The sequence below is a fragment of the Cibotium barometz genome, chromosome 5 (genome assembly GCF_041138505.1).
Source record: "Cibotium barometz isolate CiBa-2024 chromosome 5, ASM4113850v1, whole genome shotgun sequence".
Classification (NCBI taxonomy): Eukaryota; Viridiplantae; Streptophyta; class Polypodiopsida; order Cyatheales; family Cibotiaceae; genus Cibotium; species Cibotium barometz.
In genome coordinates this window covers 46,894,244-46,966,332 of record NC_141050.1, presented here as the reverse complement: position 1 = coordinate 46,966,332, position 72,089 = coordinate 46,894,244, and the positions used below count along the sequence as shown (strand labels likewise).

General features: G+C 44.0%; 1 protein-coding gene across 1 annotated transcript; it reads left to right on the top strand.

The window, feature by feature from the left end:
* Positions 1-31,487: 31,487 nt before the first annotated feature.
* LOC147638564 (uncharacterized) lies at positions 31,488-34,181 on the top strand. The gene is made up of 4 exons (XM_086798480.1): positions 31,488-31,908; positions 32,163-33,261; positions 33,512-33,922; positions 34,016-34,181. The coding sequence occupies exons 1-2, from the start codon at positions 31,688-31,690 to the stop codon at positions 32,704-32,706; spliced, it is 765 nt and encodes a 254-aa protein (XP_086654606.1). The 5' UTR covers positions 31,488-31,687; the 3' UTR covers positions 32,707-33,261; positions 33,512-33,922; positions 34,016-34,181.
* The last annotated feature ends 37,908 nt before the right edge of the window (positions 34,182-72,089 follow it).

The window sequence follows — 72,089 nt, the reverse complement described above, 5'->3', positions numbered from 1 at the left end:
CCTCTTTCAATACTATAGGCATTGGTTCACATTTGAATCCTCGGATCTCTTCATATGAAGTAATAAACAAATCTGGAAATTTATGTATTACCTTCATATACTCTTCTTTTTCCACTGGCTGCAATAATTTAGGATTTAGCATGCCCTGTAAAACAGCTTCTCTTTCTCTGTAGTGGGTGATGGAGGCTGCATCAGACTGTCCATATCTTCAAGTCTGCTCTCTTCTTCCTCCCTTAACTCCTCTTCAGCTTGCATTTCATGCTCATTTTCTTCTTTCATTAAAAATGATACCTGGCTCTCATCATCAAAAGTAGAACTTTCTTCCTCAGTTTCACTATCTGTATACTCATCAACACTTGTTTCTTCAGGCTCACTCTTCATTTCCCGCTTACTACTCATATTGAACTTCCTGGCTCTTCGTCTCTTATTATGCACAGTTATAGTCCCCCTCCTCCAATTTTGGATGGCACCCACCTGTCTGAGCCAAGGTCTGCCCAAAATTAGTGGATAAGCTCCCAAACCAGCCCGCATAATATGGCAATTTATGCTGCAAACCACACCAAAAGCAGTCACTGGCACTTCTGTTCATATACCCAGACACTTCACTTTTGCATGATTCGCCAAACGGAGCCTAAAATCTGAACTAGCATTGAGCTTTAACCCCAATCTCTCCATACAGGACTGAGTCATTACACTGATTTGTGCACCGCCATCTACATATGCTTCTCCAACACTCACACTTCTACACCAAGCATCAATCGATGGACAAATATCAGGAAGGTCTTCTATAGACATCAGCTCCATTTCACCTTGTGTGGGCTCCTGCTCATTTGCTTTCCTCGGATTTGCCAACCTCTTCCACTCTCTCTTGAGCTTCGGACATAATCCAAGCAATTGGATGAAAGTTATATTGGCTGCCCTTCCCTTTAAATCTCCCATCAATGTATACTCCTCCTGACCATGACCAATATGCAAATTTAAAGTTTTATAATGTCTTCTTGGCTTCCTCTTCTTCTTCTCTGGTTGAGGGCTTATGTCAAATTGGACATGTTTTCCTTTCTTAGAAGATGGTTCAGCTTCTGCCATTGTACTTCTTGTCCTCTTTACCACAGGCATGATCTCTGGAATGGTCTCCACTCCTATCAAGCTGAGAGCCGGTCCCTTCCCTTTGTCTTCCCATTTAACTCCACTGGTAGAGGGCTGATTTGGATCTTTTACTTCAATATTGTGATCCCCCGATCTATCATTAGTCCTCTGCATCACAAGATACATTCCACCACCTGCTCTGGGTGGTTTGTCACATTGAGGACTGATATGTCCCCGCTCCCCACAGTTCCAACATTGGACATTGCTTAAATAATAGCCCCGTCCTCTCCCTGTTCCTCCCATATTCCCTTCACCTGTTGATATATTATCTCTTCTATTATTTGGTGCACCTCGGCTTCTTCCCTTTCCACCTGCTTCCATCCAATTCAAAGTTAGAGACTTCATGAGCTCCACTGCATCATGTATGTCCCTCTTCAAAGTGTCCTCCTGTTCAGGAACAACAGCAGCTTCTTTTTCAGGATGTATACTCTCAATCTCTGGCATCTTCACAAACTTCTTCGACTCTTCCTGTATTCCCATCTACCTCAGACGCTTCACCTTCCACTCCTTCTCTCGAGCAACTCTGACAGCCTCCTCAAAGCTATCTAGATTCTTCAGCGCCACCTTCAGACGGAGGGTTGCCACAAACCGGTCTCTCTTTCTCATTTGTGGGGGTACTTCAGGAATCAAAGCCTCACACCATAGACTCCATAGTCGACCAAACTCTATCAGATACTAATCCACATCCTGACTGTCCTTCTACTGAATGTTACACAACTCCTTCCATACTTCATTTGGACTTCTCACTCGAGCAAACTGTGCCAAAAATGCAGCTCTGGCTACACGATACTCAGGATCTTGTTGATGAACATTCCTATGTGTAGTCACAAACATCTGTAGCCATGTTTTTGCATCATCCTGCAAGCAATAAGTCAAAATCTGAGAGAGGATCTTCGGGGTTGCCCTGTCTTTCATCAAGGCTGTAAACTCCATCTTTTCCAGAAACCTAATTGCACTCTCTTGTGGCAGTCCCCAATACTCCAGAAAATCCTGAGCCATCTTCCCAACCTTCTTCACACAAACCTTTTTCCTCTTTCACAAACCAGAGGATCGAATATCTTGTTTGAGTGAAAATGCTCTGTTGATTTTACAAAGGAGTGAAAGCCTCTTTCTCTCTCTTCTCGATTGATCGAATATCTTGTTTGAGTGAAAATGCTCTGTTGATTTTACAAAGGAGTGAAAGCCTCTTTCTCTCTCTTCTCGATTGAAGTTCTGAATCTTTCCTTCCTTTATCTATCCAATTTGTTCGAGTAAACATTGGCGGCGGCGGGTGGGAGAGAGACTTTAATACACCCAGCCAAAGAAAGCTGTCTTTGGATTTTGGGATTCCAAGTAACGCTACGGGCTCTCTGTCTGGATGAGCCTCATAATGGGATAGCCGATCCCATTCCTCCCAATTCCCATCAGTTTGTGCTGGTGTATAGTAACGTGGATTGGGCAACCTTTGGCCCTCAACGGGGCCGGCGACGGCCCATGTAGTGACCACCCCTAACAGTAATGGCACGAATATCCCTGAGTGTCGTGTGACACTCCTGTTCGAAATCCGTGTGACCAGTTACAGAAGATGGGTTTGTATGTAGCTTCCGAGACCACTCTCAGAGTTCCTAGTATGACCTGTCCTATGGCGGGATGATGGTCAGGGGTCGGAGTTCGCTCTCCGCCTCGTTTGTTTCGGGATACTTCGCCCATAAGGAACTTAGTAGAACCAAAACTATTCTTGGTTATTCCAGGTTTGTATTCTAAAGGTCCACCCATTTTGTTGGCTGAGACTCCATCCTAGTGTTTGGCTGTAAGTCGTAGGGGTGGGGTTTCTTGGGTGTGATCATCGGATGTTTTTGTTAAGCAGTAAACAACAAATCTTTATCTAAGACCATTATTTGGTAAAGCTAGTGGTTCACGTGATCGGGGCCGAAGGCCTCATTCGTTTGGTAGATTTGGTCGAGGTTGTTGCATACCCCCTGGAGCGATCCGTGAGTGGTGTACGGAAGTTCCTACTACGATCGAGTGTTCCTAGCCCCTGTGAACATTTCGGTGAATGTCTTAAAGAGGGCCTCTCCAACCGGTAAAGTGGGTGTCCACTTACTTCGGCCATTCCTGGCTTGTCTTCGATAACGCCTATCCCAGGAGAAGTCGAGACAAGGGCACTTGAGGGATCCTCGACAGGACCCAGGAGAACATGTAGTACTGGGTTGTGGTTTAGTGAACCAACTAAGGTCGCTCCTCTAGTTGAAGTATTGGGCTTCTCTGCACCCTCCCATTGCCCTTGTTGGGTTACACACCTCGGGACCCTCCTCCAAGTATATTTCTTTCGCTCTACTTCTTCTAATCTTAACTTTACATGGAGGACTCTTTTTGCCATGGAATAAGACCAGGGGAATCTCTATCCCAACCAGGTTTTGAGATGTCGCACATAGGAGATTAAGGCATAGCTCGTCGCCATCACTGAGGGACATTTGGCAAGGTGTGTCCGATGAATATATGTATATCCATATATCGCTGGTTGGCCAGTTGTACCCAAACAATAATATTCCGGAGGGGAATGCACCTGAAATGGAATATTTTAGGCCGGCTTTCGTGGAAAATTCAGAGTCTCTCTTCAAGGCTGCAATCACATGAAAACATGAACTTTAAGGCTCGATAGCTAAGTACATGGCAATTGAATCGCAGGCCAAGACCATGAAAAGCATACTCCGAGTGGAAGGTGAAGTTAATATAATAGATTCAAAAGCATTCAACCTTTCCCATTTGAAATAATCCAAGCACGTAGCAATAGTACTAGCCGTACTTAATAGTGGCAATATTTTGCAAAAATATGTCGAATTGTCTTTCATACCTTTATTATATAGTAGATTAGCAAACGTTATGGGTGCACCAACGGGCGATCGGTATGATGGTTATTAGAAACCGATGGGGTAGGTCTTCCCTCTCTAGTCAGAACCACACGTGCAAGTTTCCCCACATGTGGCTCATTCGTTGATGACTTCTGGAGATTTACGGGAACTACCGGGCCTGTTCCGTGGGATGCGTGTCCCACATAAGCGAACCTTTCAAATCGAACACTGGTTTTATGTGTTCAGAGAACGTGGCTTACGTCATATGCTAGTTGCTTGAATTCAAGTTCTATTTACTATGTCTAGACACATCTTGCTTGAATTCAAGTTCTATTTACTATGTCTAGACACATCTAAGTCTGCTTTAAAATTACCAACCGTTGCACTTCATCCTTCATTCAGCAAAGGTTTCACCCACGCCCTTCACTCTACGAAAGAAGGCCGAAGGTCCGTATTTTGAACCAAAGATTCTCTGGTTGGACGAATATTTGACTACGGAAGTCCCACTAGCATGGAGAACTCCGTTTGGCTTTCAGCGAGTTTGGGTCTCTAGAAGGAAATTATGCGCCGTGTCCTAATTCGCTTATCCCACCACGATTTCCTTTTTTGTGTAGCACACCTGTCAGGGATGCTTCTGCATGTTCGTTTTACAGAATATCACACTATCATCTACCTCCCTTTCCTCGGAGCTTTTCATGCTAAGAGGCATTGTTGCATGCTCGAGTTGGGTTGCCTGGTGCAATTTTTGGAGTACATTACGACAAGATCTTTCACCCGTATGGGCTAGCAAAGCCTCGATCTCTAAGGATTGGGTGGCTATGCTCCACTCATATTGAAGTCAATCCCTATAGAGTCCATTCAAGTGATCCCTAGGTTGTTGCACGTCTGGTAGTTGACTCGCCGTTTGGTACTGCGTACACTGAACCTGTTTCTTACAGTTACTCCCGAAGGGTTGGTCACACATGAATAATAGCGTTCGGACTGAAGTGCCTCCCGGAACATTCCACAAACTGGGGGGAGTTACCTTGCTCCCGTTGCGTACGACTAGCCCTACGGCGAGCGGATAGTCCCCATGCTATGGTTTTTGGTAGCGATCCGATCCCTGTCGATTAGGGAGTCCATCCGAGCGATGGCTTTCAACCTCCGCATCCTAGAACGTGCCATCTTAGGCACATAACACTAAGTAAACCGAGCCAACCCACGTTACATACTAGCAGTAGATAATCATATTGTTTGAAAGTACTAAACAAAACTCCATGAATGGGCAAAATAATAGTGGCATTAATAGGAAAGATCTCTGGGAGAAGCGCGAAAGAATCATGCTCAAATATTCCTTTCAACGACTTCTAAGTCTGTTCCGTTTTTTCCCTTTTTCTCTCTTCTCTCCATATGTCTCCATATGCATGGGAGAGTTAAAGGTCCTTCAAGTCGCACGGCCTTCGCTTTGTCTTTTTAATGTTGTTGATTGCAAAGCGTAGTAAATTGATGGGCTTTCCATTTCCGTAAGGAAAATCGAAAGAACTTTGATTGATTCTTATTCTACGTTGGGATGTAGGGATAGATTCATTTCCTCCTTGAAGAACTGTATGAACTATTTAGTAGGCTACTGCTTTGCGAACCCTTCGGGGTAATCTCAGGAGGGACTCATCTGCCAACCCTTCGGGACTCAACCAACTTTCGATGTCTACTAAGTTGGGACTGCCCTTCGAGGACTGCACTTCGGGGCTCAACCAACTATCGGTGTCTACGGCTAACGAGTTCACTTTGTGCCCAAACGAGCACGCAAACACGGGGATTTATTCATACCCTGATCGAATAGGGTGTCGTTCGCAATGACAAGGAACGTTAGTTGGAAACGCGGTCAACTAACGGGCACAAGTGTGGTGCAATATTTGAATTTTGGTGTGACTCTTGGTTGGAGAAGGCCTTGGTCTCTTCTCCACCATAAGCCAGACCGCCAACGTCAAGGCGAGATCACATTGGTCCAGTCTCCTTGGTGGAAGCCCAATGGAAGGGTGAGATGAGGTGCATCCACTCAGATAGCATGGGGAGGTCGAATGACTGCGGCCACGTCAATCCGCCGCTAGCAATTGTCTAGCTTCTGCTACCGACTGAAACCCCCACCGGTTTCATTTCATCGGGAACCCCACAACCGGGTTCACCATCTTCTGACTTTACCTAGATAATAGATAACCGGTTTACCTACTAGATAATAGATCAGATGAATGATTTGGACTAGCCACTGCAAGTCATTAGAATAGATCTTTACCTACTACTAGATAAGTAGCGTTAATTGCTAGATAAGTAGTACGATCCGGACGGAGTACTGAAAGACGACGATAAGTCACTCTAATCGCTAAAGACTAGAGCGGGTTACTCCAAATGATCTGCACCTTACAAGATGGTTAAGTCACCACCTGCAACGCTACATAAGTATGCGAGAAGCCAATAAGTATACAGCCAGACCGATAAGTATGCAGTCGAGACCGTCCTCGAACCCCACCCCGATAAGCAATTGGTTTTACGATCCTGTTCCGTCATCGGAAAAGGGGTGCTATTCTCACCAATTGTTCTCGGTTCACCTCGTGAGGTTACTTCCCATTCTTAAGCATGGATTATTATACGATAATCTTTGTTTGCTTTTTTACTACTTTCCTACCAAACTGCAGGATGGGAACATTTCCCATTCTTAAGCATGGATTATTATACGATAATCTTTGTTTGCTTTTTTACTGCTGCATGTAGTGCGGGGGCAGGGTTCGAACCTGCTGTCTTCAAGTCATGAGCCTGATGAGTTAGCCAAAAGAAAAGGTCTGTACCTCTTGCTCCAAGGCTCGTACTTGTTCCAACGGGATTTCTCACGCTCTTGCTCCAGGTCCAAACGGGATTTCTCATGCTCTTGCTCCAGGGCCTGTGTCACAAGCTCCGGTAGCATAGTGTTGACCACTTCTTGAACGGATGACCTAATCTTGCAATCCATCTGACCTTGGGTACTTGCACTGAGCATCAAAGGCAATTTGCTTCTCATAGACCTTCAAGGGTACAGTATCGACCCATCTATTATTTTCATCATCGACCCGGTTTCTTTTAGTTGAACTTCTGGGTCAACACCCAGATTCAACATGATCTGTTTGCGGCAAACAAAGAGTTTTGGCCAATTGACCCGTAAGTTGGCTGCTGTGAGACAATGCATTTAGTTACTCGACTGATGTCCTTATATTATTCTATGAACCATTTTAGGTCGACCTTATCCTTGGCCAACATCCCCTTTGTTACGAATTATAGGAGAGACTTCTGTAACCAAGGCATAGCATTTAGGAGCTAGGAAGTAACCCTTTAAGGGAAGAGCTTGCCGAACAAGAGCGTTTTTCTGTGTTGCTTGGAACATTCTGGGAAATTGAGTAAATAGATTGGGACTGAAGGTCACTAGGTTCCGGCCGGTCATGTGTCCCTGCTCTCACCAGTTTTTCATCTCTTTAAATCCGTTCAATTTTAACTAACACATTCTATATCAGATCAGACCCCGAGAGTGATTGGTCTGACAAACCTTTAAATGATGATTGATGTTAACGACATGAACAAGCTAATTAAGATGAACTATTTGAAATCTAAATATGGGTGTACATTTTCTCAAAAGCACTATACCCATTTTGGTACCCTTATTGATAAATAGATACTTTAGATTCTCTTTGGTATATCTTTTAGTCGGCCACCTGGGACACGAATACCATCATAGCGTCATCCTATCGAAAGTGCTGGAATGACTAAAATATTATTTTTTCGTACAGTTGATTATCGATATGGGCTTTGGACAAGGGCCGGAGCCTGGAAACTCCCCAAAGTTAAAGTTGAGTACCGACTTCAGAGGAACCTTGGAAGTGCAAGCAAACAAAGCGCCGAAGGCAAATTTAAGTGGGACTTTTCAAGCAGGCAAATAGTGTCTGAAATCATGTATAATAGAGTGCCAGCCTTGGAACCAGTTGCTATGGCTCATGGGGTATCTCAGTCATGCACGTTATTTCCTTCGCCCCCCGGGGTATTGAGGTAATCTTGACTCCTTGTTGACTTTGCCCAATCAAAATGACCATCCCTTTTACCCAGTGAAATCGTTGTTTACGTCGGAGCTTTGCCCTGACGGGCTAAGCTTCCCCAATGGGAAATTACCCGGCCCCCTACCCCCTTCCCCCTTCCCAGCCCCCTCTCGGGGGCCCTCTCCCTCCGGTCAAGTGCCTTCAGCCCCTTCCCTCTGGTCTTCATGCCTCATCCTTTCATTCGAGTGTCTTAAAGACCGTCCTCTCTTAGGCAGATTTGGCTATGGCGTTCATGATATGCCTAGGATTTGGCTTAAGGGAAGTGCCATCCTCCCAGTCGTGGCCTAGCGTCGCGTTCTCACTAAAGCTTCTGAAAGTCTTGGAATTTGAGTAAACGGAATGAATGGGTTTTGTCCCTCGGCTCTGAGGTTAGGATATCGCCAAAAAGATGATGTCGAAGGCCATTATAATGGTTGTTTCTTGGAGCGCGAAGCACGATTCGATGCTGAAATGAAAGAATCCGAGCCAAATGAGCCAATTGGCTAACCAAACCGAAGCAGTTGAATCAAGCACAAAATTGTGTGTGTGAAGTTGGAACTTGTCTTTGATCGACGATCTTCATAATTGATTCCATAAACGAGGATTTTCACCACATGGATGGGGCTTGCGATCCCTTGAGGAGCTTTCTCTTCAATGGGATAGAAACCAATGAAGGATCAGATTTCGAATTTCAGATACCTACAATTTTCTTTCTCCAAAAATTGAACAGAATGAATCGGCAGCAGCAGCCTAACCTAATGAGGATGTTTCTCGACATGAGTATTTTCTCGACACCACAAGGATCGATCACCAGCAGAAAGTAACCAAGCTAGAGAGAAAGGATCCTCTAGCCCCATCCTTAGTCGTGTCCCATCTTAGGACGACCCGAGTTGGGCAGCAAAATTTCCACTGGTAAAGAATGTGTGCCGTGGCACCCTCTGATCAGCCTTCTACTTAAATAACCAATCCAAGGATCAGATCTTCGTCGAAGTAACCCTAGCAAAGTAATGTCTGGTAAAGCTTTCTTCTATGATACCAATATCCTAGGCCTTTCCCTCTAGGCACTTGACTTCAACAAGTAGGCAACTCGACCTAAAGGGATAGGGTGCCAACAAACCACACTCAAAGCCGGGGCTTCGATAACCGAGGTCAATCAAATGCTTCCTATTGAGGCGTTAATACTGTCTCATGACATGTCCCTCTCGGCTTCGTAAAGAGAACCTAGATAAAACTATAGTAATGTTTAGATACAGATCAAACCCGAGTGAACCACCTAAGCCTAAGGGTCTTACCCCAGAACAGGACATACGAGTTCTAGAGAAGATGGCTCGCTGGAGTAGGTTAGACAGGGACCAAGGAAGAAGGCTTGTTGGAACGGGACGTATGATAAATTGACTAAGCCGTCTCTTTAGCGGAGTGTTTCCCTTTTCAGAAGAAACCATCTCTTTCGAGCAAATTTTGTAATTTTTCTGCCTTGCCATTTCTTCAAAAATTTCGACCGGGTCTGGCCGGCTTGCTTGCTTGCGGGTTTGAAAGGTTTGAAAGTGGGGTGGGCATGTTTGAGGGTCTTAAATGAAAGGGGAAAAGCAGTTTAGAGTAGCATGGTTGGTGATAGCAGTGATAAAAGCCGGATAGTATTGGATAGCTAGCTCTTAGGTTGGAGTAGAGTTCGGATACTTGCCCGGTGAACTAATGAGATTCCCATCCTCCAGATCCTATGTGTATCAAAGCTTGGTGGGAATCCCAATCTGATCGGCTAGAGGATTTGCCTAGAAAAATTACCTTCCTCCTTTGCTCGTTGGGCGGTATGCTACGATAAATTATTGCGGTCGAGTAATGTCCACCATTTATCGTCTCGTAGCGGGTCAAATAACCGGAATAAGCATAAGCAAAATATTGAAGCGAATTCCAGAAACAGGTATCCCATTTGTTTGTGGAAGTGGGCGTGCAAGCTGTTCGTTGGCGTGAAAAGGCTACCGACCGATGCTTGCCTACACACGGCGGGTGGCTCGGTCATTAATACCGGGATTCACTAAGGATCGGGCTAGGGAACAACAGGAGCTGCCCAAACCCCCTTGATCGGTTATGTCCCCCGGCGGCCGACCTTGACTACTAGGGATGATTGGTCATGTGCACATCCCCCCCTAAGCCCTTAGCTTGGATGAGAAACCATAACTTGGGGGAATTGTTCCATTCTGCCTCAGTGGGGGGTATTGGGGATAGATCTCGATCAATTACCAATTATAGCAACTACTTCAATCAAAGCATATTAATATACTCCCAGAGTCTTACTATAATAGGGTTTCGAGCGATGATTCCCAAGTAGAATTTTGTTTCTGGTGCTCTCCACTTCAAAAGCAGCCTAAAAAAGGGCAAGTATTGGGCTCTCTTCGAGGCTAAAGGACACCATCGGGGGTTGGAGCCACAATGCTGTCGGTGATTACGAACAATAATAATTTTTTGAGAATGACATATGGAAGAAGAGAAGAATCGCGCTTCCCCGGATTCAGCGCCCGCCGCTTTAGAATTTTCCCCTATAGTTGGCGTCGTCTGAGGGATCTTACTCGCCTCCCTATCTATCTCTGCCATAATGGTATATGATTAATTGCTTTGGGACTCTTATTTATAACGAATCGGCAATGGAACAATACAAGAAAACGCAGAAAGAGATTTTTGAGCTTGTTCTTCCGCGAGAAGTAAGATTCTAAAGAAGGTAAAACACCACACACATATTTGACAGAAGTTGACTACTTGTGATTTGTCGCCTGCCACCACAGAGATTAGATGCTGACGGGAAGCGCGAGACCGGGACTAAGATGAAATCATCCGGGGAAGACATTTAATAAATAGCCTTTTGCTTTTCATTAGTTGAATGCTTTCTAAAAAAATATGATTGAGCAGTAGTTGAAGGCTGCTTTTACTTTTTGGAGGTATTTATGCGATGGCTTCTATATCGAAAGCTTTCATCTCATTCATTTCATTGCGGGGTTAGACCTGTTTGTAACTATAGTCAAGAGAAAGGAAAAGGCAACTGTCACCACTATTTCTATAGAAATCAATCAAAGTTTCACCAACCTTCGTAATATATTGTTAGACGTCCATTTTGTTCGAGAAAGTTAAAGATTGTTGTGCCTCAAATATCGGCACATAGAGGAAGCTCGAAGGTTCAAAGGCGGGTCGGAAAATGTTACGCCCTATTCATTGATGAGCCACCCCAAGGATTAGCCAAGAAATTTAGTACCTTGCTCTCCTACCTGAAACCAGTATTTTGTTGGACACCGTGTGCACAACATCGAGTGGCGGTTTTTTGATCAATCTTTGGGTACTTCTCAAGAGGTTGCCATCCCTGAAACTTTCCTTTCTCAAGCTCAAGGAGAGAATCGAAAAAGGCCACTGCTCCATCTGTTTACGAAATTTCATTAAATTTATTGAAAAGTCAGATGGCTCGCTCCAAATCGACCTTTTTTCAGCCTTTACCTATTTATTTTACGAGGGTTGGTGGGCCCTCCAACCTTGAAAAATCAGATGGCTTGCGTAAAATCGCCCTTTTTTGCCCTCCCCCAATTCACCGCTTTTCTTTCAACAGCCAGGGATTCGAGCTACACAACCAGGGCCAGGATTCTCCTAGCGCTTGCAATTTATTGCAGGATTCTCGCATTCACTACTTTTTTTTAATGGAAACCAAAATATTTACTTCCCGCCAGGCAAGCAATCATTACCTGGAAGGGAATGCCGAACCAATCCGAAGGATGCTCGCAATCCAGTGCTTTGCACCGGGGTAGCAAGGTGGGTGGGGCTTTTTTGGCAAATCCTTTCGCTACCTTTTTGGTTTGGAAAGTTTTTTATTTTGAAGGATGCTTGCTTTTTATTCACTCTTGGATAGTGAGAAGCGGTTAATTTAATAAAGTCTTTCGTGACAGTCCTAATACGATGTTGAATGGTGGGAAAGCATCGTTGGATATAGAGGCTTAGTAGTAAGAGGCCCTAGTCCAGCAATGGGTTTCGTTATTTAATTCCAATGCCAGGAAGGTGGCCAGGCCGAAGTGATCTTGAAAAAGAAGACTAGAATAATGGAGAAATGGCCTCGATGCTCGTGATAGAAATGAAATCTACTTATGTCCATTGGATAGGCACTCGGCACAAAAGAAAGGGTTTGATGTATCTATCGAATAATGAAGCTGAGCGCTACAAAGCTTTGAGAAGGTGCATCGAAAGCTGTCTATCCCGCTGAACTATAGAAGTTGAAGAAAAAGGTATATCGAAAGCCACCCAAGAGCTGAAAGGATCGACCGCATACACAGATTTTCTAATCAGATACGGTACTCAAAATCAAAGAATGCCATTTTGTCAAATATTTCATTAATTTTGGTATGCTTTGCAAGGACTCTAGTGGAAAAGACGGCAAGATCACTGAGGTAGAGAGATTGCCTAGAGGTGCCCAGAGGCAGAGGCTGCTCCAAACAAGGGGGAGACTTGCCAAAAAAGGTGATCACTCATTGATCTGATCCATCTCATTCCTCATTCTTGGTGAAATCCTAGAGGCATAGGAGGCATGGGATTCAGCGTTGCTTCTCGAAAAAACTTCATATTCACTACCGCCTCCCGCAAACAATTCAATAATTGTTTGGATTCATAGATCGATCAGGTTCATGAGGAGATCCATTAATAATGAGCAAACAATTCAATGCCTACAGGATCCGATTGGACATGAGCGAACTCCTGCGGTTCTTGGGTCCCAAGGTAACCTTGTTCGTCTTCATCTGTAGGTCCGAGAGATACATCTATCAAGACTGATCGGGTTGGTTGATCAACCCCAAAGGGTAGGCGGGACAAAAGGGACTTCGAGACCCAAGAACGACAAAGATTGCTTGCTTCGGTCGCTGCGTCTTGCTGATGCTTTGCTTTCGAATAAAGGGCCGAATTCATCTTGAACCATTCCCCCCTCGCTGAGCCTTTTTTATCAATGTAAAAACCCCAGTAATTATGCTCCATGACCTTTGGGGGTTGTGCACCTAGAAAAAGTCGACGTGATCTCAGAGGAGGTCATGAAAAATCTGATTAATTCTTTACGTGGGATAAACCTAGGCGTAAGCTCAGACAAAGAGGTAAGCTTTGTAGGACCAGAGTCTAGGACCAGAGTCTAGACCAGAGTCTACAGTGCTGGCTAAAGTCAAAATGAATCTTGGTCTTCGTGGGAAAATTACCTCATTCAGCCGTCTAAAAGTGCAAATCTTTGTTCCATGTTGCGTAATTCCTTGGCCAACTTTCAATAGGGGCGTTGTCACGTCATATTGACGTATCTGCGCCTCGGTCCGGCCTCGGTCCGGTATGAGTTGCAAACGTGACCTTAATCTGTTTCTAACGCACTTCTATAATCGAACTTTTGAAGCATAAGCAATCCCAATGTGGTGTACTTCTAAGCAAGCTTGAGAGAGCCATATTTATTGACATTGTCATTAAATCCTTATCAGCTGCTGCGGCATATATTATTGGGATATGTTTATTGAATGAAATTTACGTCTTGTATGTGTGCATAAAATACAATCTAATTACTTTTCCGTTCACAACCTGTCAGTTGGACATTCAAAATCTGGTTCCAACGTAACCCCGTGATGCTACCGCTATGTGCCATAGAATATGCTCACTCACCACCTCGAGGGGTGTTATGATTTAACCCAGTATGGCCTCCTCGTTACCTTCAATCAACCCAATCCTGTTATGATTTAACCCAGTATGGCCTCCTCGTTACCTTCAATCAACCCAATTCACGCGAAAAAATAATTGGTTAAATCGCTTTGCTTCCGGGCCGCCCCAATGTGTTGAAGATGGCACCTGTTTGGCCAAGGTTCACGACCCAATGGGTCATATGGATAAGACCCTTCCCACCAATAAGTATCCTCTCCATGGCTGGGGCAGTCAAATCCGCTATTGAGTGAGGCTATCCTAGGGCTTGGGATGAGTTTAGCCCAAATCTTGGTGCAAAAGCACTGGTGAACTTGCTGAAAATAGGTAACCAGGAAGCTCGAACTACTTCACTGTAGTTGCCTGACCTAGTCGTCGGGGTTAAATCCGATGGATTTGATAGTGGTGATGTAACACTAACATAATCATTCTGGATCGTGCTTTAAGGTTTCCATTTTGGGAACGAGAGGGATTCTATCCATATATACACATATGCATATATCGTGCTTTAAGGTTTCCATTTTGGGAACGAGAGGGATTCTATCCATATATACATATATGCATATATCCATATAAAATAGATTTATCTCAATATGAATATGTATATGCATATGTGTTTAGGCTATATCTGCGACGGCGGCGGGCGGCGAAGAAAAGATCTGCACTAGAAATCACAAATAAAGCATCCATCAAGGAAATTCCTGGCTAAAGGTAAAAACTTTTATCATGGAATGGGACAGTGTTTTTTAATTGACAATATCCGATATGGAACTCAAAAGTCATCCACGTACTAAAGCGTAATGTGGTTGGGACCTTGATCAAGGGCTAGGTGGACACACCTCCCCTCTTACCTCTGAAAGGTTTTTGATAGCTTTACCACCTTATTGAGATTTCACCCATCGAGATAACTTAGGGCACCTCGACCGAAAAGCCTTTGGTATGAAACTCGTCCCAAGGGAAGAGTTGAACCCGAGGGAAGGTCGAGGTTTTGTTTTAGGCTCACGTTATTTCTTTTGCTTCCTGTAGGGGAACGGGAACTGTCGAGGATAAATTGCCGTTATTTCTCAGGTTTCCTGGGAATGACCAAGAAATGAATCGAATTGGGCCCGGTATAGCAAATAGCAAATTTTTCTTAAGTCGATTAGGTAAATCTTTAGTAGGGAACCCTGCAGGTTCCTAGCGTTCACCTGCTGCTGTGTCCCTCGTGGATCTTGTGGTGGCTCCTGCTTCACTCGCCAACTACCGTTTCTGTTCCAACAAACGGGTAAGTCAATAACTTTGCCCCATCAGTAGAAGAGGTTTCGGGTTATACGGTTCGATGGAATCAACACCATGGGGTTTATGAATCCGATGCCCTAGATGAGCCAAGCGAAGCGGATACAACGTACCGAGATGATGCACTCTACCCCGATCAAGCTTCCTAGACGGACGCACAGACTAGTTTACACTGAAAGAACAAGCACCAAATTCCTAAAACACAAATAAATACAAAGCTGGGGGAGATTATTAATAATGAAGTTATCTCTGCTATTGAAGACTGATTCTTAATACAGAAGGGAAGGCATACAGCTCAATTTTTGGGGCAAAAAGAGCATGGCTTATGTTTGGACATAGCTGCCAGCCGCCTTCCAGCCATAAAATTGAGTAAAAGTGGAACCTTAAGTAGAGTTCTGGGGCTTGAAGTAAGGGGAGCCGAGTGTACCACCACCTAGGCTCCCATGTCGGCATGCTTTAGTGAAAACGCTTCGCGTTTTCTGTTTCATTCTCTTCTGTGTGATTTCCATTTATATACAAAATTTTGGTTGCATTTCTGGCACTGGACTCCCCGATTACCATCATACCTGTATTCTCACCGCCAATCCCGCCTGAGTAAGTGGAAAGCTTTGGCCTTCACACCTACCGATCGAACACCACCCAGGCGGCTGGGGCCGCCCATATGCCATCAATATTGAATGAAAACGCAGTGCCCAGTAAGAAGCAGAGTAGTTAGGAGGCTAAAGCCACCAGGCGGTGCAAAGGATAGATAGGCCGCTGTCTTGAATCCTACAATCTTCTCCAACCCTTGCTGAGTGAAATGCTCCTCGCCCGCTAGGAATAATACGATAAACCCTTATCATCTCATTCATCAAAGTAAATATGGGTTTGATCCTGAGGGCTTTGTTTATTCGTATATCAGAAAACAACTTCCCTTTCCCCTTAAAAGTTAGGCATAAGAAGCGCTTTGCTAGTCAGAGGATATGTCGTTCCAAGGATGTGAATAGTGAGTTTTAACTTCATTGCATTTATCAGTCAATCTCAAAGGATCGTACAGGTTGGTGTTATCAATTCCCGTGGCCAACAACTATTGCTTCTTATCGAAGAAGTCAGAAGTGTACCATAGACACGGGCGAGTGATAAGCTTGCCTTCGTGTTACAAAAATACCAGCATAGCCATTATAGCACTGATCCACCCAATCTTATTGTTATATCTAATATGGACCTTGGATCATATAGAATCTGGCCTCAATCAAATGGCACTCCCTGGGCAGACATAATAGGACGGGGCAGCTATAGGGAGCGACACGGGGGATATGGTACAGCGTCCTAAGTGTGGCTTTGTTGCATTGAGATGAGCGGCTAAACCCATCCCAAGCCGAGTATAGCCTCACTCTGCGATAGCAGCGCCATAGATAGGATACTTAGTAAGAATCTTCTACCCATCACCCACGACCCAAGTGTGGCTTTGTTGCATTGAGATGAGCGGCTAAACCCATCCCAAGCCGAGTATAGCCTCACTCTGCGATAGCAGCGCCATAGATAGGATACTTAGTAAGAATCTTCTACCCATCACCCACGACCCTTTAACTAAACCTTTGGTGTTTCTTGCATCGAAAAGTCTGTTTATAACTCAGAAAGTGAGGCGTTTATTTTCTGTTTCAATAAATCAGAAGCTCTAGCAAAAATGCTTCTTTCTGATGGTTAGAAAAATATGGGTTAATGGAATGGCCACTTAACCTAAGACCGAGCCGTTGGGTCGAGTCCCAGAACCTTGGTTTTGGAATTTTCCTTGGTTTCAGAATTTTCGTAGATAGAGGCTTTTGGGAAAGAATAAAACTTTAGACTTCATACGAAAGACTAGGATTTGGTGCGTGCTGATAAGCACCAAATCCCGGGACTTGAGGAGGGCTGCTGTCACGACCGTCTTCTCTATAATACGTGATTTTCTGGTTTAGTAATATAGGAATTTTGACAATTTCAAGAGTGAGAATAAGAAAGAGGAAAATCATTTTCAGGGTGAGAATATCTTTTCGTCCTATTATGAGTGGGTAGGGAATCGCTATCCTAAAAATGCCAACCAACGGGTGTCATGACTGGGCTTGTTGTAAGTGCCTAAGGCAGGGAATAAATGTTATGTGTTATCAGTTGACTTTTCGTTTCTTTAGCTTATCGCTCTTTTTGGCGAGTGCATTGCTTCATTGGTTAAGATTTAATTCGTTCTGCTCTAATAGCTTTTCTCTCATGAAGTGGGATAAAGCAATTCCTCCACATGATTCGGGATGGTACAAGGCTGTAGTTGAACGCTGCTACTTAAGTTCATCAAACTCCCAACCCTATCCCTCCCCGTCCTCTGGCCCCTCTTCGCTTACCGGGACTTATGGTGGTGGTTCTAATTCCTCTAAGATTGGTCCCCTCTCCCCCCTGGGTTAACCATTAACTTATTGAATGAAGGGACAGCCACCATAAATCAAGCTCAACAGCAGCTGCCCAAACCAACAGGCAAGGAGTCCTGTCTTTGACATGCATGCATTCTCTTTTCGCATCGCTCCCCGGGCCGCCGATCAAGCTAATTCACAATCCATTCGGTCATCCCATGGGTCGTCGGCTACGCTCAGCCTCGATAGGTAATGATCAACGTGACCAAATCAAGATGATGGGATTCAGCTAGTGATTTTAAGCCCAGCCGGCCAGAGGCTCTTCGATTGAGAGCAAGAAACAGTTTACAGTCTAAGAGGTAGAAAGGCTTTATGGGTCCCTCTGATTCGGTTGACTTTCTTGATGATTCAGTTGTTCCAAGCCACCTAGTAGCATCTGAAATGTGCATAAGCCCAAAATACCACCTTTATTTATGATAGGTTGCACATGGCTACAACCATGGTAGGTAAATAAAGGCACCACTCAATCTGTGCTTTGTCCCTTTGTCTTTCTCCCTTGAAAGCACCCTTCGGGGGAGAGCACGACAATCCCACTGCTTGACAAGGTGGCCGAGGACTTTAGTAAGCTCTTCGCCTCCTCAGGGGGCTAGTGCAAGGTTTGGGCCTTGACATACTGCCCTTGAGCCGGACCTTGTCCAGTGACAGCCTGGTAAAGGAGTAGGGTGGCCAACAACAGAAACCACCAACCATCGAGCCAGCCAGCTCCCTTCCACTAGCTTGCCGCCCGTCAAGAGATCTGAGGTCCAGTTGCCAGCAGCCCCCATGACTGCAGCCTTGCCTACATCCAAGAGTGGTGCAAATAAATAAAGAAAGAAATTCAGAGGTTGGTTGGTCATGAGAAAAGGCAATATCGAACGGCCCCAACGTAACACCCTTGTCGAGATAGAAATTTAAATAGAAATCATTTCACATTTCTAAGGGGTACCCCAGTCCCAGCCAAGGCTATTTGGAAGCAGGTCATTCATTGTTGGATGCTCAGGCTGGGGGCTCTCGCAATGCTTGGAAGCAAGCCTTCCTCGACCGGCCGAGAAAGTGACATCACTTCTTCGACTACTTGTTGTCCAGAGTCTGGTATATTTCCTTCCAATGCCCTAGCTGGTGGTGGCAGGAAGCTGGGTTCTTTCGTAGGTGGCTGGTGGCTTCCCGCGGTCTCCCATTGGCTATCGGCACTTCCTTCTACATCAGGGTAAGGCGCGCTCCCTGCAACCTTGACTGATTGATTATCCAGACGCCACGAGGATTTTCATTTCCAAGGGGCGGAACAACCAAACACTATTCCTAATAGAAGGACAAAAACCATCTACACACCAACCAAGCCCACAAATACCCAAATCGAATAGAACCATACCCTTAACGGGTCTGCCTTCCGAGGCCTCCTTCCCTTCTGTATACGCAATTTGGTTACCTTTCGATAAGACCTAACCTTGGTAAGCTAAGGTGCTCTCCCCCTTCCCTACGGTCCTCCATGTACACTCCATGTATGCATAAACACCCCATGAACACACACAGAGGCACCATGATAGACCTAACCTTGGTAAGGTAAGGTGCTCTCCCCCTTCCCAAGGTCCTCCATGTACACTCCATGTATGCGTAAACGTCCCATGAACACACATAGAGGCACCATGATAGACTAAACACTGGACACATGAACACTGGACACATGAGCAACAATGAACTAGCTTCGGCACCGCGTTCGTTGGTTTGGCGCTCGTGTTGTTCTTGCGGTAGGCGCTTGTATTGGGTGTCGAGATTTCTCTTGTTTGCGAGCGATAAACCCAGACCTGTGGAAGAATTCTCATGGCCGTTGGTTTTCTCTTGCGACGACGAGAAACCCTGAACTCAGAGTAATGGCCCCGGAACAACGAGGAACCAAGGGCACAGGTGCAAGCCGAAGGCAAGCGACCAACCCGGCGGGGCCTACGAACGCGGCAAAATGCAAGGATGCATGAACGCAAAAACATTTTATTACCACAAACCGCACAAGAAAAGAAGGCCATTCCAAAAAACCACCAAAGCAGGGGGGCAAGCCTGAAGGCAAGCGTGCCAACCCAGACTAGCGGATGTGGCTGAATGCAAGAATACATGTATTCGTTCTATTGACAGAACCTCGAATACAAACATCTTGAACTCTTTTACAGCAGTGAATTGCACCCTCTCCATGATCTTGAGGGCGGGTTCGAGCACCCCTCACCATACTCGGCTGGGGAGCCAGCTCGGCGTCCCGCAGAAGCTGATTCCGCTATTGAGGCATCCTCGAGCTATCCTTCTGCGAATTCGGCAATCGGGCTCTTCCTGCACCGTGGCAAACTCAACAGTTCCAAATCATTAGTCAAATCCTTTCTTTTTTCCATCGTCTCGTACTAACTATTGGGTGTCTGGAAGGTTCACGATACCATGAGGCAGTTGATGTTGAGCTCTTGGTTGGTTATTGGCTATTGGCTTTAGCCAATAACTGTAGGTAGAACGGCCATCGGCAAGGGGATCATCCTACGTCCCGGGGAGGAAGGGCGGAGATCCCCACCTCTTCTTTGATCATTTTGCCCATTTTCGGAGGGGAAAGCATTGGAGACTCAAGTGCAACTGAATAACTTAACCTAACAGTGTTCCCTGATTGCCTCGTAACCTCTTCCTAAGGACCAATCGGTAGCAATTTTTCAGCCCAGATATTAGTAGAACCAACCAATAAGGGGTTAAAGCATTTACCTAAACACTGTAGGATTTCACCCCTGAACGGAAGTGCCCGTTGAATTTATTTCCAGCCTGCTGCCAGCGGCCAGCTTTAAAGGAAAATTGTGGAATTTTTATCAAAAAATTTAGAAATAAAGAAAAATGAAATTTTTGCTAGAATCTCGTTTTTAAATCTGCTGCTGCTGGCTTGAATCAAAAAATCCTTAGCGAATACGTGTAAAGCAACAACACAAACCATCGAGAATCAAAAACTCACTGGGAACTTTGGATTGGTCCCTTCTACGGTTTGGTCCTTGCTCTGGGAACATCGGTTTCAGTTGAAAACCCACTTTAGTTAAAAATCAAACAAGAAAAACAAGGACTTGAATTAAAAAATCCTTAGCGAAGACTAGCAAAAAATGAGAATAAGACACTGTTGGGCTGCTGGGAACATCGGTTTGGTGGGAACATCGGTTTCGGCCCATTGGAAACATCGATTTCAGTTGAAGACTTAAATAAGTCCCTGCTGGGAACATCGATTTCGGTTGAAGACTTAAATAAGTCCTTGCTGGGAACATCAGTTTCGGGTCCATTCAGTCCCTGCTGGAGGTTCTGATTCATAACATCGGATCCGTCCTCCCTGTTGGAGTGTCGGGTCCATCCTTGCTGGAGTATCAAGTTTCATGGTCCCTGCTGGAGTTTAAGTTATTTTCTCTTCGGATCCATCCCTACTGGGAACATCGGTTTAAGTCTAGAGAATCAAACACGACTCGTCCAGAGAATTTAAAAAAAAACGGCTGGGAACATGGGTTTTGGCTGAGAACCTAAATCAATCCCTACTGGGAACCAGAACCAGAACCAACAGCAAATTACTCCTGAAAAACGAGTTAAGAGAATAAGACACGGTTGGCTGCTGCTGGGAAAATCAGTTTCGGCCTGCTGGGAACATCGGTTTGGTCCCTGCCTAGGAACATCGAGTCCGTCCCTGCTGGAGTTTCGGTTTCCGTTTCGGTGGTCCGTCCCTGCTAGGGTCCAGCGAGCAGAGCGAGCGGGCAAGGAGACAGCGAGCTATGCGAGTGATCAAGTAATTTTTTCACAAAAATTCATTTTATTTATGAAAAATTTCAAAACTTGTCATTCGCCGGCTTCCGTATTGCCTTTGTTGTAAGGCCAGGAATCGGCTTTTTCCCACAAATGCACTGAAACAGGCTGGCCCCTCCCCTTCCACATTAGCTATAAACTGTTTGGTGACAAACCTTCTCAAAGAGAAGGACGAGTGAAAGCATCAGATTTTGTTATATGTGCCATCCAATTATTGGTGTAGTTATTTATATCATTCTCAGCTGAGCCCTTCGATGTACCAAGTTGTGCCGTCCCTACGCACTCGTCTCTCAGGCAGGTGTGTTGGCATAGGATTAATGTCGAAATCCATGAGATTCATCGATGACGAATCTGGGTTCATAGATATAGCCTTGGGAGAGTACGGATCACCAAAAGGACTAATCGGTCTGTCCTGAAACTCAAGTATGCCTAGAGTGTGGGGGCACTCCATTTGGCTTGGGAATCAACACTCGTCAAGTAAGTCCGAAGCAAGATAGCCAAGCATTACCCCAACCAAATTCCTCCCATGCGCTGTCGCCTTTTGCCCAGCTGCGCTTCCTGAGATAAAAACGTGCAAGCTAGGAGAAAGTGCAAATCTGTCACTTGGCTGTGCGCCTCCTTATTGAAGATGGAAGCCTTTTCCAAAAGTCCCATCGCCCGAGTGCGCCAAAGTGTTGCAGGAGTGGCCTGCCCGCCCTAAGCTTCGGTCGAGCAACTCGGACTTGGCTTTACCATTCTATTTACTCAATTTTATGGAGAGGCTTCTAAAGCCTCTGCCTCTGGTGCTGATAAGCACACTTTCGCGGTTTCTTGCCAAACGGCAATTTATCTTGCCTAGAAAGCTTAATTCCCTGGGCAGTCCGAGTTCCATCCCTCCTATACGGTTATATATTATCAAAGCGATCAACCTTTAGCAAGGTCGACTTGACCGATGGTAGATAGAAGGCCTTTGGGACGAGGACGTGATTCAAGACTTTTATCACACTACTCTGATTGCCCCTTTCTGTCTACTACCACCGCGAATGCCAATAATTCACCTTCAGTCGACGTAGACGATGCTACAGAAATATGGAAATGGATAGCCAAAAAACAAGTGAATGACCTCCGGAAAGAATTACAGATCTTGGTATTTGCCGAGACTGAAGGAAGACCGAAGGAAATGCCCTATCGCTACGCTCTAGATTCTCGGCCCAAAATAGAGAGCAAGGTGTCCGAAACACGTAGGATGAAGAGAATCGTCTTCACTGATGAGAGAGGGCGAGGCATAAACCCACCTAAGGATATCCTGGAAAAATGCGTAATGGTTCTCTAGGTCCTTAGGGCCAATGCAGGTTCCCCTATCTATCATCTTGCTGCACGCGAGAAACTGAACATTCTCCTTCATCCCTGCCGGTGCACCACGCAACAGATGAAAGAGCAACTTTATAGAAAAGAAAGATAATTGAGCAATAGAAACTACTATCAAGAATAACCTTTTCCCACGCACTAATCATCGGGTAGGTTCCCATCAGTCTCACTCCACCCAACATTGACATTATTTGAGTAGGCGCAGAATCCACCACTGCACCTTCTTCCTTTATAGTGTCCCACTTCTTACGAATTGATTCAATATGTGATTGATAGGACAACCCTTTTATTTCTTTCAATAAGTTTTTCTCAAGATTGCTTATCGCTCTCTCTCGCATTCCTTAACATATTGGTCTACCCTTGGCATGGAACTTGACGTTTGGAACTGCAAGGGAAGGGCACTTCTATCTGGGGGGTTATCCGCCTTCTCTGATTTCTGGTACTCGTTTCGCAAAGAATTGTCGCGTACCACAGTGCTATTCTTGAAGGGGGCAACGTATCAACCCACAGCCCATTCTCATCATACACGGCTTCCCTCTATTGGGGTCTATACGTAGATTGAGTAACATGTCGCTTTTGAAGACATTGAGGTCTTTCCAACTGACTCTAAAGTTTGATGTGACACTACGGCACTCTTTTCTATTTATATCTTTATATTGTTCCCTGAACCATTCGATCTCCTTTACCAGATTCTTGGCAGTTCCTTTCCCTTTGGGAAGTGTAGTCCCTCGAGTCGTTCAGTCCCTCGAAGGTATGGTTCGAACTTCGTTCGTTTCTTGTGACCAAATTCGTTGGTTTGAGGAGTGTAAATCCTACGTTAGATCACCCGGTTTCGGGTCTTTTTTCAGTAACTTCCCATGGAAAACCACACGCGTATGAGACAGCAGCACCACTTCTCCGCTTTGACTTGTGAGATCTCGACACCTTTCGGAACCTAAAGGCAGGCCTATGAGCCAACCTATGTCTAGTTGACCAAATAGGTAATCGCGATTATTTGTAGAGGAGGAAATGGGATTCGAACCCATGATACAATCTTCTTGTATGTTGATTTAGCAAACCAATGCCTTAAGCCACTTAGCCATACCTCCGGTGGTGGGAGGGGGAATTCATCAAGCCCCCATACCGTACAGCTTATTTGTTCGTGGTTTATAGGTTGAGTCAACATGAAGACCTTGAAGAGGTGTCACATGAGCGCTATATGGCGGTGCTACTCGCGGTAGAGGTAAGAAATGGTAAAAACTAGCTAGAAAAAGCATAAAAAGACCATTTACAGGTCTATCCTCGGCGCACTAATAATACGATTCCAATTTCTCACTTGTCTTGTGACAAAGTATCCATAACATAGTCTATTAGCCTTGACGAGGCACACCTCATAGAAATGCCCATAGCAGAGTCATCCGGGACGTTATCAAGAATTCCTCTATGTGTACCCCATATTTCTTCTATATTGGAGTGCGCTTTTCCTACGTCCTCTAGCCTCTTTTCTATTAGCTTTCTCAAACCCTCACATCTTTTAAGTAGATTGAAGGTAAATTTTCTCAGCCCTTCGAAATTAGCTATGAAAGTCTTTGTCAGTTTATGTTCAAGTCCACAAAGCAGCAGTATATCCTTCTCTTCTATGCCCTGCCCTCTTCAATAAGTGCCCGAAGTGTCAGTATGTGATCCAAGGTAGTAAATCCTCTCCTGAAGTTGGCCTCTCCATGTGCTTGATGACCATGCCTCTCGGCCCAGTGGCTCAACTCCGACTCCAATATAGAGCCATATAGTTTGGCCAAGTAATGACCAATCATGATCGTCCTGTAATTGCATGGTACCATGGGATCCCCACTCTTAAAGAGTGGTACAATGATATGGTCTATCTAGCTTGTCGGGAAACCCTCACAAATGGCACAATTAAACACATGTACGATGAGCAGAGCCAAAGTGTCGCGCGCATATGAGAAATGCTCTCCAACTAGCCCATCATGATCATGTGCCTTTCCATTCTGTAACCTCTCTATCGCATCTAGCACCATCCGCATACTAAAAAAGGTGTTGCTAGCCGACGATCTAGCTCCCAGTGGAGGGGGGGTGGGGGGCTGTCCTAGTGCATTATATAGCTCTCTAGCATAAGTATGCTATGCCTCAGGTGCAGTAATCGGAGTACTAGCCAGGCTGTCTCTCTTGAAACCTCTTCCATGCCCTCTTGCTATCCTTCTCCAGGAAGAGTTGGTAGATCTCCACCTCTAGCTTAGCCAGGTAGGCTCGTTTCTTCCGCCACACAAGGCGCAGAAAGATCATCCTAGCCTGTCTATGTGTGTAAGTCCCAATGGCAATCTCACGCTGTAGCTGTGCTCATGTCTCACGACACTCATCATCATACCAACTATTCGGTGGGGCAGTGCTAGGGGGGTGGGGAGGAGGGATCATAGTGCACGGAAACACATATGAGGCGGATGCATGTAGTACACCTGCCAATCCTCTCGTGATCTCGTCCAGAGTGCTATGCGGGTCTAAAGCAAACAAGCCATCAGATACTGCATCTCGGTAAACCCCAATTGTCTCACATGTAAACTGATATCTCGGGTACCTAGGTAGATGAGTGGCTGGCCCATCTCTCGGGGATCTACCTACTAGTGTGAAACTCAGGTATGCATGCTCAGCCGCTATGCCAATGGGCCGACTGGAAATCGTAAAACCCCGCACATCAGGTATCAATGAAGGAGATCCCATCAAGTAGTCCACTGTGCTCGCTCCCCCTTTAGAGTTCCAGTGTGTGAGAGCATCTGATCCTTGCCATCTCGATAGGCCATTGTATATGACCAACCCATGTTGACTCCCGAGTGTGAGAAAATGCCTGCCTTAATCTGTAATCTCCCCCTCATCCTGTCCTGATCTCTGCAACCCTACATCCTCTACCATGATCTCCCGATACATAGCCTCTTCTTGAGTATCATACAGCTATGTCTGCTCTATGCCTGGACGTGCATTAAAGTCTCCCAATAGTAATATGTCTCCCATGCTGTCAAACCTCATGATATCATCATATAGTGGCGTATAGGGTGACTCTTCTGATGGTGCAAACTTGGAGTGTGGACTGGGGGAAAGTAGCATACCGCCACATATAGCTCGCAGAGCCCCTCTTTGCATATTCGGACCCACATGTACCTTGCATCTGCATCTCTATGTACCACATGTATTTTGTCATGAAGCTCCTCCCTGAGAAGTATTGCCACTCCTCCAGATCCTCTGGTACCTCCCATTGTGCATGGCTGAGGGTAGAATATTGATTCCCATCTATAACCCCGCACGTCAGGAAGCCTCTTGTTTGTGCACTGATGGGTCTCCGTATACATAACGATTCCACTCCGTGAATCATAAGGTCTCATAGGCCGCACACCATCAAGCAATCCTCCTCTCTGTAATGATGACTCGACCATCTCTGTATACTGCCCATTTCCCCTCTTTCCTTGCCTCAAGCACACGCGGCATGTGTTCCTTCCGGTGTGCTATCTGTGCCGGTGTAAGGTCCTCATCCAAATAAATCTTTTCCCCCTTAAGGGCCATCCTTTTGGAGAGGAAGGCCGCCTTCTTCTCCAAGTCACCAAACCTGATGATCAATATCTTCGCCGTGGTTTCATCTCTGCCTACTCGCCATGCTCCAGTAATGGGTACATCAGTGGCTCCAATTTTTGTTGCAAGAGCTTTTGCATCCTGTTGGGGATTTCCCTTATCTTCCCACCCAACTACGCGTACATGTAAGGCATGTGCCCATCTCTTGGCTTCCTCTTCCAATGTAGCATTCATCACCTCTACTTTATTGACTGGTGTATCCTTTCGCTTTTTACTACTTTATTGATTGGTGTATCCTTCTGCTTTTTACTACTTCAATCCATGGGTTGACTTCCTCAATTTGTTTCTTTGTGGCACTGGCAATTTCAGCCCATGAATGCATTTCCTTCTCACCTGTAGCCACTTTGGCCTTACATGATTCCAAAGTGTTTTGCATTTCTGTGATGTCCTTTTCGCGGTCAACCATACATGTCTTCAAAGTGCCTTCGTACGATGCAACTGTTGTGGCAACCTCTTGGAGCATGTCATCCTTCCATTTCTGCATCTCTTTTTTTATTTCCGTGTGCATCAAGGGTTGGGCTAATTCCATCTCAACCCCTACTTGGGCTTGCATTTCTCCCTTCAATTGGGCATATATCTCTTCCTTCAGTGTTTCATATATCACTTTCCTTTGGGCGTGCATCTGCTCAGTCCATTCCTTTTCAAGCTCCTGTCGCATGGTGTTCATCTCTGTTCTTATGTGCAACTGTATCTCCTCATAAAGGGCCTCATTTCATCAGGCCATCTTCGCAAGCCTTCATGAGCTATGGGACATGATCCCTTCCCTCAGTCTTCTACGGTAGGCATTTGGTGCCTTCGTGGGGGTGTGAAAGCTATCTCACCATCATGTTCTCCCTCCTGGGATTGAGACATGTTTTACCCTAGTTGTTGCCTTGGGGGGCCTGAGCAGGGGTGGGTGGGAAAAGGGACCGAGGCGCGCAAGTGGGCGCGTAGCCAGAGGCATGCAGGCTACATGTTAAAGCACAGGTGGGCAACGCAGGTAGACTAGCCAGAGGCACACAAAGCAGGCAGAGAGGCGCGCACAGAACATAATAGGGGGACTGCTGCCCGTGCACAGGCCAGAGCGGAGAGGTGCGTAGCTGGGCGCGCACAGAGCAGAGTAGAGAGGTGGACAGAGGCAGGCTACATCATGGGGCGGTGGTGGAGCAAAGAGAGAGAGAGAGAGAGAGAGAGAGAGAGAGAGAGAGAGAGAGAGAGAGAGAGAGAGAGAGAGAGCACCACACTTATGTATACACACACATACATTCCTTATAAAATATTTATATACCCTCTCTCTCTCCCTCTCTCTCTCTCTCTCTCTCTTTCACACACACACACACACACACACACAAATACACATAAATGTATACCCTACTTAAAAGAGTGCACACATATAAACACACGCAAATGTAGATGTATTTGATATAAAGATTTATATGTACGTGCATGTATGCGTGAACGTGGCATGATGTGTCAAAGATGTATTGTTGCACATGCATGTGTGTGTGTGAGGTTGAACACATTTATGAACTTTAGATATATATATATATATATATATATATATATATATATATATATATATATATATATATATATAGTGTGTGTGTGTGTGTGTGTGTGTGTGTGTGTGTGTAAATGTACACACACTTGCAATCATGCATGCACAAACACACTTGAGTGTAAGTGTGTGCACACATGTTTTTTACCCTCACATGTGCACTCACACCCATATAAACACACAAGTGCTCACACATACACACATGAATGCAAATAAAAACGAGCGGGTCACATCTATACAGGATTAAGGAGAAGGAGGTTGGCGTTGACGTGGCACCATATGCGTCCTTTGCGCTGAATCTAGGTCCTCTCCACGAAATCCGGAGGTGGTTTGTTTTCGAAATAAGGAGGTGTGTTCGTTGCAAGCGTGAACTTCATGCTTGCGCTCCACCTCCCAAGTTCGCCGGGTCCAGTCCACGTCCACTTTTCGCCTGCTATTCTAGGGTCGCCATCACGTCGCCTACTGTTCCACGCTTCTGAGTCGCCTCGAGCTCCACACAGTGCAGGTACGTTTTGGAAAGCTGTCTCTGGAGTCTGGACCTGAAATGTTATGGGTTGTGTGTGTGTGTGTGTATGTGTGTGTGTGTGTGTGTGTGAAAGCCACATCATTCTCTGCATCCCAATGGGCACACTTTTGTGGCCTTACAAAAGAGGCAACACACATGCAACACAACACACACACACACACACACAGAGGGGAGAGGGAGAGAGAGAACTCACCACAAAAATGCACAAACGCTTGAATCCTTTTGAAAAGAGGAGTAGGTGTCGTTTGAAACCTACACAACATGTAGTTAGTCAGAGCAGCATGCAACACACACACACGCACACACAGAGATCTCACCTGTCGTAGCTTGCTCACCCCGGGCACTCAAACGATTGAAACTTGCACAAAAACACACAATGGTTACTCCTCATTAATGGGGCATTACAAAATAGGATACATCCCTCACCCACAAAAACAACACAAGGGTGGAGCATTAGGAAAATGATTTTCCAGCTCCCCGCCTCAATGTTAACCCATAGGTGAACTAGATCTCCAATCCAAAATTGAGTCGATGAAGATAGCACTGTTAACAAGTCTCTCCTAATATACATTCGCGATTATTTGAGTAGACAAGCTCCACCTCTCCATCCATAATAAGCTTACACACGTAATGAAATTGTATCTCAATGTGCTTTATATGACTATAAACACCATGCAACACACACACACACACACACACACACACACACACACACACACACACACACAGAGCAGTAAGAGAGAGAGAGAGAGAGAGAGAGAGAGAGAGAGAGAGAGAGAGAGAGAGAGAGAGAGAGAGAGAGAGAGAGAGAGCATAGTCGAAACGGCATGCAACACACACATATAGAAGAAAGAGAAAGAGCATAGAGAGAGAGAGATCTCACCAGTAGCTTGCTCACCCCGTAAAGGCCCTCAGACGTTTGAAACCTGCACAACAACACACAAATAAAGATTATTAGTCTAAACAACACACACACACACACACACACACACACACACACACACACAGAGCAACGAGAGAGAGAGAGAGAGAGAGAGAGAGAGAGAGAGAGAGAGAGAGAGAGAGAGAGAGCATAGTCAAAAGGGCATGCGACACACACACACACACACACACACACAACACAGAGATCTCACCACCAGCTTGCTCACCTTGCAAGTATGTGAAATTTGAGAAAAAAACGTTTAGGTGAAGATGGAGAGATGAATTTGAAACCCGCCAACCTCTGCAACCTCTACACGACGTAATTTCTTTATAGCCTTTGCAATGCAGCCACGTAAATTCTTTGCAACCTTGCAAAGAAAAAGCAGAGGGCAGGGGCATAAACTCAAAAGCTTTTCGCACATAATGGAGAGACGGTGCCAGACTGATGCAGATTGCATGGAGAGAGGCAAACTGGAGAGACGGCCGAATAAAGCAAACCGTTGCATGGAGAGAGAAAGAACGTGGGAGCTTAGGAGGCCCAAAAAATGTGGACACGTGGCAGAGGAGAGGATGCCCTATTATAATATATATATACATATATATCTATTTATCTATCTATACAGGATTAAGGAGAAGGAGGTTGGCGTTGACGTGGCACCATATGCGTCCTTTGCGCTGAATCTAGGTCCTCTCCACGAAATCCGGAGGTGGTTTGTTTTCAAAATAAGGAGGTGTGTCCATTGCAAGCATGAACTTCATGCTTGCGCTTCACCTCCAAGTTCGCCGGGTCCAGTCCACGTCCACTTTTCGCCTGCTATTCTAGGGTCGCCATCACGTCGCCTGCTGTTCCACGCTTCTGAGTCGCCTCAAGCTCCACACAGTGCAGGTACGTTTCATCTCCCGTGTGTTGCATGCACGTTGTAGACCCTGCACTTAAACACACAGTGCACACTGCGCGCGCACACACACCTGTCCCTCACATACACTGCACGCGCAAAACTCGCTTGGTACATCACCTTGGTGCATGCGCTCGTTTGCAGAAAAAAAATAGTGCTTGGTGCTGAGAAATTAAGCGCATTGGTTGGGTGATTATGAGCTAACAACATCATATATGGGTGATTGTTGTATTGCACCCGTGCATTGGTTGGGTGATTACGAGCGTAGCAGTTTTCGAGGGATACAACCAAAGATGCAGTGGGCTCCAGAGGACAAACGGCTGCAAACCCACGCGTGGAAAATCTACATGGAAGTGTAAAAGGAGGTTGGAAAGCTGTCTCTGGAGTTTGGACCTGAAATGTTACGGGTTGTGTATGTGTGTGTGTGTGTGTGTATCAATACCAATAAAACTAAAACTAGAAATTGAAGGGCATATATATATATATATATGAAATTGTAAGCCCCTTTTGTTTAATGCACATGATATTTTACATATTCCTCAGACTTATTTTCATCCATTTTTTTAAAATTAGTTTCTTAAAAGTTCTAAAAGTGTATTTTGTAAAATGATTTTGGACTTTTTAAATAAAAAATGATTTGTTTTGTTATATATATATATACATACATACATACATACATATACATACATACATACATACATACATACATACATACATATATATATATATATATATATATATAGAGAGAGAGAGAGAGAGAGAGAGAGAGAGAGAGAGAGAGAGTGTAGAATAATTTGGGTTTTTTAATTAAAAAATGATTGAGAAAAAGTGGTTGCATTTTGGCTCGCCTTCAGATTTTTAAAAATTTTGGTTATTCTATGTATGCCAGGCACCTCAGTCTGCCAGCTTTGAGCTCCACGTGGTCGTGCCTTCGCCTCCTCGAGCTCCTCGACTGCCTTTGCCTCCTGCAAGTGCTTCATTGCTCAAGGTCTTTTATTTTGCTCAAGGTCATTTTATATATACAAAATGTATTATATAAACAAAGTGTACATAAGATAAAGGGAGAGCGTAGAATGATTCGTTTTGTTTTAAATTTGCGGCATCAATAAAAAAGTATTATCATATCTGACGACCTATAATTACTAATTATAGGTCTAATTGTATACATGAGTGTTATGTGTTGTGTTTACTTAAAACATAACCTAAATTGGAGAAACTGAGCCTATTTTTTTTGGAACTCTACCTGCCGCCTGCAGAGTAGCAGCAACGCGCGGGTCCAATACTAGTACTAGTGAATATAGAAATATAGATGTATAGATTTGAAGAAATTAATAAATGCAAAAAATGTTTTGGTGCGCTAGCATTTTATAGGCACCCGCTTCGCACACATTTCTCGCGGCAGATTTAATTCGAATTAAATCGTATACAGGAAGCATCTCACGACAACCAGCAGGAAGCTGTGCGCGGTGGTAGGGAATATATCCGTTGGCATGAAGAAAACATAGACGATGCTTACAACCCTAGAATTTGTGCTGAGTATGGATAATTGATCCGTTAGGGTTTCTCATACAGGTGTGCAGAAAACTCTAGCACAGTCGATGGATTTTGTGGAGTTAGGGTTTTCATGTGTATGCAGAAAACCCTAGTTTGGCTCTTACCATGGGAACTTCGAAGGAGAATTTTCCACCATCGCTTAGGTGTCATTCTTCTTCTGCAGCAAACCTTGGAAAGGAGCTCAGCGTGGAGCAGAAACGGCGCATCGATCAGAACTTTAGGGCAGCCAAGGCCATCCTTTCTCGCAAGAGGCCTCATACAGACACATCCAAGTCCGCTTTCTGTCATTCCCCGCTGACATGGAAATCTCTTCTTCCTTATGAAAGGTAAGCTGCACTAACTTCTACACATAGAAATGCAGAACTGTATGAGAACACCTTCACATTCTCGCTGTGCCATTATGCTACTGTATTCTGTACCACTCACTGCATGCATGGATCCTTTATTCATGGGGCAACTATCTGTGTGTTTGTAGGTGTATGTATATATACTGCATAATTCTTTGTGTGTGTGCTGCATAATTCTTTGTTCATAGAAAAGCTATCTTTATGTGCGTGAAAGGGAATCTTGCTGAATGCAGGGGCCATGGTGACCCTGAGCTTAAAGAGATGGCCACTCCATCTCTAGCAGACTGCAAACTGGCCAAGTCTTGTGATAAAGTAAGCTCTAACAAATCCTTACATGCATACAAGGATTGCACAATGCAGAGATTTTGTTCAGATACAGAAAGCTCTAACAAACCCTCAGATCCATACAAGAACTGTGCAATGCAGAGGTTTCCAGGGGATGCAAAAAGCTCCAACAAACCCTCATATCCATACAAAGACTGCACAATGCAGAGGTTTCTATTAGCGACAAAAAATTCTAACAAATCCCCAAATCATTTTGAGGATATCTCAATTTGGAGGACTCCATCAGCAGACACACAAAGCTCTAATTACAAAGCCTTACATTCACACAAGGATTCTACAATGCGGAGGCTACTTCCATTGCACAGAGAAGAGACTCTATTACCAGATCCAGATCTTGATGAGAACATTCTCAAGCAGCTAGATGCTCTTTGTGAGGCAAGAGTTCCTGTAGCACAGCTATCCAAGAACAAACCTTTGGATAAGGATTCGTGATCGATTGCTCAATGTGCTCCACCCCTTTCAAATGCATCCATGGAAGATTGCTGTAATGAAGCTATTTCTCTTGCATCAACAGGAGAACATATCTGCAAGTCAAAATCCTCTTCTTTTACAGGATTAGACTCTCAGTCAAGAGTTTCTTCTATGGTTGAATCTTGTAATAGTTCTGGAGCAGCCAATCAAATGACCACAGATGAAGCATCTCCAATACCCTTCGGTGCGAGCAGCCCAGAGCAACGAAGCATGCAGGACAAAGCAGATCTCTTACCAGTAGAGAGCTTGGCAAATGACCTTTTGAGCCCGACATCTGCCCAAGGTTCTGAATCAAACATTTTACTGCAAAGGTCAAGCCCCATGGTAGATACAGTTGCAGTGCATACTTCTTCTCTATCTTCATCATTACAGGAAACTGCTTCAAGTGAACTCTCTGGCTCTGCCTTAGAAGTGATGCCAGCATACTTGCAGACCTTAAATGATTCCCAAAAAGAAGCTGTGTTCAGTGATACTCAAAAACCACTCCTAATTCTTGCTGGGCCTGGGAGTGGCAAGGTAAACTGTCAATTTCTCTCATGTTATTCTTATTTTGAAAGAAATTGTGCTGCAGTAGAATCATAATCTATTGAGGCAGAAGCTCCCTTGGGATTCTGGAGTCTCTTTTCTTTAACATATTTCCTACACAAAATGATTTAATGGTCTCAATTTTGTAAGAGACTCATTTCGAAGTTTATGTAGTATGTTGGTAAATTGATCTCTAAAGAGCTCACTCAATGTTTGTACTTTCCACCCATTCTGCTTGCAGCTGTGTCGATCACATGCAGAAAAGTGAGAGCTCCTGTCATCCAAAGATTGTTTGTACTTACTAAGTTGACTTTTCAACCAGGACCACATGTGCAGTAGCTTCCTTTGTACGAGAAGAAGAAGAGTGGAAGGAGTGCCTCCTTACTAGTATATTGTACAAATTTGTATCGCCTTTTGCAGGCTGGGACGTTCTCCTGAGTTTTTGGTCTATGGGCATGGACAACAAAGGAGGGCTGTGGTTGAAGCAACAAGGTTGGCCTTGTCTGAATTTCAGTCCTCAAAGGATGCATTATTGCCAGTTGGAACTGTTCCAAATGTAAGTACTACAGCAGAGGACCAGCGGTCTGATGGGCTTATGAACCCAAGGGTGTTGAAAGAGAGAGCCAAAAAGTGGGACAAGTTTGTGACTCAAGTGAGGGTTACCATACAAAAAACTGCTAATAACATTGCAATGCTTGTTATGTCAGCAAGTTTATAACAGTGGTGGGTGTGTGTTATTTTCCAGGCCAAAGCATCTGGAAAACTCCCGGAGTGTTATGAAAAACTGGGAAACTTTTTTGGGGTATGTCTTTCACAGGACGGTTTGATTTGAGATGGTTTTAATTGAACATTATGATGATGATGTGCCTTTTATCTATGGGCTGTAATGTGTCCTATTGACAGGCAGCTTATAATGCAACACTAGCAGCTTGTGATGCTCTTGATTACCATGATTTTATCAACTGTGCAGTGACATTGCTGCGTGACAACTCTGAAGGTAAGGTTGTTCTAGTGATTCGTGTTCTCTTTTGGAGACAATGCTACCATCAAGTACTGTATGGAACTGTTTTAGTCATTTCAAGGTTTTTGCTGTTTTGAGGCATTTGGAGTTTTGTTTCTCTTGCAAAAAAACCGCAAGGTTTAAGAAACTCTCTCTCTCTCTCTCTCTCTCTCTCTCTCTCTCTCTCTCTCTCTCATACATACATATATATATTGGGGCAAAAAAGAGATTTCTATTAAGTAAGAAAGAACACATACAAAATCACGGCTGAAAGCCAGAGATTGTCATCATAGAGTGTAAGATAACTGCAGCCAAGGAGGGGTGCGGCGATGCCAAGAAAGAGCAGTGGGAGTTGATGAGAAGGAGATTCCATGATCCCACTTCTCATGAAGATGGTGCGCTTTGCTTGCATTGATCTGGAGGGCCCTCATATATGAGCCCAAGTGGGCATAAGAGTATGGATGATATCCCCCCAAATAGTACAGATGCATTGGGTGCCATAAAGCTGAATGCCCTCAAACGCCTTTGTGCATTTGGCTTATCTCCTAGGCTATGACGCCGGGGATAATCTCCCAAGTGGAGTCAAGTCTCCCCAAGGGTGACGTGTATTGTGATCGATGAAAATTTGGGCCCATTACCGCCTTGTATGGAGACTTATTGTTGATCAACTAGCAAGACATGGGGATATGTCCTATATATCAGTTGGGCAAAGACAGATGATTGGCTTCTAAAAAACAGCCAACTAGGTTATATTACAGAGTTTCCTCTTTATGGATTGACAGTGGCAAGGGCACATCAATTATTGCTTTCACAGCCATGGATAAAGGGACATGTGGATCAATTGTGGCACATGAATAAGTCCTTGGGCTGGTGGAAAGGTAATTTGGGAAAGATATGGCAAAGCAATTTGCCTTTAAAACAAAAGGTTTTTTTGTTGGAGATGCCTCATAGGAACGCTCCCGATAGGAGAGTATTTGGCAAAGCGGAAAATTGCGGCTCCAATTTGTTTGCGGTGCCATCATCAAATGGAGAGTATTGTTCATTTGCTATGGTTTTGCACTAACACAAGGGAGTTTTTGAATCATCTATCTTCGCATGGCAATAAGATTCCTTGGGGTCACATTTGGGAAAATGTTTTGGATGTTTGGAAGATTTCCATCCAGATTGTAGGAATATACTCTTTTCTTTGGTTGGATGAGATACTAGGCTATATGGACAGTATGACTGGATCGTAATTATGAGGTGTTTGCACAACCTCGGATCGAAAAGTATATTTACCTGCGTCGTTCATTACGTCATTCATTGCATGATAGTCTTGAGCAGATTGATTAGCAGAACTATGAAGTGTTTTTCCATTGCTTTTAGATGTACTTTGATGAGAGCCTCTCATTTTGAGGGTTCTCCAATATAAGATAAAATAGTGGTTTTCACAAAAAAAATTGTGTGTGTGTGTGTGTGTGTGTGTACTTGGTCCTCTTCGGACATTCAGTAGTTTATGTCCAGGGCGACAGAATGTCTTTGGCGTACCAAAACTGACCACCATAAGGCGGTGCGTCTTCTCAAATGCAGTTATGTTTGCACGCCAAAGATGCATGGGGGCTTGAACATCCTCAACATATATGTTCATGTGCTTGCTCGCAAGGCCATGCTCTTGCCTACTTTCTTGGAGTAGCGTCAGCCTTGGACACTCATGCTTTCTCGCGTGTTTGCCTCTCTTAGGATAGCAACATTTGGGCATTTATTGGCACTTTGGCATTTTATGTCTAATTTTGCATTTTGTTTGTCCAAGGACCGATAGCTGTTGCATTGGCCAACTGCAACATAGGGGTAATTAGGAGCCTATAAATAGGCAAGATTTGGCTGTTGGGACAATCATCCTCCACTACCATATTCACTGATAGCTAGAGTGCATTAGCAGTTGTGAGGAACCGTTTGTTCCATGCTCACACTAAGCACATTGAGATGCATTGTCACGTGAGGATTCTGTAGTCCTGAACATAGTTGGAAAGTGAGACATAGTGTCGTGTAGTGTTTGAGAGTGTAGTGTGGTGCTGAGTGTATCCAACACTCTTACTTTGTACGCATTGACATATCAGAGCTGATTGAGCTTCTTGGTGTTAGTTTTGGGTTTGGGGATTAGCCCATCATTTGTACGTAGTAGTCATTGCTACGCTTCTCCATTGAATAAAGAGTTCTACTGTTTCCTCCATATTGGCATTGTCTTATTGATTGCAACGTGTCTCAATTCCTCTCCATCTCCAAATTTTCACACAGGCTTCCTATGATCTGCCTTATCCTGTGCACAAATTACACAGGTCTTGCCCAAGTTGTACTGTGATGCTCCTGGAGCAATCTTTTACGTAGCCCAGCCACGCATGGCACATAGACCCTTCTCTGCTTATAAATGATTATTCCTTCTTTGACCTCTACATGAGACCTTTTATATTCAACAGATAGTAATTGCTGAGCTAGCTCATCTTCTTGATAAGCCACTTTTATCTCCTCTAGCACAGCAGCTCCCTGCAACAGCTGCACAACTGTGAGGAAGGATCGTCTAGACAAAGAGTTCACGACCACATTATCCTTGCCAGGCTTGTATTTGATGTCGAAATCAAAGTTTGCAAGATCATCTTGCCATCGTGCCTGCTTAGGATTTAACTTTGGCTATGTGATGAAGTACGATGTAGTCACATTGTCTGTAAACACAATGAAGTGTCTGCCCAGCAAATAATGTTTCCATGTCTTCAGACAATGTACTATAGCAGTCATCTCTTTCTCATGTTTAGGTTATCGTTTCTCCCTGTCTATTAATTTCCTGCTTTCAAAAGCAATAGGGTGCCCATTCTGCATCAAAACCCCACCTATAGCATGGTCAGTTGCATATGTATGCACCTCAAACTCCTTATCAAAGTCTGGAAGTGCCAATACTGGTTCACTGCTAACAATCCTCTTCAGTTCACCAAAAGCAGCATCATGTTTTGCAGTCCACCACCATTGTGTGTTCTTTTTTGTCAGATTGGTCAAGGTAGTGACCACATCTGAATACATCTCAACAAATGTCCTGTAAAATTGAGCAAAGCCCATTAAAGGCTCTCACATCGTGCACCGTCTTAGGGGTTGGCCATTCTATAATGGCTTTAATTTTACTTTTATCCATACTTAAGGTACCACTGTGGACCTTGAACCCCAAGAAATAGACAGCCTAAACTGCAAACTCACATTTGCTCTTTTTCAAGTACAGCTCATGATCCCTTAACCTTTGTAGCACCAATCTCAGATGTTCTATGTGCTCTTCCAACGTTTTGGAGTAGACTGGGATGTCATCAAGGTAGAGCACCACACATACATCCAACAAGTCATGAAATACCATATTCATTAAGGTGCTAAATGTGGCTGGTGCATTGGTTAAGCCAAAACATAGTACTAGCCAGTGGAATGACCTGTACCTTGTTCTCATTGTTATCTTCTCAACATCCTCCTCAGAAATCTGTATTTGGTAATACCCAGATCCAAGATCCATCTTCGTAAAATATCTAGCATGAACTAGGCTGTCAAACAGTGCCCTCATGTTGGGAAGGGGGCACCTGTTTTGGACAGTTATCTTGTTCAATGCCTTGTAATCCACACATAACCTCAAGTCACCTTCCCTCTTCTTCACAAATAGGATGGGTGCACCATAGGGTGACTTTGAGGGCTAAATGAAGCTTGCCTCCAAGAATTCATTTAACTGTTTCTTGAGTTCCTGGTTCTCTTCCTGAGATAACCTGTAGGGTGCCTTAGCCTACTGGATCATTCCTAGGATAAATTTCTATCTTGTGATCAATTTTCCTCTTAGGTGGCAACTCCTTTGGAAGCTGCTCTGGCATTACATCCTGGTACTCATCCAATAGCTCCTTAATGCATCCAGGAACCTCTTGATCCTTTTTTGGTTCTTCCACTTTAGGGATAGGAAACATAAAGCATAGAAATGTCGGTGTCCATGGCTGACAGCAATATAGGGGTATCTGGTCCTTTATGTTTGCTAGCTTTTACTACTTCCTAACCGCCATCTTTCAGTAATACCAATTGCTCATCATGGTTGTTGAACAAGCATCTGTTTTCCCTTAACCATGTTTGACCAAATACAATGTCAAAGTCATCCATGGGCACTACGGACATGTCCATGCTGGACATTTCACATTACCCATCTGGATGAACACACCTTTAGCAATCTTGACCACTGCCTGCCCTAGATTGTTGATTGATTTCATAGTTTTATTCTCCTTGACATTCTCAACCTTCAATCCTAGGGCCTTAGCTTTCTCTGGTGTCACAAAAATGTGACTAGCACCACTATCAATCAACACACGAGCTAGATGCCCATTTACATTTGCTGTAGCAAACAACAATCCTGGGGCAACTTCCTCTTCTTTCATAGCTCCTAGCAGCTGCAATGAGGTTACAGTCTTTCTAGGCTCGTCTTGCTGTTGTGTTTCTTGGATAGCTTGCAAGGATCCCTTCATAGGGAAATCCCTTGCATAATGAGGGCCAGGACAAATGAAGCAACCACTTCAGTTTTTGTGTTTTTTCCAGTAGTCTAGCCTCCCTTAGAGCTTTAAGGTCCGGCCTTAGCTTTGCCTTTGTTCTGGCTAGGTTTGTGAAATACAGGGTTAGATACCTCTCCTTTCCTTCTTCTTATTGAACCAAGACTTCTTTTTCTTGTGAGGTGGGTCCGTATTTTCTGAAACTTCTTGAAGGGTTTCTTGGAGTGTATAGGGCCTTTGCTTTTGCCTCTTTCCTCGTGCCAATCTGTGAGTTTATCAGCAGCCTTAGATGCTTCATCTCCTGTTTTTATCCCTTGTCTCATGAGTTCGTCATGAGCCCAAGGTTTGGGACTTTTGATAAAATAGTAGAGCCTAGTCATATTGTGGATCTGAAGCATCAAGCTACTATGGCTCTTAATGAGCTCACGAATGGTGCCAGTGTGGCTCAGATTGGTCAAGGCATCCCTAGCCTTCCATTCCACATCAGAAGGGAGAAATTGGATACGGAGCCTTTCTTGGAGTTCTTCCCAATTTCTGATCTCAAAGGTATTGCTACCTTTGGCCTCATTAGACTTCAAATTTCACCACCAGAACTTTGCGTCATCTGCAAGGAATGTTGAGGCATGCAGTACTTGCTCTTTCTCATCAGAGATCTTAGCAAGCTTTAAATACTGCGTCATATCATAACAGAAATTCTCCAAGACTTTCACCTGTGTGTCCCCTTTATAAGGTTTAGGTTCTTTGAGTTTGACCTTGAACTTATCTGCAGGTGCTTTCTCCTTCTCCAATTCAATTCTAAGATCAGCTATTTGCTTCTCTATTTTCATGCAGGTATTGTAGCTTCTCATCGATCTCCTGGAATTCTTTCTTTCTTTTCTTTTTGGCCTGTGGTGGAACCAGTTCCTCATCCTCTGGAGGGTACTCCACATACATACCTTGTTCCTCCTCATACTCATCTTCTCGGTGAGAGGAACTAGGACCTACTTCTTCATTAATACGAGGCATATTGAAGGACAGTAGTGTTTATAAACACTTGGTATGCCTCCACTGCAGGCCTTTTCTGGTAAGAAACCTTCAGCTGCACATTTCAGAGTTTTTGGATGTGACTGTTTTGTGCATGTCCCTGATGCTAACAGGACCAAATGGGAACCGAAGAGCCGGAAGTGTATTTTCTTGGGCTACAGGTGAAGAGGCGAAGGGTTACCGTCTCTATAACCCTGTTACCAAGAAGGTAATAGTAAGTCGCGATGTGGTCTTCTCAGAACAGCCGTATCAATTGGAGGAGGATGCTTCCTTCCCAGACAACCAGGACCAGGATATCCATCCAGTACAACCACCAACAGTAGACCGAACTCCCCCAACGGTGCTTGGGAGGATTCAAGATAAAGAAGAGGAAGAAGAGCCTGGAGAACCACAACGGCAACGGCCATTCCCGAAGTGGGTAAAGCAGCTTTTGGATGGCAGAGAACCTCCAGCCATTGAGGAACCATCCGAACACCGCCGGTCCAAGAGATTAGAGGAGCAAAGAAGGGCGCACGAACACTTGGTCAACTACGCTTTGATGATGACAGAGGTGATCCGTGCTAACGAACCCAAGTATCTTGAAGAGGCACGGGGTGATGATAGGTGGATGGAGGCTATGCAGTCGGAGTATGGCTCCATAATGAAGAACAACACTTGGGACCTTGTGGATCGACCACCAAAACGCAAGGTAATCGGCACCAAGTGGGTGTACAAGACCAAGTACAAGTCCAACGGCACGTTGGATAAGTACAAGGCTCGGCTCGTGGCAAAAGGATTCGCACAGGTACATGGTTTTGATATCAGGATACCTTTGCTCCCACAGCTCGACTAACCACAATTCGCAGTGTTTTGGCTTTAGCAGCCCAGGGAAGTTGGCCCGTGTTTCAGATGGATGAAAAATCCGCCTTTCTGAATGGAGATCTCAAGGAGGAGGTATACGTGGAACAACCACCAGGTTTTGTGATCCCTGGTTCAGAAGGTAAAGTCTGTAAATTGAAGAAGGCACTTTACGGGCTGAAACAGGCCCCACGAGAGTTGTCCATGAAGTCTTTTCTTTTCAATGCATATGCATGATACACAGGAACAAACCCTTTCACTTTATGAAATGCACAGTCAACCTTTTTCAGTCAAATTGCCATGCAGTCAAACAATCAACTTAAAAGGCAAAGTCAACTCAATCAAACTTCTAGTCCAACGTAAATGTCAAACAATCAGAGGAGTCCGTCGTACTTGTGTTCACAAACCTGTCTTCTCTTCACAGAGGTGAAGAAGCAAGTTTGCTAGCCACAGCACGTTCCTTGTGAGACACTGGAGCTGTCCATCCAGCTCTTTTTCTCCTTCTTCATACACTTCCAAAATATCCTTGAGAAATATCATAGCTTGTTCCGCCACTTTCGAATTCACTTTCCACACAGGAACCTTTGCCTTTGCTGTGCTTGTGCTTGCCTTTGCTGTAATTGTATCTGTTGCTGTTGTTGCTGTGCTTTGTATCTGCCTCTGATTTACTTGTGACATCTTCCTTTCTTCATGAATCTCCTTTTTCCACACAAAGAAACTCTCGAACAAGTGTACTATCTTGTTGCGGGGGGGTTTAATGACTGACATGTAGAAACCAACTAGATTAACGAGAGTCGGTTCATCGTAGGGACATGCAAAACCTTTTTCGTTTGCAAAAAGGCAGACACGTTTAGCTGCTGTTGTGAGCCAGAGCCAGGCTAGCTGCCCTGTAGCATTACACTCTTCGGATTTACCCTCTTCAGCTTGAGGTCGAGAATACCTTTGCTTTAGTTGCCACTTCATTGGTTCAAATTTAGGAAACATTTGTTTCCAGTAAGCGAACAGAGAAAAGTTTGTGGAACCTTTATAGATGCTGGTGTTGAAGTAATACCAGAACACATCGTAAAATGATACTGCCTTCCCACTTGCTATGATCATGTTCCTCAAGTTGGGGTCGTATTCAGAAAATAACTCTTCCTCGGTCTCCTGAAGGCACGAATCAAACAGTACTTGTTGCAAGGAAAGCAGGTCCACCAACACCAGGTGGCTGGAAGTTCCTTTGGAGAGAGAGATACGGTGCTCCTTCTTCATCTCTTCTTGCTCTTTCCGGAGATTAGTGAGTTGAGAAATCAGCTTGTCCAGTTTAGAGTTCAATTTCCTATTGCTTTGCTTGAACAGCGTCAGTACTGCGTCCTGTCCTTTTTCCTTTTGCTGCAAATCTGTGTTTTCCTTGCCCTCTGCATTCCTATTCCGTGCTTGAAAATCTGCGTTTTCCTTGCCCTCCTCATTCCACTTCCGTGCTTGAAAATCTGATTCTGTGGAAGAGGAACGAGGAGGGAAAGAGAGACGCAGAATCAGATTTTCAAGCACGGAAGTGGAATGAGGAGGGCAAGGAAAACGCAGATTTTCAAGCACGGAATAGGAATGCGGAGGGCAAGGAAAACACAGATTTGCAGCAAAAGGAAAAAGGACAGGACGCAGTACTGACGCTGTTCAAGCAAAGCAATAGGAAAGTGAACTCTAAACTGGACAAGCTGATTTCTCAACTCACTAATCTCCGGGAAGAGCAAGAAGAGATGAAGAAGGATCACCGTATCTATCTCTCCAAAGGAACTTCCAGCCACCTGGTGTTGATGGACCTGCTTTCCTTGCAACAAGTACTGTTTGATTCGTGCCTTCAGGAGACCGAGGAAGAGTTATTTCTGAATACGACCCCAACTTGAGGAACATGATCTTAGCAGGTGGGAAGGCAGTATCATTTTACGATGTGTTTTGGTATTACTTCAACACCAGCATCTATAAAGGTTCCACAAACTTTTCTCTGTTCGCTTACTGGAAACAAATGTTTCCTAAATTTGAACCAACGAAGTGGCAACTAAAGCAAAGGTATTCTTGACCTCAAGCTGAAGAGTGTAAATCCGAAGAGTGTAATGCTACAGGGTAGCTAGCCTGGCTCTGGCTCACAACAGCAGCTAAACGTGTCTGCCTTTTTGCAAACGAAAAAGGTTTTGCATGTCCCTACGATGAACCGACTCTCGTTAATCTAGTTGGTTTCTACATGTCAGTCATTAAACCCCCCCCGCAACAAGATAGTACACTTGTTCGAGAGTTTCTTTGTGTGGAAAAAGGAGATTCATGAAGAAAGGAAGATGTCACAGGTAAATCAGAGGCAGATACAAAGCACAACAACAACAGCAACAGATACAATTACAGCAAAGGCAAGCACAAGCACAGCAGAGGCTTCCACTACAGCAAAGGCAAAGGTTCCATATACAATTACAACAAAGGCAAGCACAAGCACAGCAAAGGCAAAGGTTCCTGTGTGGAAAGTGAATTCGAAAGTGGCGGAACAGGCTATGATATTTCTCAAGCATATTTTGGAAGTGTATGAAGAAGGAGAAAAAGAGCTGGATGGACAGCTCCAGTGTCTCACAAGGAACGTGCTGTGGCTAGCAAACTTGCTTCTTCACCTCTGTGAAGAGAAGACAGGTTTGTGAACACAAGTACAACGGCCTTCTCTGATTGTTTGACTTTTACGTTGGACTAGAAGTTTGATTGAGTTGACTTTGCCTTTTAAGTTGATTGTTTGACTGCATGGCAGTTTGACTGAAAAAGGCTGACTGTGCATTTCATAAAGTGAAAGGGCTTGTTCCTGTGTATCATGCATATGCATTGAAAAGAAAAGACTTCATGGACAACTCTCGTGGGGCCTGTTTCAGCCCGTAAAGTGCCTTCTTCAGTAACCAGGGATCACAAAACCTGGTGGTTGTTCCATGTATACCTCCTCCTTGAGATCTCCATTCAGAAAGGCGGATTTTACATCCATCTGAAACACGGGCCAACTTCCCTGGGCTGCTAAAGCCAAAACACTGCGAATTGTGGTTAGTCGAGCTGTGGGAGCAAAGGTATCTTGATAATCAAAACCATGTACCTGTGCGAATCCTTTTGCCACGAGCCGAGCCTTGTACTTATCCAACGTGCCGTCGGACTTGTACTTGGTCTTGTACACCCACTTGGTGCCGGTTACCTTGCGTTTTGGTGGTCGATCCACAAGGTCCCAAGTGTTGTTCTTCATTATGGAGCCATACTCCGACTGCATAGCCTCCATCCACCTATCATCACCCTGTGCCTCTTCAAGATACTTGGGTTCGTTAGCACGGATCACCTCTGTCATCATCAAAGCGTAGTTGACCAAGTGTCGTGCGCCCTTCTTTGCTCCTCTAATCTCTTGGACCGGCGGTGTTCGGATGGTTCCTCAATGGCTGGAGGTTCTCTGCCATCCAAAAGCTGCTTTACCCACTTCGGGAATGGCCGTTGCCGTTGTGGTTCTGCAGGCTCTTCTTCCTCTTCTTTATCTTGAATCCTCCCAAGCACCGTTGGGGGAGTTCGGTCTACTGTTGGTAGTTGTACTGGATGGATATCCTGGTCCTGGTTGTCTGGGAAGGAAGCATCCTCCTCCAATTGATACGGCTGTTCTGAGAAGACCACATCGCGACTTACTATTACCTTCTTGGTAACAGGGTTATAGAGACGGTAACCCTTCGCCTCTTCACCTGTAGCCCAAGAAAATACACTTCCGGCTCTTCGGTTCCCATTTGGTCCTGTTAGCATCAGGGACATGCACAAAACAGTCACATCCAAAAACTCTGAAATGTGCAGCTGAAGGTTTCTTACCAGAAAAGGCCTGCAGTGGAGTCATCCCGTTCACAGCCTTCGTGTAGCTACGATTCAGAATGTAAACTGCCGTGTTACATGCTTCAGCCCAGAAAGTCTTTGGCAAATCTTTCCCTTTCATCATACTCCTGCCCATTTCGCAGATGACGCGCATCTTGCGCTGTGCTACTCCATTTTGCTGTGATGTATGTGGCGGGGGTTTCTGCCTCTTGATCCCGTGACTTTTGCAGTAACTTTTGAATTCACTTGATGTGAACTCACCACCTCTGTCTGATCTCAACTTCTTCACCTTTCTCCCCGTTTCTTTCTCGACCATTACGTGCCATTCTTTGAACTTACTAAAAGCCTCATCTTTAGTCTTCAGGAAGTATATCCATATCCTTCTACTGTAGTCGTCGACCATTACGTGCCATTCTTTGAACTTACTAAAAGCCTCATCTTTAGTCTTCAGGAAGTATATCCATATCCTTCTACTGTAGTCGTGATCAGCGTCCTGAAGTAGTAGGAACCACCCAAAGCTTCCGTCTCCATCTTTCCGCAGAGGTCCGTGTGAACGAGCTCTAGAGGAGCCTTTGTCCTACTGGCCTCTTTAGGAAAGGGCTGCCGATGTTGCTTGCCCATCATGCAAGCTTCACATACATCGGGCAGATCTGTAATTTCTGGTAGGTTTGCAATCATTCCACTTTTATGCATCTCCTTTAAAGAACTAAGGTTTAGATGACCAAACCTCTCATGCCACAGCTTAGTGTTCTTCACATGAGCTCGAGCATTGAAAGTTGAGAGTTCGTAGATGATGTTGCGCCGTGTACCTTTACCAACGACCTTCCCTTGAAGATCCAAAATCTGTGCGCCATTCTTATCGAATTGAACTTTGAGGTCCCGATCCGTGATCGCAGAAATGCACAACAAGTTCCTCTTGATATCTGGCACATAAAGAACATCGGACAACTGTTTTACAACTCCATCTGACTTGAGAGCAATCGTACCTTTTCCTTTTGCTGGACATTTTGCATCATTGCCAACTGCTACCAGGATGTCATTCCCTACTGGCTGTAGAGAGGTATACCAATCCTCCGACTGGTCATGTGGTGCGATGCACCACTGTCAATAATCCAAGATTCATCTGCAGGTACATGAACTGCCTCCGTGCAAATCTCCTCAATTGCTACGAATACCTCTCCTGGTACTGCCTGCGTGCTGTTGCTGGACTCTTTCTTTACTCCGTTCTTCTCATCTGCAATCTTCTTTTGGCACTCATTCTGCTTGTGCCCTGCCTTGTTGCAATAGAAGCACTTGATCTTCTTCTTTCTCTTTTTATCATCAGAAGAAGATGGGTTACCAGAGTCCTTACCCTTACCTTTCTTTGATCTAGCATAGAAAAAGCCGAATCTTCTCTGGTCCTCGTCTTTTGACGCATCTCCTCCTCCAGAAGCATCGCGCTGAAATCCTTAAAGTTGAGGGGCGGATTTCTATTCTGCGTATTCAGCATTGTAACAAGACCGTCGTACTTTGGTGGGAGAATCCGTATGCACCTTCGTGCTAGATTCTCGCTGGTGATGGTGATGCCAATCGCAGTCATCTGATCGCGCAGATTCTTCACCCTGGTGATGAACTTCTCTGCCGCTTCAGACTCAGACAATTTCTCGTTCGCGAGTTGAGTCTCCAGATTCTGAATCCGCGTCTGATTCGTGGTCTCGTACTGATTTTTCAAGACCGTCCATACCTCCTTCGCTATGGTGACATGTTGAATTAACGCCATGACGGAGTCACTTACACTGCAGACAATAGAACATAGCGCATCTGCATTTCTTCTTGTCCACGCGAGAATCTCATCCGCAGTTGGTACTATCTGATGTCCTGCATTGGCTAGATCCGGTCTCGCAACCGGCTTCACGTCCACCCCAGTAGTAGTATCCCAAAGCTCGTATGCGCTTAGGATGGTCTTCATCTTGAACTTCCAGAGTGGATAGTTAGTGCTGTCCAACTTTCCGCTTTCGCCGAACGGTGGGATTCGCAGTCTTGCGGGCTGGGCCATCTCTCACAATCTGCTCGCAAACAGAAACACACTACCAAATCTTCTTGCTAGAGTCCAGGCTCTGATACCATGTAAGAAAACAATACAACGTCTGTGCTCAATAGATAACAGGATCCCGTACGCAAGAGAGAAAAGCAGATAGTATGGAGAATCAAAAATTTGATTACTGTAAAACTGATACAATAGATGGCGCTGCCTCCCAGCCGTGCGCTCCTGTGAGAGAAGCTTCGATGGCGTGCTGGAAACAGTAGAGGACGGAGGCTGGATGCTAAGGAATCAGGGTTGCTGTAGCTAGTGATGAAATGGGCTTCACGGGCTTGCTCTTATATAGCCACCAGTCGTAGTCGGTTAGGCTCAATTGGGAGACCGAGCCAGTCCGCCCAAACCGGTCGACTGGAGGTCGGTCCCGAAATAGGCCACCGACCACACGATAGAACCGTGGCGCAGATTAGAGCAACTGACCTACGGACACCGTTCGGCCCACAGCCATCCGGGATCATCTGGGGCTCCAAACGGGCCCCGCAACCCGAGAGTGGGCTGCCCCGGGAAATGCTCCGTCTACCCTCAGTGCGGTTAGTCATGGGATGCCTTCCCGCACTTGCATGTAGCCTAGTTGGTGGTGTGCCAACTCTATCTGAAGCCGTCCAGCCATCAGGCCACACATGGCCCCCATCTGGTGTCCAAACCAGGACCTACCGGATAACCGAGCTACTCAAATGCCTTCTCATATGGGGGGCTTACAAGTAGAGTTAGCTGGTTCCCGCGCAGTTACACGAGAGTGGAGCATTGATATCTAACAGGTAAGCCACGATGAAAAATAGAAACATTCTGAGTCTTTTTGCAGAGCCTTTGAGTCTGCAATGATGAGCGTTGGGGCATAGTCTTGTGAGGAATCGTGTCCGAAAGGGTAATCAAACAGGCGAGAGAGAGAGAGAGCCGCTTTTGAATTTCAATGCTTTTTTTTTTCCACCAGTTCAGAGCCTCTGATACCTTTGTCTGCATACTGAAGGAAATATTTGCAATGGCCATTGTGGTTGCTTTCAAAAGAGGGGCACTTCTCTCTCCCATTGTCATCATTGGTGTTGAGCTTGCACTGGTTGTATTCTTGGCACCTCAATGGTCTGCTACCGGCTCATCGTAAGCAATGGTTTGGATATTGAGGCTCTCGTGTTGCACACCATCTACCTTGTGAGGAGCCCAATCAAGGAACCATGTTTCATTGTTTAACTGTAATTCACGCTCCAACAGCCATTCCATCGTCAGAATCCAATCATGTTCCATCATCACACATTGTACGTGGATCCTAGCTTCAAAATCAAAACACAAATCATTCTCTTGCGCAAGTCAAATGCATACAACAGTTGCTCGTGGGGCTTTGATTTTCCCAAGTCATCTGCTAACCAAGATTTGCAAACATTTGGAATGCCTCCAACATTGAGCGAGTCGCATACCTAATAGCACAATGCGTACCATTCCAAATTTCCATTAAAAGGGAGGTGAGCATCATACTTTTATCCATAGTTATCTCCTGGGTCTAGCAGCTAGCGACTCACCTTGTTCAGAGCAGTCGGCTAATTTTGCTTTGAGTCTGTAGAGTAGAGTCTGCTCTATACCCATTTAGACGTCCGCGTTCATTCAGCCTCTTTTTTGCTTTCACGAAAGCTCACACAACCATGACGGTAACGCTGCTCAACAGACTTAGAGTCCTGTTACCTTGTGTCACCTGTGTCACTGTTTTGCTGATGGATTGGAAGACAGAGTGGAGAAGGGTCAAGAGGTGAGAGTCGGATTGGGAGAGGCCATTGTTAGGGAAAGGATCGCGTGTGTGTTAGTGATTGCCATATCCCATTACTATAGCCATGGAGGAAAGAATGCGATGGACGAAGAAAGGGGGCGCGACGTAGGGGGAGAAGAGAGAGAGAGAGAGAGAGGGAGAGAGGGGGAGAGAGAGAGAGAGCATGTGCAAGCCGTTCGTAATCGTCACTCTTTGATCCCCACTTCCCCTTTATCGACACGTGTGTTAGGCTATGATCGCGATGTCAACCCGCGCAACTCATGATCCAACGGTGGGTATTGAATGTCGATAATCCAACGACCAAGGATCTTCCAATCGTCCTCCCCCAAAGCTCTCCTTACTGAGAGAAAAAGATTGATGTTGTGTATTTCTGGTCGATTGTCAATAGTGCATCTTAACTCTTGTTGATCAAGCTATGCCTTTCATTTCCTATTGTATCAAAGATTGTGGTTTTGGATGCACCTATCATAGATGCTAATATAGTATCTGTAAACATTTAAAGGTTCACAAAGTGGCTTTCTCAAAGCGTCCCTTTTGAGAGACACTTGGTGATGGTGTCTACTTACATTTAGTGATTACCGTCGTAAATGCACTAGCTATGTCATTGGCTCTTTTAATATGTTGTTTCAACGTTCGCTTGTGGATGGCAACATCATTATTTAACTAGAGGTACGTATCTTGATGTGTCAATGCAATTTTCATTTTTCCCACCTCAAATTTGAGAAAGAGTGTTGATGTTTTAAAACGTGTATGTTTTAAGGGATTGAGGTGGATAGAAAGTTTCTCGAAGAGTAGTGTTGCTCGAGGATCCCAATGGAAAGTAGTGGAGCATCCATCTTTCACATATTCAGCACCTACAATGTCTCAAGGTGTATTGGATCACATTTGTCATCTAGCAAAAGCATCTCTTTCTATATTGTGCTGTTGTGTTGATCGCAACATGTATATTCCTTGTTATTCCATTTCATATCTTAGGCTCCTTTTGAATTTAATTCAAGAACTGTTCCTCTCTCTATAAATTCTGAGATCTCTTCAACAATCTATTGGAATCCTACAAGTTTCTTTGTATTTGGACTGCATCATCTCAAGTTCCCCAACAACTAGACATCGATGACTTTGGATGGTATGTGCATTCTTCTATGCACACAAAGCTTTGAAAATATCATTCTCAAACAAAAGACGTGGTAAGAATTTTTCTATCATTATTTTTGTTTGCAAAAGAATCATTTGCATCATTTATTTCATAAAAATACAACCTCTTTGTAATACACTAGGTAATGTTTCAATTCAAGAATACTAAAATGTATAGAAGGGAGTCTTGAAAATACCACTAGATGGTTACTAGATTTGAGCGCCAATTTGAAGAACATATAATCATGAAGCATATGGATGGTGCTAGTTAACTAAGCTTGCATTCCTTGGACAAGGGAAAGAAAAAATGTGAACGACCAGAACAACGATGTTATATCTACTGGTTCGGGAGACAAGATTATTTGAAAATGTCCAAAGAGAAGATGGATTTAGAATTTATTTAAGGTTGCCCTCACAGATTGAGGAAAAGAAACATTGACACACACAAAACTTTGAGGGGCAACGGCGACACCTAGAAAGCTGACTCAAGATGTCTCTTCCAAGAAGGATGGGAGAGAAGAAAAGGAGGAACACAAAATATGATAAAGGGAAGGAAATTTTTTTTGAAGTCTAGGGTACTGATATGGTGGGAAATTGGAAACATGGGAAAAAGTAATATTTCCCACCATTTCTAGACTTTCCTATGATGTGGACATCTTTGCATGTCATAAGGACGAGGCTCTCACTCTTTTCCCACAAATATGCCAAGGTCAAATGCTTGGGGGAAACATGGGAAATTACAACCTGCCACATAGGTTGAATTTCCCACCAAATTCCCAAAAAAAACCCTTTCAGCATATGAGAAATACAATTTCCCATAAAACCCCTCCCATGTCATAAGGCCTTAAGTAGAAAGAAAGATCTTCAAAAGTGACTCATGAATCCTTTATAGGGGATAAATATGAGGTTATGGAACCATACCGTAACTCGACTTTTGTCTGTGTTTAGTTGCTCTATTTGATTTGTTTGTGTTTGTCGTGTTGCATTTGCATGTGAAGTTGTGTATGCCTACAATATTTTCTTAGTACATTGCATTGTGGTCAAAAGTGTATGTTTGTGGTTGTTTATTGTTTATGTGATTGCATGGCTTTTCTTGTGGGTTGAACTCCAATACGCTACTTTGTGCTGAGGTTTGCATGAGTGTAAAGTACTAATTCTTGGTTGTGGGTACATTTTGTGTGTTCTCTGTTTCGGTTGTGTATGCATGGGTTCTTGTGTGTTGCACACATGACTATGTGGAGCATTGCCGTGTGGTTGTGTAGTGCTTCTTTGCTTTAATGTTGTGTGCTTGATTGATTGTGGATTTGCAGTGTAACCAATTGAGTTGTTTTCTTGCATACTATGTGCCAGATTGTATTTGTTTGGTGAATTGTTCGTGTGTCACCTATTTGTCCCTGACTCCTGAGTAAAGCTATAGATGTGGTTGCTTGTTTGACCTTGGATGTCTTATTGTTGCCAACCTCTTGTATGTGGGTTGTGTGTGGTTATAGATAGAAGCAAAGATGTAAGCTTTGTTGCTTGAAGCAATGCCTGGGTTTGTGCCTATATAAGGCTTTATGCCTATGGAAGGCTTTGGGAAGACGCTTCTACATAAATGAGTTGCAAGGTTGTGCACACTCATTAAGAATCACCCTATGGCTATATTGTGGAAGTCATGACTCTCATCAATGCCTTATGAGGCTTTTGAAAATAGATACAAGCACCAATGGAGATGAAAGATTGCACTACATGTATAGGGAGTCAAAAGTAGGCATTTTGAAGCCAAAGTGCAGCTTGTATACAACCTAAAGCCACCAGCAAGGACAGGTGCAAAATGATGCAATGTCAACCAGGAGAGCTTAAGCAAGCCCGAGGGGTTAGCATCCTCCTCAAAGGGTTTCCCAACAACAAAATTTGTCTCCAACAGGGAGAATTTGACGTGAGGTCGTTGGGCAGAGAAAGTGTCGGCACGGGCAGCAAAGAGGATATTTCTCTAATTCCTTTGAGCCAGAGGTGCACCCTATCAATGGGAAACTTTACCTGAAAGGGCTTAAGAAATGGTGCAGAAATGAGGGAGAACAAGCTTAAGCAAAAATCGGGGCAGAAGAGGGAAGAAAAGATGAAGGAGAGAGATGGGAAGAAGATGATGATGTGGAAACTAGGGGGCTAAAGGGTTTTCTAGAACTTAGAGATCCGATACCACATGTTGGGAAGTGGTGGGAGAGAAGAGATGCACCATGAAAAGAGTTGAGAACACAACAATAATCCAAAAGTGTTACAAGATGCAACTTTACAGTTACATGGTGCAAGGCCAAGAATACATGGTTTGGGAATGTCGATTTGAAACCGGTTCCAGTACTTCTTGAATTCAGGGAGAGTTTGCACCGCCTCTAGCAAGCTCCAAGGATATATTAAGATTGATTACTATGTTGAACTTTGGGTCCATATCATGATGATGATCCTCATTCATAATCAAAATCCACGGCATTTCTTTCTTCTCCATCCAGAATGCTCCACAATACAAACTTTGGGTCCATATCATGATGATGATCCTCATCCATATCATGATGATGATCCTCATTCATAATCAAAATCCACGGCATTTCTTTCTTCTCCATCCAGAATGCTCCACAATACAAACTTGTATTTTTCAGCAGTGTGTCGGGCCACATTCTTTGCTAAAGAGTAAAAGGAGATAGGTTTGAGAGTCTCGTGTGTAAATGGGCAAAAATACGACTCCCTTCCCTCCTCTCTTCCTCATCCCTCCCCATCCCCCATCCCCGATCCCCCCTCCCTCCCTTCCATCCTCCCTTCTCACCCCCTCCCTCTCCCTCATCCCCCTCTTTCCCTGAGGATGGGCAAGAAGCGCCCCGCGCCCCTACCGCTCCCTCTTCTGCTGCCCCCCTCTCCACTTCAGCAGCAGGTTCTTCCACTTCGACACCCCTACCAGCTGGCAGGGGAACGATGACGCCCCCTTCTGCTTCCTCATCGCAGCATCAAGTCCATTCAGGGAGGGATCCTGAGGGACGAGACTCGCCTTCCCAGTCAGCGGCTCCCAACCTCCAACCTAGGCGTCCCTTACTGTGGGACTTTTGGAGGTTAGGACCCTGGAACTATCTGGAGATTCTGGAATCTTATCCTCTACCATTGGAGGTAACGCTCATGGTCCTTCTGCCCCAAAAGGGGGGTTTGATCAATGCAGTGTGATCTTCGACACACCCCGTTTGGAGATTTCCGTTTGCCTCCACAGGGTTGGAGAAATGGTCCCTGGAGGTGTTCGATGCTATTTTGGGGAATCAGATTACACTCATGATGGATGAGTGGATGGGGCCACATGGACTAGACCTTTGGTGCGTCCATGGTGTAGAGGTGAACTTTTAGTTGAGCTTCACATGCGAGGAGCCGGTGTGTGGTTTGGCGACATGAGTTATCAGATTGCCACTGGAGGCAAAGGTGGAGCAGGCACACTTTTGGCCCCTCCAGAAGTGTGCAGAGGTCTCCTTCATGATGAAGTGGGCACGAAAAATCAGTCTTGAGCCGGTATCCACACTAGTACGGCGTCAAACAGATACTGACTACTCACCCTCTAAACCCCCGGCAAAATCACACAAAGTAGTCTTTCTGGGACAGGCACCCACTCACAGGAGAGCCTTGTTCCTGACTCCCCCGTCCTCATGAGCTAGACCATAGTGAGTTGGAACATACACGGGCTCCACGACCGTGTTCATAGCCAACCGCAGTACCTGATACTCCGGCAGGAGTTGCAGAGGGCAGTGGTAGGGCGGGCAGTGGACATCCTTATGATTCAAGAGCACATGTTTTCAGCTTCAGACATCAGACGACGTCATCACCTTCTCCCAGGGAGAGGTCCAGAGGAGTGGTCCCCTGCGGTAGGACGGAGTGGAGGGGTTTGCATCTCAGTGTCACAGACTTTGGCCCCAGAGGTCTATGATCAGGGTGAGCTCATTCCAAGACGAGCAGTTTGGATGGGAGTTTGGACAGGAGAGTCCAGGATCGGGATCCTGAACGTGTATGCCCCAGCGTGTAGACATCACCGCCCATCCTTTTGGAGGAGGCCGTCAAAGTGTCTTCCGCATGTAGACTCCTGGATTGTTGGAGGTGACTTCAACAACCTGGAGTTTGGGGAAGACAAGCAAGGCGGAGCCTCTTTTTCTGAGATGCCAGCAGCAGAGCGTAGCACCTGGGAGCAGTTCATTTTCATGATCAGTGGGGTAGAGACCCGTGGAGAGAGTCAGATTTCAGCAAGGCACCTGGCAGCCTTCTCTTCTCCTTTGGACAGAGGAGACACGATGGATTGGTAGAGAGACTAGACCGTTTCTATGTTGGGGACTGAGCATTACACAGAGGCAGATCTATCGGGATTCTGGCAGGTACCACGATGTCAAACCACTCTCCAGTGGTACTTCACTTGGATCAGCCCCGCCGAGGTCTCTCCCAAAAGGGGGTCTGCATTCCAGAGGACCTCCTACAGGACGAGGAGATTCAGCAGGTCATGGCAAGGATTTGGGAGCAAGCTCATGCCCTTAGGCGGAGGAGTACCCTTCAGGAGCATGAGCGGGCTTTGAGGAGAGACCTCGCCTCTATCGAGAGGCTCAAGGAGCAGGACCCAGTGTCGCAGTGGCTTAGTGACAAATTCGAGAGCGCTCGTCTCGAGCTCCAAGACACGGAGGTGCAGCGGGCTGAGTTCTCCTATCATTCCTCTTGGGCCTGATGGGTGCAGTAGGGGGACAGGATGACAAAGCAGTTCTTTCATACCACTGGGCCCCGATCGGCAGAGACACAACTACAGCATCTTCGGGACTCACAGGGCATCATGCACACTGACCCGTAGGAGATTTTGGACATGACCACCGGTTTTTACAGCCAGCTCTTTCAGACGGAGAGGATGACCCTCGCTGGTCTTGTGGCCCAAAAGCTAGTTTGGGATCACATTCCTCCAGTAGTCTCACAGGACTTATGCAGTAGACTTGAGGAGCCTTTCACAGATGAGGAGCTCTGGGAAGCCCTCAAGGCTCTCCCGACCCAAAAGTGTCTGGGTGAGGATGGCTTGACTCCGGCCTTCTTCCGAAACTTCTAGGAGATTATCTCCACCCCTTTCTGTCTAGCTTGCCAAGAGATTTGTGACACAAACCTTCTCCCTCAGTCTTTGAGCAGGGGGTGGATTTGTTTGATCCCGAAAGGGGGAGATAGGTCAGACATCCGACAGTGGAGGCTGATCACTCTGCTTGATACTGCATACAAGATCCTCACCAAGGTCTTGAGTTTGCAGTTACGGCCCCATCTTACTGACATCATCCATGACACACAGACTGGGTTTGTCCAAGAGCATGTCCAAGAGCATAGCATCTTGGATAGCATCTTCACCTTCTGGGAGGCAGTGGATTGGTCCAGGGAGGAGTCACAGCCGTTGGCCATCCTTCTCTTGGATTTTGAGAAGGCCTACGACAGGTTTGAGTGGTCTTTCTGGGAGGGCACTATGAGGAGATTTGGTTTTTCAGATAGATGGGTCAAAGGAGTTTCAGTGCTATATGCAGGGAGCTCTAGCCAGATGTTTATCGAGGGACACACAGGTGAGGCCCTTCCTCTCTCTCGCTTAGTCCGCCAGGGCTGCCCACTCGCTCCCTTCCTCTTCTTGTTTGTGGCAGAGGCTTTGGGCTACTATTTGAGATCACAGGTGGTGGGTCTCACAGGGTTAAAGCTCCCAATCAGACAGGAGGAGGAGCTACTTGACTCGAAGTTTGCAGACAACACGGCCTTGTATGTTGAGGGCACCACAATGAGTCTGGAGAGAGTGAGAGGTGCCCTGGCTATTTATTGTGAGGCCTCGGGGGCACGGATCAACTGGACGAAATCTATAGGTTTCTTCAGTCTTTGAGGAGACACAGGAGATCCGAGAGTGGGGGAGTGACTTTGGCTTCAGATGGATACTGCGGGGCGAGACGGCGAGATACCTCGGATGCCAGGTGGCTATTGACATTACAGCAGAGCAGCATCGCCCCGGTCCTTGAGAGTGTTCGGCGCAAGCTTCTCTATTGGAGCTCGGCCAAACTCTCCTTAGCAGGTCGCGCCTTAGTGGCAAACCAGGTCTTTCTTGCCACGGCCTGGTATATCACACCCTGCTGGTGCTTTCACAGAGGTTGCATTGGGCAGCTCCAACGGTTGGTACGGAACTTCCTTTGGGCAGGTTCAGATGACACGAGGAACACTAGGGCCCGAGTAACTTGGTATACAATGATCATGCGGCAGGCACTAGGAGGCTTGGGTGTCATTGACTCGGAAATGCAGAGCAGGGCCCTTCTAGGCAAGTTGGTGGTTTGTGGCCTCACCCCAGGTGCAAAGCCTTGGAAGTTCCTCTTACAGCGAGGGCTTCTGAGGAACACCCCACGCACTGGGGGACATTGGCAGCCTTCACATCGATGGATCTTCTCAAAGGCCCCCCTTACGGGGAAGGGCTCCCCCCTGATGAGGACTCTTCACAGGGTATGGCAGAGACTGGCAGGGAGTCTCATGCGTGCTCCGCCCAGATGTAGAGAGGAGTTTGAGCGCCAGTCCCTTATGTGGCACCCGGAGATCAGAGATCAGGAGGGCCGTATGCTTGGACAACAAACTCACATTGGTTGGGCACAGTGGGACAGTGGTCCAGCAAGGTCCTTTGGCCGTTGGAGCAAACTACCTATGGAGACATAGGCGAGGCTTGATGCCCTAGCGCATCTGCGAGGGGCAGGGCAGCGGATGGGCGAGATTGACTTAGCCATTCCGGAGTCCTGGTGGGAAGGACTTCACGTTTGGAGAGACAGCAGATGGTTGGGGCAGTTTTCCCGTACTAGTGTTCCCTCGTGGATGTTGATGCAGCGTGACAGCATGCACCCCGACTTCTTCCGTGTAGGACCTGGAGGCCTACTTCAGCCACTCACTAAGAGTGACCCTGAGATGGATGGGAGTCTTGATGGGATGCACTGGCAGATGATCAGAGTGGTGGGACGTTTTGGGAAGGAGTGGCACATTGACCCTCCCAATATTTTAGACCAGGACACCTCTAGATGGCACCTTTGGCTGTGAGAGGGTAGACCCCTAAGGGAGGTCCAATGGGATCCGGGAGAGTGGTTCTGGCCCTCCAGGGGCAGCCTAGCTGAGCAGGTGGATGAGGTGCCCTTCTTTTCCTACACCACACGGATTGGCAGGAGGCCTCAGATGGACTCACTGAGGTGGACCCCTTCGAGGGAGAGACATTGGGTGGCCCAGAGAGTGCCCCGAGATGTGCGCTCTAGGTTTTGGATGCGGTTGTGGTCCAGCTTGCGGCCAAGGAAGATCTCTTACGTCTTCTGGCTGGCCGCCCACGGAGGGCTTGCCCATCGGACGGTGGTTGGAGCAGATGCGAGTGGACAGGCAGTGCCATTGTTGCTCCGATGGTGTCTTGGAGACTATTCCACATTGCCTGTGGAGCTATCGTAGCATAGCAAGGATCTGGATGGGGACCCTCAGGATCATGACACGTATGCAGAGTCTTCATAGAGACTACACCTGGGGGATGGTGGCTTGGTTGACAGAGGGAGGACACACATTTCAAATTGATGAGATCTCCCCAGCCTATCGAATATAGGGTCAGAGCATCCAGAGGATTGCACTCCACAAGGCAGTCCCCCCTGACAATCTAGCTCCTCCTCCTCCTAAGGAGGACAGTGTTTGGGAGGTAGTAGCCAACATCACGGCTTGGAACATTTGGGTGGCTTGCTGCACTCTTGTGATGGGTGAGCACCTGGGTTCCACGCATGGCTACCCTAGTTGCCATATGGTAGGATATCATCTACACTCTACGGTCCACCTGGGAGCGTGGGACTCCATGCTCCAGGGCGACTATCGAGAGGCGTGCTCATTTCTACAAGGCTTGGCCTACAGGTGTTTTCTACATCTTCACTCCGCGAGGGATTTGCTGGCTGTATAGTCCCCCCACTTGGCTGTTAGCCCCAGTTCCAGAGATCCCCTTGGCCACTAGTGAGCTGGGGTTTCTCAGGAACAGGCCGATTTTTCTTTCAGCCTTTTTTTGGTTTTTTTCCATACTCAGCAGCTTTGGGGTTGTTGTCTTGTATGAAATCTTTCAAGCATTAATAGAAGGTTTCTTTCTTTGAAAAAAAAAGACCTCTGTGTGTGTGCGCGCGCGCGCGCGCATAACCCCTCTCTCTATGACCTCTCTCTCTCTCTCTCTCTCTCTCTCTCTCTCTCTCTCTCTCTCGGTGTGTGTGTGTGTGTGTGTGCGCACACGCGCAGCATAACCCCTCTCTTTGACCTCTCTCTCTCTCTCTCACACACACACTTTTTATTTTTTATTTTTTATATTAGTAATATCCAGTGCAGTATATTTATATGCTCATAAATTTACAAGATGGGAAGTCTCCGAAATGGAGAGTATCCCAAATGTCAGAAACATAAAGAGAAAAGCTCTAAGCAAGAAGCATCCATATCACCCTCATGGTGGCAGGCATCATATAAGGATTGCCGCAATGAGGCTCGGAAGGATTCATATGACTGATGATTCTGCCGACCCAAGTATGCCAAATTATGCTCACTCCAAATTGTCCAAAGAGCCCAATATCTCACCCAAGAGAGAAACAGTGAGTATTGGGACAAGGACCGCATAAATCTGCCAAAAAGCCAGAAATGTTTCCCAAATCTGTGACTCGGGAAACGGAGCCAAAGAAAATCTGAAATTTTCCTGAGGAGGATCTTGGAACAAGGGCAGTGCCAAAGCAGATGAAGAACAGTTTCTGAGGGAGCCTGACATCTTAGACAGGTGGAAGGTGCAATGTGACGTTTAGCAAGTGTGACCCCCACTGACAATGTGCCTGTCAAACATCTCCAAAGAAAAAGTCTTTGTTTCAATGGCATTTTACACTTCCACAACATCCGGAGATTCTTCCGCCACCATGAGAGGGGCTGCCTTATATGCCACAGAGAATTAGCTTGTTGGTGAATCCATGGGGGAGGCTGAAGAAGCCTATATGCTTTTATGGAGGTTAAGGCAGGAAGGGGAATAGGATGTATGCATGTAGTAGATGGCTGCAATTGCCAATCCATAAGTCTGTCTGTGTCAGCCACATGTGGAATAGGTAAAAAGGGATCTAATAAATCAGCAATTTTCTTCCATATCGACCTATGATGCATTCCCAATGCATAGGAAGCAGTGGCCCGGGGAAAGGATAAGACATATCCCCGATCATCTACCACATCATGTATGTACCTAATTTCCAATTTCATAAGATTGTATGCCCGAACAGGTTCCTGTAAAGCAAGTGGAGTGTCAAAGATGGCACTCCAATGAATACTTTCTTTCCTCATCGAGTTTGTCCTCGAGCAATTATCAGGAGCCCATTTGATCTTAGAGAGAACTTATTTCCAGTCAAGTATAAGGGCAGTAGAGAAAGGGCAACCAGGTATCTTCCCTATAAATCTCCCAATAACAACCTCCCAGTGATCTGTAATCCAATGACCATAAGCACAAGTCCTCATGTTGATACACATGGATGCTAACATACAAGTCCATGGCTGCTGTTGATGGAAGAAAGTATGCAACATTGTAGCCTTCCTTGCAAGTACATGATATCTTATATTAAGGACATTAAGTCCACCATGCATCCTTGGGGAGCACACCGTTTCCATCTTCATCAGTCTCAATGCTTTCACAGCAGTTTTTGTCTTCCATAATATCTCCATAGCTTGAGACATAAAAGCTGAAATATCCCTGGAGGACCAATGCAGCAAGGGCAAATAGAACTGGACATAGGACATCACAATGGATTGTACTATTTTGAGCCTGACATGAAGAGGCCAAGTAGAAATCTTCCAGTATTCCAGTTTATGTTGAAGTCTTTGGAAAATCCATTTTAACTGTTGCTTTCTGGTGATATGCCATCCTATGGGATATCCCAAATGCCTGACAATATCTCTGGAATGCACCACCTGACCCGACCAAAGAATAGAATGCCAGTCACATTGTTTCAGGGGGAGTAATTTAGATTTGTCAAAATTGACATGCAATCCCTCTGCCAACCCATATAAAGAAAGAGTGGCCATAAGCATGCGAAGTTCCTGAGGAGAATTTTGTGGCATGAAGAAGGAATCATCAGCATATGCTTGTGCCAAAAAAGATGTAGCCCCTGGGATTTTAAGACCAGTCATGTGTCCTGTGATTGTAAGATGATCAAGATACATTAAAAGAGAATGGGTCGCAATGGCATAGAAGAGAGCACTAAGAGGGCAACCCTGTCTAACTGATCGGTCCAATATCCATGACCGAGACTCTCTCTCTCTCACACACTTTTTTTTTGGGTAATATCCAGTGCAGTATATTTATATGCTCATAAATTTACATGATGGGAGGTCTTCGAAACGGAGAGTATGTTATTTTCATTAGATTTAATTTCTATGCATGGAAAGATGCATAATAGATTTTTTTAATTATAAAAGTGTTATTCTCATTGAATTTAATTTATATGCATAGACAGATGCATAATGGAATTTTTTTTATTATAAAAGTGTTATTGCTATAAAATTTGATTTTTATGCATCAATAGATGTATAAAGAAATTCTTTTTATTTTAAAAGTGTTATTCCTATTAAATTGATTTTATGCATAAAAGGATTTTGTTTTATATAAAAGTGTTATTTCCATTGAAGTTTGATTTTATGCATAAATAGATGCATAAAGAATTTTTATATCAAAATTAGATTTTTCTCTAATTCTATGTTTAATTTCAATGAATATTTGATAAATGAATAAGTAAATACTCTAATAGAGAAATTTCTATCGTTTTATATTCACTCGGATTGTAAAGAGAAAATTCAAGAAATCTATCGAAGTCGAAATATTCAGATAAATGATTAATTTAGAAATCAGTTAAGTGAATATTCAATGAATGGAATTCAGTAAAATAATAACTGAAATATCAATCCCCCTTTTTGACAAAGATAGTTCAAGAAGAACCTTATCAGACTTGAACTATGAATCAGACTATGACCAAGACCAAACTCTTTCGTCAGTTTCAAGAAAAGAAGATGTGATCAGTTCAAGAAAATACACTGAAATCTTCCATCAAATCTGAAACTAAGTTATGATCCTTCGAATTAATATGAGGATCAAGATTATAGAATTCGAGGAATTTTGTTTTGAAATTCAGTATTACGATTATGAAGTTTTGGGGATACTGATTTAAGATATATTCATTGTATTCAAACGAAAATCAAAATTGAAAACTTGCATAGAAACCTTGTTTTCTTAAAGGACTATCTTACATCAGAATGTTGGAGGGAGCATTTGTTATATGTGTTTTTCTAAGGGAAGTTCGGTTGCAACAGTTGTTGGTGGGGAGTTTTCAAAGGACAGCTCACGCGACAAAGCCTGCCCAGGTCTTGACCAGCCTCGGTACGGTTAAAATGGTGCGCTTCCGGTACGATGGACGAGGGCCGACGAAACGGTCCCTGAGTGAAGTGCTAGGACACCTAAGGAGGATCCTGGAGGATTCTGACCAGGCGATGCATGGGCTCGCGGCGGTGCCTAGGACACCCATGTGTATGTCGTGGAAGATATTGTATGATGGACCAATGATTATTGTAATTTGTTACTGGATCTCGTTTGCTGACCAGCTGGTCTCAACGGAGAGTCCAGAGAGTGATACTATTTTTTTTTAGAAACAAGGAATGGATGAAAATTTTAAGTTATGACATCTGTAATCAATAACTGTTTATCAATGGATTGTTTTATAAGTTAAAGTTTAAAGAGGAGTGTGTGCGTATCTGTATTCGAAAGCAAAAGTTAAGAAATGCATTCAATTATGGGTGGGTGAGTAATTGTCTGGTTCTACTAATTCCAGTGGTTGGGCGGTGGCTAAAACCCATGGGTCGGATGGGGTTAGGCTGGAATCTGTAGAGTTTTAATAATGAAATTGATTAATAGGAATACGCTTAGAACTCGAATAGTTAAATAATAACCTGAAGAGTTCTCAAATGAATAGATCAATGGTTGTGCCTGATTTAGTTAGGAAGCGTTGATTTCTTCAAGTTAAGTCTGTAATAGTTTTCCTTCTATGTGGTTTTAATCAAGTGAAGGTTAGTTTAGTCTCTTGATCTTGTTAGAAAATTCGTTAAGGAAATAAAAAAAGGTGGAATCGTCCCCGTTTTCTGGGCAAGGGAACTTTTCCCGGTTTCGGTTTCGGAATGACCACCAGATTAGTCTCGTGTCCGGACATTCGAGGGCGAGGCCCTGAGTGGGGAACCATGCTCCACGCAAGAAGAAGCTACTTCCGCTGCTGCTAGTAACCGGGAATCCGGAGCGCGAAGGGGGCAGTGGGATCTCATAGGTATCAGAGCGCTGTTGTAAACTTATGAAACAATAGTAGAAGTTTTCTAAAATTTTAAAGTAAATCTGAAAAAAAAATGTTTTCACTTGCTAAGATTATGTTTGAAATGAATTCATAAATTGAAAACTCATAAATTGAATTGGATTTTTAGAATTCATAAATTGAAAACTCATAAATTGACTTGGATTTTTAGAATTCATAAACTGAATTAGATTTTTAGATGGATACTCCAAATCTGTCTAGCATTCTTGGACTTTCCCAGAGTCAGGATATGATCGCCTTTGCCTTCGAACATCTCATCAACTCTGCTACAATCCGAGAAAGCAGAGTGAGGCTCGCCGTCACTTTGAGGACCTATACTTCCCTGATCCAGTAGAGCGACGTCAGTACATGTGGTTCTCTAGAGGGCAATGTATTAACGTCAATACCAATTAGCATCAAAGACTTAGGCAGAATATCTCTCTAGCCAACCATGATATTGATAAGGCTAGGAGTTGTTTATTATGTCCAACTCTTTAATCATTCGCCTCAGAATTTTAGAAATTCTTGCTAAATTTTTAGCCTTGTGCCACTTTATTCCTAGAAGTAGAATTACGGCACCTTTATCAGTGATGGATCGTGTATATTATAGCATGTCTCCGTCGCAGTATCGCCCTTTTATGCGTACGCGATTGAGGCAGTGACTTTTGGAGTCGAGACGCTCTATGTATATATCAAAAACTTTTGATAATAAATGACATTTTGTAAAAGATTTCAAATTGTTTTCGTGATTGTGAATATTGGTTAACAAAATTATCAGAGTGAATCTTGTTTTCAAAAATTATGATGGAATATTTATTGTTTAAGAAATAAATCTCAAAAATTAAATAGTCATAAATTTGATGATAAAGTTGACAAAAATCTTGTTTTGTCAGAATCATGAGGCGCGCGGTCCGTGCTGCCAGGTAGTCGGATCCTCTTACCGATGATGAAGAGTTAGATCCAGACATTTGTAAAGCCTTGCACCGATCCCAACCTGGTCCATTTAAGGGTGAAGGAGAATAGTTAGGAAAATAGTGAAAAAATGGATTGAGGCAATGGAAGAGTACTTTGATGTAGTCGGTTATATTGAGAGGAGCAAGATGGCTCTCGCCAGATTAAAAATTGTGAAAACGGCCAGGGTTGCATGGAGGAACCATTGCGAGACAAACCGTCTCGACCGAAATACCCAGACCTGGTCAGATCTTAAAGCATACCTCAGAAAAAGGTTCTGTCCTCCGGGCTTCCTGGAAACCAAAATGAATGAGTTCTTGGAGTTGAAGCAGGATAGCCGGACAATTGAAGAATACCATCAGGCATTTGCCCTTCTCAAATATTCTCCACTTTTGGATGAAGAGCAGCTGATGGCCAGATTCATTCGAGGAATGAACGAGCCATTGGACACTTTAGTGAAAAATGCCAAACCAGTCTCAATGGTAGAAGCTGTCAGAATGGCAAAGGACTTTGCCAAGGCGTTTGTTGTTAAGGTCCCGCCAAAGCCTCCACCCTCAAACTTTAAAAGGTTCCAAACCCCGAGAAGTACTTCAAACTTTCCTCCCCCAAAGAGGCAGCAAGGCCCCAATTAGAATCAAGATGCTGGTAGATTCAGAAGTGAAGGAAGACCCTTCCCTCAGAACACTTTCTCAGGAGCCCCACATTTTTCAAGAACCCAGAGGGATGAGCCTAGAAGTGAGAATAGATGTTTTGGATGTCAGGGTTTCGGTCACCAGCTTAAAGACTGCCCGACTCCTGCCATGTCAAGAGGACAGGGAAGTCAAGGACCCAGAATGCAGAGACCAGTCCCTTCATATCAGTCAAATCAGGGTCCCGTCTTGTCAAAATCAAGGCAATCCCAGGAGGAATCCAGCTCAGCCATCTGCCTCTGTTCAGAGTAATCTCAGAAATCCCTCCCAAAACTGGGGTAACCAAAGAAGAGTTCCGTCCCAATCTGCCAGCAGCCAGAGCAGTTACAATAGCAGAAGTAGTGGAAGAGGAAAGAGGCCAGATTTATGCCGCAATTGAGAACCAAGGGCCAAATCGTCAATTCTCTGTCATCCATACTCCAGCTGAGTATAAGGGCAAGTCATTCAAACTTTTGATTGATTCAGGCAGTACTCATTCATTTATTTCCCCTGGATGCTTGCGTGAGCTAGTCTTAGAACAGAAATCAGGGAAACCTATGCAAGTTGAATTGGCCAGTGTGGGAAGATCCTTTTCACTCACCAACCATGAGACAGATCGTATTCAGTTTAATCTAGATGGGAATATAACTAACTGTCAGTTCAGAGTCCTACCTTTGGGAGTTTTCGACGGGCCTTGGAATGGATTGGCTCCACAAAAATCAAGGCGACATTCACTGTGTCATAATGGAACCATTTCCTTCCGTGACCTTCACGGAAACAAAGTTCAAGGAACTAAAATTTCAGGATCTCTAGGTCTGTAATTAGTAAAAGCTTTTAAGTTACTGAAATGACTTAGAAAGAAGCAGCTCATTTAGGTTGTCAAAATGAATCCGATAGACACAAAGTTAGAGGGTAAAGAACCAGAATGGTTAAGTGAGTATGATGATTTATTCCCAGCAGAGCTAACAGAGATTCCTCCAATTCGAGAAGTAGATCATGTGATAGAGTTGACCCCCGGAGCTCAGCCAGTAGCCCAACGCAAGTATAGAATGCCAGTCCCTGAAGCCATTGAATGCAAGGAACAGCATAGGCCGCTGTTAGAACAAGGGTTTGTAAGACCCAATGTTTCACCTTGGGGAGCGCCAGTTCTCTTTCAGAAAAAGAAGGATGGAACGCTAAGACTGTGTGGATTAGAGAGGTCTCAATCAGGTAACAGTTAAGAATAAGTATCCTATCCCCAGAATTGATGAGCTTCTGGATAGGCTAAGTGGAGTCCAGATAATTCACAAAGATAGATCTCAAATCAGGGTATTACCAAATCAGGATTAATGATGAGCAAGATATCTCGAAGACAGCCATCAATACTCGCTATGGACACTATGAATTTATAGTCATGCCGTTTGGATTGACAAATGTCCTAGCTACATTCAATCGCCTAATGCAGGACATTCTCAGAGAATACTTGGATGATTTTGTTCTTGTTTTCTTTGATGATATTCTGATTTACTCAAAGAATGCAGCCATGAAGCTCACATCCAAAAAGTTCTTGAGATTTTAAGGAAGCACCAACTCTTTGCAAAAAAGAGCAAATGCACTTTCTCTGTCAACCATGTTGAATACCTTCAGTGCAATCAGGTTACAACTCCATCTTTGTGGTAGTTGATAGACTAACCAAAGTTGCCCATCTGATTCCAGTAAAATAAACCTACACTACAGTGGATGTGGCCAGAGTGTTCCTCAAGGAAATCTTCAGATTGCATGGCCTACCCATGAGAATAGTAAGTGATCGAGATCCCAAGTTCACGTCAAGATTCTGGACTGCATTTTTCAAAGCAGTAGGAACTTTCTTGGATCTCAGCACAGCTTACCACCCCAAGACCAATGGTCAAACAGAAAGGGTGAACCAAGTAATCGAAGATATACTTCGGTCATGCTATGGGTGGCAGGGAACCCAAGAAGTGGCTAAGCTATCTGCACCTAGTCGAGTTCGCCTACAATGCCTCTTATCACCGAAGCATCGAGATGAGCCCTTCAAAGCTCTGTATGGACAAGACTGCCTAACACCATTAACTTTCTCCGATCCATTGATTAGGGTCGAGATGTCCAGACAGATACTTGACGACATGGAGTAGCAGATGCACTCAATCCGCAAAGATTTAAAAGCTGCCCAGGATAGACAGATTCAGTATGCAGATAAGAAGAGATCAGCCAAAAAATTCCAAGAAGAAGATATGGTCTTCATTTGAGTACGCCCCAAAAGAAGTTCTGTATCTCTTGGGAAGTACAAGAAGTTATCCCCCAGATACTATAGGCCATATCTGAGTACAAAGTAAGTAGGTGACTTAGCCTATGAACTTCTTCTGCCTCCTCATCTCAAAGTACATAATGTATTTCATGTCAGCCTACTTAAAAAGTATGTACCGAGCCCGAATCATGTGCTTAATGAGATGAACTCTTAACTTCTTCAACCCCCAAGGATTGATCGAACTCCAACCTGAAGAAATCCTTGATGTTCGAGAGAAGGTTCTCAGGAATAGAATTTTAAGAGAATTATTAGTCAAATGGAAGTTCTATCCTTTTGAAGACGCCATCTGGGAGAAAGAAGCCGAACTGATGCGGGATTACCCCCAGTTTGCGAGATGAGGACATCTCACGTTTTTCAAGTGGGAGAGAATGTAATATTCCTCCCTAACCCCTTAAGATGTCCAGTTTCTTCCCCTGTAATAAAAGATAATCAATCCCCTTTTCAGAATAATAAAAGATCTTGTTTCTTTCCCTGTAATCAATCCCCTTTTCAGAATAATAAAAGATATTCCTCCCAAAAATGAGTAAATACTCACATAAGATGAAGAGTGGACTTAGGACCAAAAAAAATAGTTAAAAAACTGATTTTTGACACCTCAGAGTGGGGATTCCCGTTCATGAAGGAGGCGCCTTTTTTCTCATCATTACTCTTCATTTTAAATCAATAAAATGAGATATTTCATCTCTCCTCTCTTCTATTTCAAGTCTAGTTCCAAAAAGTAAGCTGAACTGGCCCAAAAATGGTAAAAAATTGACCAAACTGATCTGAAAAATTCTAGAATCAGTTTGCTTGGTTTGAGGCTCACTTTTTCCTATAAATAGAAGCCTTCCCCTTTGTAAAAGCTTAATAGTGTTTATGCACTGCTACTCTACTTCTCCCCACAGCCAAATACATTGAATTCACTTGATAATTCAATTGTTTTGACTAAATCCTCTCCAAAAAGAATTGGTGGCCACTCTTGATCCAAACAAGAGTAGAACTCTCCCTCAAGCCAAAGGAAAGCTCACAAAACTCCATGTAAGCTAAAAACTCTACTTTTTAATTTCTAATCTATGGTTTTTTGATTTCTTTACTTTTTTAGTGAATCTTGATAATATGCCTTGATGAAAAGGCCACCTCCTTCTCTTCCTTAAGAATTCAGCCTTTCTTTGTCATAGATTGAGTAATAAAGAAATTGATTTAACTTTTCTTATTGTTTACACTTTAGAAAGTGAAAATTGAATAGATTAGAGTACTTTACTTCAAATTGGGATTAATTTTAAATTGATATTAGAATATAAAAATTGAGAAATGGTCAGCCATATAAAGGAGGTTATAGCAAAATTTTCTTGAATTTTGTGAAAAATAAAGTTTATTTTATGTTATTCTAAAAGAGTAATCTCCACCGTTTGTGCATTCTAAAAGAAATATTTTTATTTACTCCATGTACATATTCATCTATGAATATACATGGATATCATTGATATTAATTATTGAAATTAAATTCTATGCATAGAAAGATGTATATTGAAAATTTTTTATTATAAAAGTGTTATTTTCATTGAATTCAATTTCTATGCATGGAAAGATGCATAATAGAAATTTTTTTATTATAAAAGTGTTATTTTTATTAGATTTAAATTCTATGCATAGAAAGATGCATATTGAAATTTTTTTTAATTATAAAAGTGTTATTTTCATTAGATTTAATTTATATGCATGGAAGGATGCATAATAGAAATTTTTTTATTATAAAAGTGTTATTTTCATTGAATTTAAATTCTATGCATGGAAAGATGCATAATAGATTTTTTTTAATTATAAAAGTGTTATTTTCATTAGATTTAATTTATATGCATGGAAGGATGTATAATAGAATTTTTTTTATTATAAAAGTGTTATTTTCATTGAATTTAAATTCTATGCATGGAAAGATGCATAATGAAATTTTTTTAAATTATAAAGGTGTTATTTTCATTGAATTCAATTTCTATGCATGGAAGGATGCATAATGGAATTTTTTAAATTATAAAAGTATTTTTTATTATAAAAGTATTATTCTCATTGAATTTAATTTATATGCATAGAAAGATGTATAATAGATTTTTTCTATTATAAAAGCGTTATTCTTATAAAAATTGATTTTTATGCATAAAGAAATTTTTTTATTTTAAAAGTGTTATTCTTATTAAATTGATTTGATGCATAAATAGATGCATAAAAGGATTTTCTTTTATATAAAAGTATTATTTTCATTAAAGTTAGATTTTATGCATAAATAGATGCATAAAGAATTTTTATATCAAAATTAGATTTTTCTTTAATTCTATGTTTTTTTTTCGTACACACTCGGGGCCCACTCAAGTGGGTGGAGCCGATTTCCCCTTCCAACAATTAGCCAATTATCATGGTCGGGCAAGGGCCACGTACCATCGGGCAAGAGCCACGAATTAGGCATTCCCCATGACCACCGCGATGAGTCGAGCGCTGGAACAGCGGAGGGGTCTCGTATGGATCCTCCTATCTCGGGTGATCCACCACCCGAGGAGGAGTCACTCGAGTATTCAAGGGGCAAGAGCCCGAGCAACCAAACACATCAAACGAGCATAGGTGTCCCTTTATAACATGAGAGAGGCTAGTGGGACTTGAACTCATAACCTAGAGGTTACAAGTCACAAGCTTGACCACTATACTATTCTATGTTTATTTTCATGAATATTTGATAAATGAATAAGTAAATACTCTAAGAGAGAAATTTTTATCGTTTTATATTCACTCGGATTGTAAAGAGAAAATTCAAGAAATCTATCGAAGTCAAAATATTCAGATAAATGATTAATCTCTCATCGAAATTCGTGAATTTAAAAATCAGTTAAGTGAATATTCAATGAATGGAATTCAGTAAAATAATAACTGAAATATCAATCCTCCTTTTTGAGAAAGATAGTTCAACCTTATCAGACTTGAACCCTGAATCAGACTATGACTAAGACCAAACTCTTTCGTCAGTTTCGAGGAAAGAAGATGTGACCAGTTTAGGAAAATATATTCAAATCTCCCACTAAATCTGAAACTAAGTTATGAACCTTCGAATTGATCTGAGGATCATTGTTACATAATTCGAGGAATTCTGTTTTGAAATTCAGTATTACGATTATAAAGTTTTGGGGATACTAATTTAAGATATACTCATTGTATTCAAAAGAAAATTAAAAGTGAAAACTTGCATAGAAACCCTATTTTTTTAAAGGATTGTCTTACGCCAGAATGTTGGAGAGAGCATTTGGTATATGTGTTTTTCTAAGGGAAGTTCGGTTGCAACAACTGCTGGCAGGGAGTATTCAAAGGATAGCTCACGTTGGCAAAGCCTGCCCAGGTCTTGACTAGTCTCGGTACGGTTAAAATGGTGTGCTTTCAGTACGATGGATGAGGGCCGACGAAGCGGTCTCTGAGTGAAGTGCCAGGACACCTAAGGAGGATCTTGGAGGGTTCTGACCAGGCGATGCACGGGCTCGCGGTGCCTAGGACACCCATGCGTATGTCGTGGAAGATATTGTATGATGGACCAACGATTATTGTAATCTATTACTAGTGGATCTCGTTGTTACTGACCAGATGGTCTCAACGGAGAGTCCAGAGTGATACTGTTTTTTTTTTAGAAACAAGGATTGGATGGAAATTTTGAGTTATGACATCTGTAATCAATAACTGCTTATCAATGGATTGTTTTATAAGTTAAAGTTTAAAGAGGAGTGTGTGCGTATCTGTGTTCGAAAGCAAAAGTTAAGAAAGGCATTCAATTATGGGTGGGTGAAAAGGTTTTACCAATTCCAGTGGTTGGGCGGTGGCTAACCCATGGGCAGGCTGGAATCTATAGAGTTTTAATAATGAAATTGAATAATAGAAATACGCTTAGAACTTGAATAGTTAAATAATAACATGAAGACTTCTCAAATAAATAGATCAACGACGGCTGTGCCTGCTTCAGTTAGGAAAAAAGCGTTGATTTCTTTAAGTTAAGTATGTAATAGTTTTCCTTCTATCTGTTTTTAATCAGGTGAAGGTTAGTTTAGTCTCTTGACTCCATTAGAAAATTCGTTAAGGAAATCAAAAAAGAGTTTTAATAATGAAATTGAATAATAGGAATACGCCTAGAACTCGAATAGTTAAATAATAATCTGAAGACTTCTCAAATGAATAGATCAACGGCTATGCCTGATTCAGTTAGGAAAAAAGCGTTGATTTCTTCAAGTTAAGTATGTAATTTTATCTGTTTTTAATTAGGTGAAGGTTAGTTTAGTCTCTTGATCTCGCTAGTTAAGGAAATCAAAAAAGGTGGAATCGTCCTCGTTTTTTGAGCAAGGAAAATTTTTTTGGTTTTGGTTTCGAAATGACCACCAGATTAGTCTCGTGTCCGGACATTCGAGGGCGAGGCCCCGAGTGGGAAACCCTACCCCGCCCAAGAAGAAGCTACTTCCGCTGCTAGCAACCGGGAATCCGGAGCGCGGAGGGGGCAGTGGGATCTCATAGATTGAGTCAATTATGTATCAGATCTTGTCAGCTGTGTGTATAGAGGATGAGAACTAGAATATCTGAGTTGAGTGGAGTCTATTTGGGGTTTGGTATGATAGTGAGTTAGTAGAGTGTTAGTAGAGAGCAACTACTTGGTTTAGGGAGGCTCTTAGGGTTAGAGCTTGAGGTTAGAAGATCTTTGAGGAAGGTTGGAGAGCCTAGAGGAAATTTTCTTGACTAGGGATCAAGGTCAACATTCTGAGTTAGATTTCAGACAGATGTGGGTCAGCTGGGGTGTTTCCAGGTTAAAAGGTTAGTAAGGAGTTAGCATGGGAGAGCTGATAAGGTAGATGAAGATATGGAGTAAGGTTTTGAAGTTGGGTGACATTGGAGGACACTGTGTGAGTCAAGTAGACGAGTTTATGATTGGAATAAGTACTCGGCTTCCAAATCAGGTTATGAGTCAAAATAGGATCATTTTTGTGTCAAGCTGGGAGTTGTTTTGGTCAGGTGGATGTCAGATGAAGTCAGGTGAGGCTTTTAGGTGATTGATCAAAGATTAAGGAGGTTAGAGTTGACCTAAAAGGACAGTTTGAGGAGGCAACTGGACCAGATAGGGAGGTTGGGAGGGTGCATGGGTGTCCGGAGATGTCAGCTGGAGGGCTGAGGAGGACAGGTGCATGTTTGATTGGTGCCCTTGGAGTTGGGATTTGGGTGTCCCCCAGTTCTGATCCCATTGTGTCTTCTTCTTGTGTGTCTGTAGGTGGTATAGTAGAGGCCATCATCGACCACATAATGTTGTAAGTATCAAGTGACTCAAAAACAAAGAATTTGTAATAACCATGCACGCATGTATTTTATATATGCAATGGAATGTCTACAAGATCTACATTTTCACTCTCATGAAGATCCTAGTAATATTGATGATCATGTGGAGAACATAGAAATCCAACCCGAAAGAACACTACCAGATACAATTTTCATGACAAGAATCCAAACAAACCAAAATATATAGGACAGTACTCCTCGAGAACCCATCCAATGGCATCAATAATGAGAGGACATGTTAGAGGAGGCTATGATGGATGAGATGTTGGATGCATTTTAGACCAGAGGGTCATGGTGAGGAGAATGATACCACAACACAACATCGAGATACAACACTTGAAGAAGAGGAATTGCATAACCTTGCACATCTACCACTTTATCCCCATGGACAATGTCATGCACGTCCCAGCTAATTCGCTTACATGGAGGCACATTGAGGAGAAGTGGCCTACTTTCAAGGAAGATCCTCATAACATTCATCTAGGGATATCAATGGATGGTGTAAATACATTTGGTCTATGGAGTTCATCATGGAGAACATGGCATGCCATCCTTCTTGTAATCTATAATCTTCCACCATGGTTGGCAAAAAACAAGAGACACGTCTTACTATCATTTGATAGTTCTTGGGAAGTACAAAGTAAAGAACATGGATGTATACTTGGCACCATTGGTAGAGGAGCTTCAAACATTTTGGAATGGCATTCAAGTTCACAATATACCCAAGTGCTATGGGCAAAGAGTAACAACTATGCAAGGTATACTAATGTGGACTATGCATGATTGGCCATGCTACAGAGAATGCTATGGGCAAAGAGTAACAACTATGCAAGGTATACTAATGTGGACTATGCATGATTGGCCATGCTACAGAGAATGCTCGGGTGAGTTTTGATACATACTTCAACAATTTCCTTTGCATTGTTGCTTAATTAATTAAACTTGTGAGATTTTGCCACATACAGTTCCGTGTGGTTTACTCTAATCACATTTTTTATCTATTTGAAGGCTTTAGTTCATCTGGATA

Bases quoted from the DNA above. Each gene is read 5' to 3' on its own strand.
- LOC147638564 (XM_086798480.1), top strand. From the start codon at position 31,688: ATGGGAACTTCGAAGGAGAATTTTCCACCATCGCTTAGGTGTCATTCT. The intron at 31,909-32,162 runs GTAAGCTGCACT...TGCTGAATGCAG, and splicing joins TCTCTTCTTCCTTATGAAAG to GGGCCATGGTGACCCTGAGC.